This window comes from Furipterus horrens, unplaced genomic scaffold (assembly GCF_987537825.1).
Source record: "Furipterus horrens unplaced genomic scaffold, mFurHor1.1.pri manual_scaffold_3, whole genome shotgun sequence".
Classification (NCBI taxonomy): Eukaryota; Metazoa; Chordata; class Mammalia; order Chiroptera; family Furipteridae; genus Furipterus; species Furipterus horrens.
In genome coordinates this window covers 6995001-7051643 of record NW_028327173.1, presented here as the reverse complement: position 1 = coordinate 7051643, position 56643 = coordinate 6995001, and the positions used below count along the sequence as shown (strand labels likewise).

General features: G+C 54.0%; 2 protein-coding genes across 2 annotated transcripts; one reads left to right on the top strand and one right to left on the bottom strand.

Moving 5' to 3' along the window:
• Positions 1-2371: 2371 nt before the first annotated feature.
• On the bottom strand, positions 2372-27623 carry PLOD1 (procollagen-lysine,2-oxoglutarate 5-dioxygenase 1). The gene is made up of 19 exons (XM_090268611.1): positions 27443-27623; positions 22102-22193; positions 21049-21182; positions 20446-20609; positions 18249-18361; positions 16616-16679; positions 15171-15268; positions 14327-14428; positions 13648-13779; positions 11561-11682; positions 10411-10515; positions 9903-10028; positions 9515-9656; positions 8338-8451; positions 7666-7731; positions 6955-7059; positions 5687-5833; positions 4496-4621; positions 2372-3187 (listed from the first exon to the last, which is right to left on the bottom strand). Exons 1-19 carry the CDS (start codon positions 27516-27518, stop codon positions 3032-3034), a joined length of 2184 nt encoding a protein of 727 aa, XP_090124737.1. The 5' UTR covers positions 27519-27623; the 3' UTR covers positions 2372-3031.
• Positions 27624-32805: 5182 nt separating this feature from the next.
• Positions 32806-38903, top strand: KIAA2013 (KIAA2013 ortholog). The gene is made up of 3 exons (XM_090268610.1): positions 32806-34041; positions 36029-36882; positions 38201-38903. The coding sequence occupies exons 1-3, from the start codon at positions 33009-33011 to the stop codon at positions 38216-38218; spliced, it is 1905 nt and encodes a 634-aa protein (XP_090124736.1). The 5' UTR covers positions 32806-33008; the 3' UTR covers positions 38219-38903.
• The last annotated feature ends 17740 nt before the right edge of the window (positions 38904-56643 follow it).

Here is a 56643-nt window from a genome sequence, read left to right as displayed (position 1 = left end):
AGGTGGAGGCTTGGAGGTCCTCCTTCCTAGACATTTGTCCTGTCCATTCTCTCCTGCAAGTTCTGACCTAGGCCCTTGTCACCTGCCTGGATGGTGACAGGAGCCTGAGTTCGCTCCTAGCCTTCCAGGCTGGCCCTCCACCCTGCACTCTGGGTCTTCTCTCTGAGACAGCTTCAAGCTGCAAGGCCCTCCATGATAAGACTGTCCCAGTTCCGCTGACAGTGTTACTGGGGTGGGGGGCAGGGCAGGGGGTAGTGTGCATCTGCAGACTCTTCTCTTCCACGTTACCTATTTCTATTCTGATAGACTTTTTCATGGACTGGAGTTGCATTTGTAATTTGAAAAATATAACAGTTAGAAACACCCCCCACGTACACACACACATACTGGTTAAAAACACCCCTCACACACACACACACACAGTTAAAAATACCCCTAACACACACACAAAAAAAAACGGTTAAAAACACCCCTAACACACACACCCACTCACACACACCCTTCTTATATGTTGGATTCGCCAAAAAGTTCATTTAGTTTTTTGCATACAATGGCTCTAGACGGCTCTAGGAGTGCTTAGTTGTCTTTTAACTTCATTTGAAACAATTTTGTTAGATTGTAATGTGACAGCTGTCATCTCAGCATGCATTTAAAAAAATACTTATCAAAACTGGTGAATTTTTGTGCAGCCATTTTAATATTGAAGATGAAAGAAAATACACATTTTCGGTGTATTGTGCTGTATTATTTCAAGAAAGGTAGAAACAACTGAAACGCAAAAGATTTGTGCAGTGTATGGAGAAGGTGCTGTGACTGATCAAATGTGTCAAAAGTGGCTTGTGAAGCATCTTGTACTATTGACATTTTAGCCTAATAATCCTTTGCTGCGGGGCTGTCTTAGGCACTGGAAGATGTTTAGCAGCAGCCCTGGCCTCTACCCACTGGAAGCCAGTAGTGGGAGAGAGCCGACATACTCAAAATATCCCAATCAATGAAGTTACGGGTGAAAATGAAAACTGTGTCTTATTCTACAGAGATGCTAAGTGGACTTTTTGGCCAATTATACAGATCAGCTCAGAAAGGACACCTAAGAAACAGATTAGGAATGGTTGCTTCTGGGGAGAACGGGGCAGTCTGGTGACAGATGAGAAAGGGATTAGGGCCGGTGCCCTTTGAGTTTACCATGGGCCAATTTAAAAAACATAAAACCTTACCCTGAGAAGGCATATGCAAACCCCCCCCAAATGACTCCAACTAGTCAAGTCCCCCTCCTCCTAGGTAAAGTCCACCTCTCCTCAGCCTGGGAAAACGGGCTTTGGGCTTCGGTAATCTGACTCCTTCCACTCACCCACACCAGCCAGCCTGCGTCCTCCAGCCCAGCCTGTCTGTGCGCCTGATCTGAGAGTCTCTGTCCGCCTAATGGAAACCTCCCCCCCATCCACGGCCTGCTTAAATAGCACCTGCTCTCAGGCTTCTGTCTCGGCACTAGTCCGATTTGGGCCTGAATCACTGGCAGGAGGAGCTGTTCTGTGCACGGTAGGATATTTAGACGCATCCCTGGCCTCCCCTCCCTAGTGCCCGGTTGTGACCACCAAAACTGCCTTCAGACATTGCCAGATGTCCCTTGGAGAGGCAAACTCACCCTTAGTGGAGAAGCATTATGTTAACAGAAGCCACTAGTGCGTCCTGTTCCCCACAGCAGTTTTGACACTCCTGTGGCATTTACCTCACTGGTCCACAGTGACTGCATTTGGTTCTTTTGGCCACTGCTAACTACAGGGTGCCCGGGGACAGGGACCAGAATGCTGCTGAAATTATGTTCAAATCCCTGTCCCTACCACTTACCTGTGTGACCTTAGGCCAATTACTTGGCCTCTCTGGGCCTCCACTTCCTCATCTATGAAAAGGAAATCTCTATCCCAGAGCGCTGGGTGCTCAGTGCCAGGAAGACACAATGCCCCGCCCACAGCAAGGGATGGAGCGACGCTAGATTTTGTTGCTAATAAATGCCCTGAGTCGTTAGAACAAGAAGAGTCTGTCCAGGCTACGGCAGGGGCCACCAGCAGTCTGGAAGTTCTCTGTTGTCCAGTGTTCGTGTGTACAGGAAGAGTAGTCAGCGAAAGCTTCAGAGGGGAGGGGACACCTGATGCAGAGGTTGGCAGATGAAGAAGCGCACCCCAGGCAGTCGGTGCCTGGCTCACACGTCAGGGTTTGTGGAACATACAAATGACAGAGAGGTGACATGCCTTGTTTGTGCACCACAGACCAAGTCCCTAACAGCCCTTCTCGCCAGTTGTGGGCTCTGAAGACCTCCCTGCAGACACTCGCCCTGACACACACCCACGCACCCACACAAGCATCCCCCACTCAGTGGTTTGAATGGCTTTTAATAGAAACTCTCCTGTTTCTGACCTCTCCAGAGATCCGGGACAGGGTGACGCAGTGCAGTGTGTGGACATATCACCCCGTTCCCCCCAGAAAGGATCAAGTAGGGGATGGAGCTGGGACCTCCATGCCTCTCCTGTCTTCCAGGAGGCTTACTGAGTCACTGTCTCCAGAGGACAACGTTTTGCTCCCAGGACAGGAGCCGTCCCAGGGTGAGGGTGGGGACTGAGTCTGATCCAGGCCTCTGTATCCTGAAGCCTGGGAGAAGCTCTGGGGTGTGGCTCTGCGCCCCTAGAGTCTCTCTGGGGAGCTGGGTAAGCCCGTTCTGCTCAAGTGTCACGGATGGAAGAATCGGAGGCCGGGGGACTGAGTTCTTCAGGAAGACAAGTGGAAAAGAACGCGCTGGCACAACGCAGTGGAAGTGAACCTCTCCCAGGGCTGGGTCCAGAGCACCAGGAAAAGCCCCAGCCAAGGGGTCCTCGCCTCTGGCCTGCAGCGCAATCTCTCCAATGACGGCTCCCAGAGCAGCAGGAGGTCAAGAACCCAGAGGCTGGACTGGGTTCCCCGGAACCTCAAGGTCCCAGAGGCTGCTGGGCAGTGGTTGTCAGCAGAGAGGAAAAGGTCCGAGGTGGCTGGGCGTGGCCGGTTAGGGGTCGATGAAGGACACGGAGATGTAGCGGGTACCGTTGGTGGTGGGGAGCCCCTCGTGGTAGTGCGTGAGTCTCCCGGGGTGCATGAGGGCCCAGCCCTTCCGTGGGGCTCGGACGGAGCAGTTGTAGCGCAGGAACCGACAGCCCCCGCCCTGGGAGACAGGAAACGTCAGCTCCCCAATAGGAAGCTAGGCCCTGCCCCCCAACCCCCTATGCTGCCATCTGAGCCCCCACAGCCAAGGAGCCCTCAGCCCCGCCTGCCTGGGACGCCTTGTGGAGTGACAGCCCAGGCTGCCTGAGGAAGTCACTCACTCAGCGTGATCAAGAGCCAGGCAGCCCTTGGCCAATGGCGGCCACACCCACTACTCACGGGTGTCCAACCTGAGCCTCAGTTTCCACCTCTGGAAAACGGGCATTAAGTTGCACGGAGTTTGTGAGAATTTAATGTAAGAGCGCAGGGCCAGGTTTCTCAGCCTCCGTACTGTGGACGTTTTGAACCAGATAATTCTTTTTTTTTAATTGTGGTAAAATACACATAACATAAACTATACTACTGTAACTATTTCTAGTGTAAGTTCAGTGGTATTAAGTACATTCATACCATTATACAGGGTCACCACTATGGGCCAGACAATTCTTTCTCACGGGGGCTGTCTGGGCATCCCGGCCTCTACCCACTAGGTGCCAGTAGCACCCCCATAGTTGTGACAACTGAAAATGTCTTCAGATGTTGATGGTGTCCCCTGATATATCGTCAACTCCCAAAAAACACAGGGGTTTTAATGGGAACCCTTCAAGGTGCCTACCCTGGGACTAAGTCCCCCAAAAACTCCTTTAAAATAGTAGCTTAGGAAGTGAATGAATGGATGGTTCCAAAGCTGATCACGCCCAGAGGCCCCCCCCCCTGGGGTCCCAAGGCCCCCAGAACTGCTCCCACCTCACGCTCATGTCTTCCTGGTTTCCCCAGATCTCCCGCCAGCCACATGCCTGCGCCCCACGCCCAGACGAGTCTGGGTTTCGTCGTGCCCAAAGCAGTCCTCTTCCAGGAACGATGCGGACCCTAAACTCCCCGTTGCTAACAGCTATCACCCCCTGAGCACTTCCTGTGGGACCTCGTAGGTACATAATTACCTGGATGAGCTCATTTCCGTCTCACAGCCCTGTGGAGGGCACTCTTAGTCTTAGGTCTTCCCATCTAAGACGTGAGGACGCTGAGAGGCTGAGAGGGGGGCTGGCAGGCCCAGGCCTCCCGGCTGCTCCCTCTGCTGTCTGCAGCCCTCTCCCTCCTGCTGATCTGTGCTCTGAGCCCACGCCCCCAGGAAGCCTTCCCAGTCTCTCTGCTTCTCCAGTTCTCTGGTGCTGGCGCATCCCGTGCCTCAGAGTCAACCACCCTGCAAGCTGCTCACCAGCCAGCCCTCCCTCCTGCCTGATCCCTGGGCCATGGGGGCCCCCCCGCTCACCTCGTAATCCACCCCGACCCTGTTCAGGGCAATGTTGATGGTGAAGGTGGAGGCGTCGTGGTGCGGCATCAGCGAGGGCTGCTCATCGGGCTTGTAGCGGACAACAAAGGCCAGGTCGAACTGCGCCTGCACCAGGGAGGTGACACAGGGACCCGGCTTTAGGGGCGGCGGAGGCCAGGAAAGGCAGTGGGGTGGGGGCAGCGGTGCAGAAGGGCCCCTCCTCCAGTCTGCGGGAAGATGAGCTCCCTGAGGGCAGGTCTGTTAAATGCTGGGCTCTCCAGCGCCTGGCACAGAAAAGGCTCTCGGTAAAAACGTGGGGAGGAAGGGATGGACCCGCAGAGCACTATGCTCAGTGAAATAAACCAGGCAGAGAAAGACAGGCGTCACAGGGTCTCACTCATACGTGGAATCTAATGGACAAACTGATCTAACAAGCAAAATACAGACAGACTCGTAGACAGAGAGCAGGCTGGCAGCTCTGGGGGCGGCGGGGGTTGAAGGGTGGAGGGACCGAGCGAAAAGGAAAAAGGACTCACGGACGTGGGACAACAGTGTGGTGCTAGTGAGGGTGGGGGCGGAGGTCAAAGGGAGTGTAAGGGGGATAAATGGTAACGGAAAAAATATAATAAAAAATGGGGGGAGGAAAGGAAGGACAGAAGGGAGAGAAGGGAGGGGAAGGAGGCAGAGGAAGGGAAAGGAAGAGAGAGGGAAAGGAAGGAGGGAGGGAAGAGAAGCGGAGGGTGGAGTGAATGGATCTCAGCTGGCGGGCCCTTCAGGGCAGGGCCCAGGCACACCCAGAGCAGGTATTAGGAGGAAACCACCTGGAGGAGGCCCCCGAGGGAGGGAGGTACAAGAGCCAAAGTGCGCAGGAGGGAGTGGGCTAAAGGCCAACAGGGGCGCTGGCTGGCTGGCTGGCTAAGGGCTTGTCACATGAGCTGGCACAGGAGTCACTGAGGCAGGGGTTAAGGACTCTAGGCAAGGACTCCAAGCGTCACTGGTCACGTGATGTCAGAGGCTAGAGGCAGAGCGGCCCCACCTCCCCTGGTCCCAACACCTGATGGGAGAAGACTTCACTCCCGCCTGGAGACCAGACAGGGAGGCCTCCGCCCAGGCTGGGAATAAACACCTCTCTCCCCTGACTCCCACGCCACCCACTGTCCTGGTCATGGCGGCCCCCTCAAGCCTGCCCACCCTGGTGTAGTAGCCGGGGTAGAGCTTCTCCGTCAGGGGGGCGATGTATTCCACCAGGAACTTGTGCCACTCCCGCTCAAAGTTGATCTGGTTCATGTGGATGTCGATGGTCGGCACATTTTCGTAGCCACCCTGGATGCGGTTGTCCTGGAAGGGACCCAGAGAGGGCAGTAAGCAGAAGTCTATGATGGCCCCCAGATTCCCAAAGCCTGTCTAAACCCCTCCCCTTGACCTTGAACCTGATGGGATAACGGGCAAAAGCGAAAAGGCTTTGCAGGTGTGATTAAGGTAACTGGTAAGTTGACTTGGGTTTAATCCAAAGGGAGACTATCGTGGGTGAGCCCTTTAAAGAAGGATCTTGAAGAGAGAGAAGCTCCTGCTGGCCCGGAGCTGTCACCAAGAGTTCTACCACTGCAAGGAACGAATTCTGCCACGTGAGCTTGGACCAGGACCCAGAGTGACAGATGAGTGCCAGCCGCAGCCAACACTCGGGCTGCGGCCCTGAGACCCTGAGCAGAGGACCCAGCCAAACCACACCCAGACTCCCGCCCGCAGGAACCCGGACATAATAAATGGGTGTTGGTTTAAGCTGCTAAACTTGGTGGCGATTTGTTACACAGCATGGGAAACCAATGCAGAGGGCCACAGATCCCAGGGCCCGCTGGTCACTGCAGTGCAGGGATGAAGCAGACCCTAGAACGTATGGGCTATGCCATTACTGGGTTCTGGAGATGAGCTCAGCCTCCAGCGCACGTGCATCACGCAGATAACCAGAACCACGGATCAGTCAGCTGCCAGGTCCAAGTTAGCCAGTCTCTGAGACGCACGGGCCCAGGGTTGCTGAACTTTCCGAGGGGAGTGCAGGCGTGGGGTCCCTCCTTCAGCAGAATGCCACTGGCTTCTCCTGTCTGGTGATGTTGCTTCCTAGTTCCCCCTCGTCCATGCTTGCTCAGTCCCGCCCCGTTCCATACGCCCAGTCTGAGGAGGAGGCTCCCTCGCTCCCATAACAAACCAGGAACTGGAGACCCAGCACCTCTTTAAGATTAAGGCAACTCAAAGTCACCCAGAGTCCCTGGGAGCTTGGGGACCAGCACGCCATCCCATTTCTTAATCTCTCTACGGCTAAGTGCCTGCAGGCACCCCTGCCAGGCCCCCATCTAAAGAGTCCCAGAGAGGTTGGCTAGCTTGCCAGGAGAAGAGCCCAGAGGGCAGGCACAGGTGGACGGGTGGCCTCCCCCACCCCCAGTCCTGGCGCCTGGGAGCCCCACCTTGTTATCTCCCAGAGACCACTGGCCATAATGCTCCATCTCTTCCACCAGCTCGTCACAGGCCGTGTCCGTGAAGATGGGGAACCAGTAGACGTCCGGGCAAGGCTGGGGAGGGCAGGGACTCACTCAGTCACAGGGGTCCAGAGTGGCACCACCTTATCCTCCCCCGATCCGTGGTCCTCTGCAGAACCCACCGCAGGCAAGACCTCTTCTATAGTCCATGCCCTCTCCCACCCCAGTCTGAAAGCCCTTGGAGAGTCCCCATGAGAGTCCCACGAGAGGAGGGGCTCAGTGAGATGCTGAAGGAAGAGGGGAGTGCAGCTCAGAGCTGGCCAAGGTCACAGAGCGGCCAGGGCCAGAGCTACCCGTGCGTGGGTACTGCAGGAGCAGAAGCCTGCCAGGGAAGCAGAGGAGCACCTGCTTCTCACTGCTGGCCCACGGGCCATGGTCCACAGCTGAGACCACATTTGGGGATGTTGTTCTTCTTTCTCCTGCCTGGCCCCCAGGCCCCTGCAGACTCAAGCCCGCAAGTGCCCGCAGGGGGACGGCGCCACCCGCTGCCCATTCCCCCGCCAGAGCACCGCCAGAGCACTGAAAGGTGCCTCCCCTCGTCCCCCAGCTCAGCTAGGTTTGTTCCCCCATCCTCTGGGCCCCCAGCAGGTGTTGGGTATAAATCCAGTAGCTTTGTTCCTGGGGGGGCCCAGTCCTCACCGTCTCCACCAGCTTCCCTGCCAGCGCCTTGGTGTAGTTCTCGTGGATGTACTTCTCCTTCCAGTCCTGGGGGCGGGGGAGGCATGCTGGGGTCCTGGGGCCTGGCCTGGGCCAGCCGGGACTCACTCCGTGCTCAACCCCATGGGCTGCTCCAAGAGGGGGTTCCTCCCCCCGGGCCACACACAATGGAAGTGAATATGTGTGTGCCTGAGGGAGCCATCTCGAGCCCGTGTCTGCTGGGTGCATGTGTGTTCGTTTGGGTGCAAAGGTGTTTGCATGTGTATACGGGGCTACATGACCACACCAGCCATAAGCTCCCAACGTCCAGGGACACCGTCACAACTTTCTGCTCTTCTGAGTGTCACAGCACTCTCAGGGGCAGGTCAGGCAGGGACAGTCAGCCCATTTTAGAGCTCAGAAAACTGAGGACCCAAAGGCTGAGAGGCTCAACTAAGTCACAGCTGATGGGCCTCTGACTCCTAGTCCCTCGTCCACTAGATGGCGCTGCTTCTCAAACTGACCTTCTCTCCCCAAATCTAACGGACAGACTCCCCTGGGGTGGAAGTAGGCAGGTAGCCCACAGGGTCCAGGGTCATCAGGCTCTGAGAGGGAGGCAACTCAGGCTACAGGATCACTGGGGTCCCTTCTGCTCCCACCCACCCAGGGTCTCACCTCGGGGTTGTTGAACACCTCCCAGAGGTCATTGTTGAGGTGGGTGGTCTGGTAGTTGTCCAAGGACAGCAGGTGGCCAAAGGAGTGCTGGTTGGTCAGGAACATGAACACATCCTGGGGAGAGGAGGCTGGGATGAAAGAGACCCTCCCGCCTCCTCGCACTCCCCAGGGGGCGGGGGGAGGACAGCAGCTTCCTCCGCCCACCAGCTTCGAGTGCATAAGATCTGGGAACCGAGTACGGGTCACCCCATGTCCCCAGCGCCTGGCCTAGACCTGACACATGGGACGTGATCAGGGAAGGCTTCCTGGAGGAGTGAAAGGAGATGAAAGAATGAACATGCACAAGGAAAGGCTGGAGTTCTGATTCCTGAAGTTTGGGGCACAGGGGAAAACATCAGCATGCTGTCACACTTAAAAAGTAGCCACAGCCCTAGCCGGGTGACTCAGTTGGTCAGAGCATGATCCCGCTACAAGGTTGCGGGTTCAATCCCTGGTCAGGACACATACAAAAATCAACCAATGAATGGATCGATAAGTGGAACAAAAAATCAATGTCTTTCTCTCTCTCGTCTTTCCTCTCTCTTTTTCTAAAATTAATTTAAAAAAATTTTTTTTAAAGATTATTATTTATTTTTAGAGGAGGGGAAGGGAGGGAGAAAGAGAAGGAGAGAAACATCAATGTGTGAGCAATGCATCGATGGGTTGCTTCTCACTCACGCCCCCAACTGGGGACCTGGCCTGCAACCCAGGCATGTGCCCTGACTGGGAATCAAACCAGAGACCTCTTGGTTCGCAGGTGCCCAGCACTCAGTCCACTGAGCCGTACCAGTCAAGGCTAAAAAAAAAAAAATTTCTCACAGCCATAAAAGTTTATTGGGTGAGGCACAGGGACAGGGTAAGGGTATCTCTTGAGCACATTACTTGGCATACGTTTAGGAGGAAAGTTTATTTTCCTTAGGCGCTGTCGAAAACGTAAATAAAGTAGATGGTGTGAAAACTGGATCTGCTAAAGTGATCCCCACTGACCCCGAGGACGAGCCTGCATGCCAGTGTCCCGCGTGCCCCCGCCAGGCCCTGGCAGCCTTTGAGCAGCCCTGTGGGACCCCCGCAGTTCCAGGGCCTATGGTGACACCTTCCTGCCAACAGGGCTTCCTCCGACTGCCCACCCGAGGCTGACCTGCTGCCGGATGTTGGCGCAGAAGGACATGTCGGGGTCCAGCTTGCTGTGGTGGAACAGGTCTGCCTGTTGCAGCTCACCCCGCAGGGCACTGCCCTTGATCAGGTAGATGTTCGAGATGTAGGGCACATTCCAGATGCCACTGAGGGAGAGACAGAAAGATGGAAGGGGCCGCAAGCTGGTGGTGAGGGTCGCAGTAAGGGTCAGTGACCAAGGGAAGGGCCCAGGATAATTGTTGGGAAGTCCTTCTGTGTGTCTGACTGCAGTCTTCCTTGCTTCAGGTTCAGCGAGAATCTGAGAGCAACAAGGACAGGAATACCAGGGAAGGCAGGGCTGCAAGGCCAGGAGGAAAACAGATGAGGTTGCCCCCCACCCTGCAGGTACTCACACACGCCGCCCCTGCACGATGTCCACATAGTCCTCAGAGCGAGCGTAGTAACCATCTGCACTCAGTGCCCCCCAGAAGTTTGACCACAGCCTCCCATTGCGGGTCATCAATGGGGCGATGACGTTCCTAAGAAAGGGAGCATCTCAGAGGGGTATCTCCGCCCACTGGGAATTTGGGACAGATCTAACTAGGTGTAGGGAAGGGTGGGGAGAGCATTTCAACCAGCAAGCACCTCCCTGGGGCAGAGCGTGGAGTGGGGTTTGGAACAGAGGGTGGGAGTGGGGTGGCTTAGGGCTTATGACAGGGAGGGGGAACGTCCTGGCCAAGACAAGGTAGCCAGGCTGGAGCAAGCCCAGGGCAGTAGGTGAGGCCAGGGCAGGGGAGGAGGAGAAAGGCAGGGGAGGGCTCCCAGCCTGGGCCAGGCCTATGACGAGCAGTGCGGGGCCAGGATTCCTGCCCTGAGGGCCCACCTGCCCGCCTGCTGCAGCCCACCCACCCACAGCCTCACTTGTTCTGCTCAATCAGCAGTCGCAGGACTTTGGGCTCGGTCAAGGCCACATCGGCATCCACGCTGAAGTAGTAGGTGCAGCCACGGTCCTGCCGGCACAAGTCCCTACAGGCAGGTGGGTGCAGGGTCAGCGGGGTTGGGGCTCCAGTGCCAGCCTCCCACCCGGGATCGTGGAGCTACCCTGCAATGGCGCTCTCCATCCCGGCCCCCACGTGGTCCCCGGGTGTGGGTCAGGGGCCTTTAGAGAGGTCGGGCCAGCCCTGGTGCAGGTTGGGACCAGCAGCCTTGAAGGTCCCTCCCGATTCCAAGACCCAAACCCTGATGCAGACCCCAAACTCTGAAGATGAAGGCCCAGAGCTTGGCAATTGGTATCACATGCCCTGAAGGCCCTGGTGCTGGGAACAGCATGGTCCACTGACAGGTCTCTACACTGGCTCTGCTGGCCTGGAGGCCGGGTTGGTAACTTGTACCAAAGCCTTCAGACTTTCCATTCTTTTTGTTCCTCTAGTCCAGGGCTCAGGAATCTATGGTCCATGGTCCAAATCCAGCCCCACTGCCTGGTTTCATGTCGCTCAGGAGCTAAGAATGTTTTTTTCACATTTTTAACAGGTTGGGGAAAAGAACCAAAATAAGTTGCATGAAAGCTGTATGAAATTCAAACTTCCGTGTCCATAAATAAAATGTTGCTGGAGCCCAGCCACGCTCACTGATGCTACGCCAGCAGGGCTGAGTGGCTGCGGCGGGGCCCACGGAGCCAGTTCGCGTGGACTTCCTACCTAGTCCTCCACAGGAAGTCTGCCAGCCATGGAGCCGGACGGCCTCTCTTCTACAGTCAACACAAATTACCCGTGTGTTGGTTTTAATGACACAGGGGAAAAATCAGAGATTGTTTCGCTAGCTGTCAGCATTTCTCGGCTTCTGGCCCTCAGTCCTTCCTCTTTCTTTGGTTCGCTTCCTAAACTCTAAGGGCCCTGCTCAGCCCCAGCCAGTGGCAGGACAGAGAATGTGTCCCCATCTGACAGATGGAAACACTGAGGTCCAGAGAGGGGCAGGAACTTGCTGGAGACCACACAGTCTTCTGAACGCCTGTTTCCCAGTCTTGGGGTCCTGACGCCATCCATGGCCCCTCTGCCCGGGGCCCCCAACTCACGCGCCCATGTTCCTGGCATCAGCATTCGCCACCCGCGCCTCGGAGCCCACCAGCTTCACAGACTGGTACTCGCTGCCATGCTCTGCCAGGAACTTCTCCACCTGAGCCTTGTGGCGTTGTTCCTGGGGAGGGGGATGAGATTGAGGACACAGGTCCCACCCCGTGACCACAGCACCTTCTACTGCTGCAGGCTGGTCCGCTTCATTCCTGGCACATCCTGGCCACCTGCGTCCCTAAACTCCACACCTCTGCCCATGCCAGACCTTCTGCCTGGAGAGCCCTTCCCTGGCCATCCTTCGTCCATCCTCCCCTAACCAGGCCAGGCCCACAGTCCTCGTAAGAGCCTTTGTCACCAGGACGGCACCCGCAACCCACAGGACCCACAGCCAGAGGCACTGATTCTGCTGGTCTGGGGTGGGGACCAAGGATCTGCTTTGTTACAAAGAACTCCAGGGGATGCCCGGGGCCCCTTGCTTGGGGAAGAGGAGAGAGCAAGAGCTTTAGAACCAAACCCAGGATTTTTCTTTTCCCCCTAAAGATTTTATTTATTTATTTTTAGAGAGTGGAAGGGAGGGAGGAGACAGAGAGGGAGAGAAACACCAATGTGTGAGCAATACATCTATCATTTGTCTCTTGCACACCCCCACCTGGGGGCCTGGCCCACAACCCAGGCCTGTGCCCCGACTGGGAATCAAACTGGCGACCTTTCGGTTAGCAGGCCGGCGCTCAATCCACTGAGCTACGCCAGCCAGGGCCCAAACCCAGAGTTTAGACCGGCCCTTCTATAATTAGCTGCATGGACTTGAACAAGTCACTTGACTGGTCTCAGCTTAAGTTTCATCTGTTATAAAAAGGGAGGGCGAGCCCTGACTAGTGTGGCTCAGTTGGTTGGACATCGTCCCTTAAAGCAAAACATCACTGGTTTGATTTCCGGTCAGGGCACATGCAGCTCTGGTCCCCAGTGGGGTACATATGACAACAATCAATGTTTTTCTCTCTCTCTCTTTCTCCCTCCCTTGCCCTCTCTCTAAAAATAAATAATTTTTTTATTTTAAAACAAGGAAGGGTGATCATGCCTCCCTCACAGGGTCACTGTATGGAGTCAACAAGTCAGACAGAGCACACAGTAGGTCCTCAAATACTGCCTGTGACACTTCTCTTTCTCTACACAAAGTCACAGGTCATGGGTATGCTGCTTGACGTCCCCAGGGAAGCTGGGAGCCTCCCAAGGGCAGTGCCTACACCGTTCCCCCAGCTGCATGTGGCCCAGCTTCATCAGTGCCTGAGACACAGGCTGAGGGCTGAGCCGGGTGTAGGGCCCCCGGTTCCTGGGGTTGGAGCGCAGGCCATCAGGGCTGAGAGGTCTCAGAAAGGGGTGACCCTCAATGGGGCAGCTGAGAAGACTTTAAAAAAGACAAGGAGCCTTGAGAGCAGGTAGGATCTGAAGAGTGTATCAGGGCTCCCAGTTAGGGACACTGGGAAAGAGGAAGGCTGAGAGGTGGGACTTTATCCTGCAAGGAAGGAGAGGCAGGAAAGAAGGGGAACCAGGAACGCTGACTCGAAGCCTGCTCCCCACAATACCGCCAGCCCCTGGGCCCTCCCGATTCCCCAGAAGATATTCAGGGAATGAAAACCAACTTGACTGTCATCGGATCAAATTAGGAAGGACTGACTGGGGCTGGGAGGGAAACAGGGCTAATGACCACAGCTACGAGCACCTACTACATGCTGCCTATGTGCCAGGCACTCTTCTGTGTGCTTCACGTGTCAACTCGGTTAACCCTTGCAGCAATTCTATATGGTTGCCATGGGTATTATCCCTATCTAATAGATGATAAAACTAAAGCACAGAGAGGTTGAATAACATGCCCAAGGTCACACAGCCTCTATAAGCAGTGGTCCTGGGATTCAAGCCTAGCATTCTGACTCCAAAGTCAATCCAGTAAGTTGGGATACAGCCCATTGCCCACTTCCATTTGGCCCAGATAAGCCTGATCAGTCAGTTCCTCAGAGGTCTCAGGCCACTTTGGGAGGCTGGGCCTTTGACCCAAGCCACAGAGCAACCCCACCAAGAGCCTGCTACTCACGTGGTTATGAATGAAAAGCCGCATCCGCTTCCGGGAGTAGTGGAGGCGCAGGAGGCGCTGGAAGAAGAGAGACAGGAACGGCGTGGGCTGTTCGATGAACACACCGACCAGGACTACGGGCAGAGCTTCATCCTGCATGAGAAGGTGGCAGCAGAGTCCAGCAATGTCCACCCACTTGCCGCCACTGAGCCCCGAGGGTGGCCTGCAGGATCCAGGGCCAGAGGCGTGTGGACCCAGCAGAAAAGGCGCCTGGGCCAGGCAGCTCTGAGCAGGATGTGCAGGTGGGCAGAGGCAGGGACCGGCAAGGAGGCAGGAGTATGCCCCTGCTGGGGACCGGGAGCAGTGTGAGCCCTGACTTGGAGCTAAGACCAGTTGATGTCAACCTGTTGGGAGAGCTTGGTTGGCGTGGGGTTTGAAGCGGGCCAGAAATGAGAGGTAAGTTTGTGGGAGGGGGAGGGGGTTGCAGGAGACCCTGAACAACCAGGCAGAAAAAAACTAGTATTTAGACATCTAGGGATGAGCTGGATCCATGTGTAGCCTGAGAAGGCTTCCAGGAGGAGGTGTCTGGGTGAGGCAGAGGATGGAACCCCAACAGGGAGGTAATCGCTTTACCTTCCAAAGACAATAGTCTCTTCCAGAATCACCCACCCTCCCCCACAGCAGCTTCTGACAGCCTTACCGCAATGCCCTTGAGGCTCCGCAGACCCTCGTCACACACAACGCAGCCCGTTTCAAAGGTCCAGAAGCGCGGGATGTAGTTGCCCAGGTAGTTCAGCTGCAGCTGTGGGGAAAAGGGGTCTGAGAGGAGCCAGGCCAGTCCTGCCCACTCACAACCACTGAGGCACACTCGCTGAGCCCCCAGTGGGCCTGCACCCCAGGCATCTGCCACCCTCAAGGCAGCAGGACCGTGACTTTATTTTGGGCGGGCCTTGGAGAGCATGTTCATCCCTCCTCCCTCGCCCCGCCCTCAGAGGTCACCACAGTTGAGGAAGGACAGAGAAAGCACTTGATGCTCTGGTGCCTTTTCAAAATGCAGATTCCCAGGCCCCACTCTGAGATTCCCATTGAGCAGCTTTTGGGTGGGGTCAGGAAATCTGCATTTTTAACACTTCCCTCCCTCTCCCTTCCATGTGATTGTGATTCATGGTTGAGAACCTCACTCAGAGAAACATGTCATGAAGCAGGGGCCAATTCCCAGGGGCCGGTCTGTGAGGACTCGTCTGTCCTGTTCATGACTGACTAGCCTCATGCCTTGGTGCAAACATTCAATAAATGACAGAGTGTGGATGACTTGGGGTGGCCAAGCCTAGGCCTGGATGGGGACAGTGGCCTCCTTTGTGTCCTGTGGTCCAGCAGGATGGACAGAGAGCATCACCGACCACCACAGTAGGAAAGAAAGCTCTAGGCTGCGCTCAGATTTGAGGTCAGCACCAACAAGCGCTCAGGGCCTAGGTGGGTGGCTCTGGCGCCAAGGAGAAGCTGACCCGCTCCCACTCTCCCCAGGGGCTGGGGCCCCTCCCTACCTTGGTAGGCCCATTGCCGTGAATCAGGACCGGGAGGGTGTCGTAGACCAGGTTCCGAGCGCGAACGTGGCCCATTTCAAACTTGAGCACGACCTCATCTGGGGGTGAAAAATCACAGTGCCGTGCAGTGTCAGGCCCAGGAGCCAAGCTCAAGGACTCACAGGCTGGGCCTGAACCCCAGCTCTCCCCCAGTGAGCAGAGTGCACCCTGGGGCCAGTCACTTTACCTCTCCAAACCTCAGTTTCCTCATCTGTAAAATGGGGATAACAGTGGGAGGGATCCATGTCCGGCAACCACTTAGCACCACCCCTGGCCCAGGGAGAGTGCAGAATCCACAGCAACCTGTATCCCAGCTCCAGGCACAGCTGGGAGAAGCCCCGCAGACAGGGCCTGGGAGGCGCCCACTCTGACAGGCATGCAGAATAGCATGAGTACATGCCAACCACACAGGAAGGCCTGGGAGGGACAGGGGACAGATCCCGTCCTGGTGGAGAGAGCCCCTATAGCCCGGTCCTCCTAATCCCACGCTGGGACCCTGTGAGTCTGCACACTAGGACAGGAAGGCTGGCTTGTTCGACAAATACAAAATGCAAAGTGGCCTTTTCCAAGGCCTGAGAAGATGCTGGGGAGGGAGGGCTTTGTGGTGGGTGACGACGGAGGGGAGCCCCTCCGTGCAAGCTCCTGGCCCACCCAGTGGGTGATTTGGATCCAGCTTCTTAACCTAGGTTCAGGAGCTCCCAGAAACCACAGCAAAAGGGTGTGACGTCCCCGCGCCTTCCTGGGAGAGGAGCCATAGCTCTCCTTAGGTTTTTAAAGGGACCCATGTATATCACAAAATCACCAATCAGTGATCTGGTCCAACTTCTCTTTTCTAAAGATGAAGACACTGAGGCCTGAGGTGTGTGTGCCTCTGTCTTGCTTGAAGTCACCGGGCAAGCTAGTGGCAAAGCAATGTCACCACCAGATGCAGACTTAGGGGCAGCCCGAGGACATCTGTGGGTTTCAAGGACCAACTAGCCTCTGCTTTCCAACTTCCTGCCCCCAGCCCAGGAAGCCTTCAGCTGGGAGGAGGAAAGGCAGGGGAAGGAGAAGCAGGCTCACCTGTAAGGACCAGAGATCTGGGGCGGGGGGCGGCACCCGCTGTGCGCTTTGCCCAGCTCTTACCAGGCGGAGGGGCCACCTCCCTGCCTTGGTGTTGGGAGGGTTCTGTAAACTGATCTCATGACTCTGCTTTCTCCACCCGCAGGCAGAGACAAACAGCTCTGCCCCAGGACACCTACGTGGTCTCTGGGGCCCTGGGGATAGATGGGGTGGGCAGCAGGCACCCTCCCATCAAAACAGAGAGGAAGCAATGCCTTCCCCACCCTTGGGCTCAGGCCCTGTCTAGAAGCTGCATCTCCTCCTCACCAGCCCTCCCGCCATCCCCTCCTGTGGGGGCTGCTCACCCAAGGCTCCATCCAGGTTCTGGAAGATGCGGCAGCGGTGGTCCAGGGTGATATTGATCCGCTCCTGCAGGAAAGATGGCACCAGGCTGCAGCAGGGACAGGCCATTGTGAGCAGCCTGCTCTCCCACCTCTGCCCCTTCCGGTCCCCACATCTGCTGTGCCTGGTCACATCAGGCCAGCTGGGAGCCCTGGGAAGGCCAGCCAGTGGCCAAGCCCCTGGGATCTAGTGGCCTAGTGACTCCATTTACACAGAGCCAGGGGCTCTCAGAATTAGAAGGAACATAAGGGAGCAGCAGGCTCCACTGCAGCCACCACCACACTGATAACAAACACTTGGTTAGCACCTCACTGTGTGCCAATCACCAATCTAGGCATCACACGCATGTTCATTTAATCTGCGTAACATCCCAATGAGAAAATGTACACTGGGTGCCAATCACCGTGCTAAATACTCCCTATACATTAATTAATTTTTAAAAATTTTAAAGATTTTACTTATTTTTAGAGAGAGGGGAAGGGAGGGAGAGAGGGAGAGAAATATCAATGTGTGGTTGCCTCTTGCGTGTCCCCAACTGGGGACCTGGCCTGCAACCCAGGCACGTGCCCTGACTGGGAATTGAACCCGTAACCCTTTGGTTTGCAGGCCAGTACTCAATCCACTGAGCCACACCAGCCAGGGTTACATTAATTAATTTAATCCACACAACCTCCCTATGAGAAAATTTCACTGTCATTGCATTTTACAGATTTCTAAAACAAGGCACAGAGAGGTGGGGTAATTTGGCCAAGATCATACAGCTAGGAAGTAGCTGAGCTGGCACGTGAACCCAGGTTGCCTGCCCCTGAAGTCCTTGTTCACGGGCACAGTGCTGCCTGCCCCATTCAACCAGGTAGAGCAAGGGCAAGGGGCACACTCTGCCCTCATCCCCTGCAGAGCGGCTCCATCTGTACCATTTAGTCCCTGGGCTTCTGCAGTGATGTCACCAGAGGCAAAGGAGGAGGAGGAAGGACTGAGTTAACAAAAAGATCAAATTCATAGTTTCCACTGCACAGGCCCAACTGCTTCATTTCATAATTTTGTGGATGATAAAAACTGAGGCCCAGAGAGGGGAAGTGACTTGCCCTAGGTCACACAGCAAAGCACGGATGGGGGTTTGGGAGGGTAAGCAAGGCAGAATCCAGGAATCCTGACCCTGAAGAGCTCCCTGAGTTTCCTGTCTACCCAGAGGATACTGGCTGGGTCTGGGGCTGCAATGGCCTGGTTCTGCTACCTCCACTCCCCGCAACGAACCCTGCCTCCAGACAGGCTCAGTGGCCTGTTGCGCTCTCAGCAGTACCCCCAGGGGTCCCACCGGCACAGTGGGGGAGGGGTGGGCTCAGCCTCTCATTCCTTTCAATACCATCACCCCCACCCAATATGAGGTTGTAAATTCCCATCTCCCTATTGAAGGGTCCATGAGGGCAGAAACCCCAAGTCTCTTGTTCAGTGCCATATCCCTTCCCTGCACCTGTCGGTGTCTCTGCTGAATCAATGAATGGGGAACTGAGGGTGTCAAGGCCTCAGGGGTTCAGGCCCTGGTGCAGGCTGGCCCACTGGATGCAGGGTTCCCCAGCCCCACCCACTGACTCTTACCCTCTTCTCCGGGTCCAAGAAGATCTTGGTGTAAAAGAGCTGGTCGCTGTCACAGTCCTGGCCCTCCCACTCGGCTACCAGTTTGCTGAGGTTGGGGGCATAACCGATGAAGCCTGGGGGTTGCATGGGGACACACAGAGACAGACACTTAGCTTCCCGCCTCTAAGCGAGGGGTCTCTTCCCAGCCTCCCCTGTCCTCCATCTACTCCTTTACCCACAAACCCCACCTCCTCTCAGAAGTCCTCCTACACGGAGGAGGGGGTAATGCCTGCCAGCTAGTGTCATTTGGTGAAAAGTTCCCACTGAGCCCAGAGAGAAAGAAAGACCAATGGTGCCCACTCAACTGCACCAGGTGGTGAATGAATGGACTAGACCAGGAGTTCCTAGAGAGTAGAGCTGGTGGGCACAGGCTGGAGCCTTTTTTCTACAGTTATCTGGAAAACTTGATCCAGAGAAGGGCAGAGGCTGGGCCAAGGTCACACAGCACATGGGGGCTTAGAGGGAAAAACACACCCAGGTCCCTGGCTATGGGGCAGACAGGTGAGAGAAGGGAAATAGGAGAAGGGGGGCAGCCAGGGAGGGCCCCGCCCCAGGGGACACCTGTTCCCCAGGAAGCAGGGTCAGGCCATTTAGACAGTACGGACTTTCTCAGCCAGTGGGAAAAAGTGTCTTCCAGGGGTGGATCCCCCTTCCGTGGCTGGACAGAGAAATCCAGAATAAAATACACTATTCCCTCACTTATCGCGGGTATTACATTCTAGACCCCCCATGATAGGTGAAAATCCACGAAGTAGGAACCTTACATTTATTTTAGTGTTTATATATATTTTAAGGCTTTATAAACCCTTCCCACACACTTATAAACCGTTCCTAGTCCCTTATTAACCTTTCCCACTCCCTTATTAACCTTTTCCACACTTTTATAAACACTACTTATGTTCTTAAACATATTCTACGCTCCTAAACCTACGTAACTTTAACAACATACGTATACAATACCGCAGAATCCCACAATATAGTGAAAAATCTGTGATAAATAATTAAATATAATATTTTTAAAAATCCTGCTGAAGGGGCACCATGTAGGGGCACCAAATATTCCCTGTAAAAAGTTTCAGAGGTCTGCTAAATATGTAAATATGTAGAGGCTTAAGATGTTCTTTGTAAGAAGTAGCAAAGGCCTGCTAGAAAGAATAAAAAAAAGAATGTTACAGCCACTCAGTGATTTACAAGTTAAAGACCCCAGCTTAGCCCCTAATCTCCTTTCATTTGCTTGTAACTTGTCTATAACTCTTGTAAAGTTATGTCTTACAAAGTCTCTAGCCTTTTTGCAAAATTAATTGGTTTACAAAGAATTCGACCTAACTAAGAGGCTGTAGCTGCAAGCTAAAGATAACCTTAGCCTTGCGAATTTCTGTTCCTATTACTGCCAAGATATTCCTGCAGTCCTGCCCAACCCCCTCTTCCTAAGGCTGTTTCCCACCAAAGAAGAAACAAAGGAACATCATCAGTATATAAACGCAGTTTTTAGACCCCTTTGGACATCGGAGCCTGTTAGAGACCAGTTCAGCGTCTGCCCAACTGGCCGACAATTATTAAAAATCCTTTGCTTACTTTATACACTGCTTCAGAGTGTTCAATCTCGCCTATGTAGCCGTAACACTGCAATACAGTGAGGCCGTGATAAGTGAATTGCGATATAGAATGGGACTCCTGTATAGATTTGATTTTCTGTGCAGTGGGAAGCCATTGAGTGATGAGTGTGAATTTGCCTCTGGACTGGAAGGGGGAAAGGGTGGAGGCTGGCAGAGCAGTTTGGAGACTGCTATACAGATGGCCAGGAGCCCAGCAAGGCAGTGGCAGGGGCGTGGATCTCAGAGGGCAGATTCGGGAGATCTGAGGTGGGAGTGGTGGGACCCCTGAAGGACTGAGGTGGGGGTGGGCAGGGGAGGAAGTGGGGTGACTCCCAGGCTTCGCCTTGTGCAGACGGGTGGTTGTCGATGAGATAAGGAAGACAGCAGTGGGAGGGGGCAAGCTTAAAATTTTGTTACAGAATCAGGCCTTCTACTCAGGCCATGCTGTGTTTGGGACCTGAGCGACGTCCCCATCCCCATGGACATCAAGCCAGCGAGGAGCCTCACGAAGGCAGCGGGTAGAGCCCTCCAGAGCCCGCCCAGCCCCGCCACTCGTTCCTCACCTCCAGAGCCCAGGAACCTCTTGCCGTCGGACACCAGCGGGTACTTGGCCTCCAGCCTGCGGTCCGGGAAGATGAGCTCCTGGGCCGAGAAGACCACCTGGCTCCTGGCCTGCCGGAACTTCTTCAGGAGCTCCCGGGGCCCCGAGGCAAACAGCACGTCGTAGCTGCAGCCAGAGCCAGAAGACGAGCAGAGGGGAGCGGGGCTGTGCTGAGGGCCAGGGGACCTGGATGGAGGCTTCTGCAATCCCCCTCCTCCTCCCACAGTCTAGGAAATGAACCTGCTCTGCTGTCCTTGGCCCTGCCTGCCATGTTTCCAGCCTCACCCAGGGCAGCAGGATGGTCCCCATAACACACGCACCTTCTCACACACTCAGAGCATGGCTCGTCATACGTGGGCACGTCCCCCACCCACCTTTTCACCAAGAGTGGGAATGGGGTACACCAGAGGGTCTTTCCTGGGATGCACCAACCCCCCCTAAAACTGTAGGCAACCTTAGCTAGAGTGATCCCCCCTCATCCTAGATGTCCTGGGAAGACCTCAATTTAAAATACTCTTCTCTCTCTCTGCTGAAGGGCCCACCTTGGAAGCCCCCGGCCACTGACCTGTCTGTGAAGAGAATGACCAGGTCCTCCTTGTCCGCATGCTTCTCCAGAGCTTTCTTCAGCAGCCGAACCTTCAGCCCCCCACCGGCTGAGGTCTCCTTTGCTCCATCCCAGTCTTCCCCCAGGCCCAGTGACTGCAGAGAAAGGCCCCTTAAAGGTGGTCATGTGACCCTGCCTGGCCAATCAGAGTGTCCCCTCCCTCCCCTCCCCCATAACCATGGTTTAGCATGTGACCCAAGCGGAGCCTATCAGAGCCTTCCCTGGGACTACTGTTCTGTTAAAATTAAGGAAAGGCTGTCTTCTTTGGTCAGGTGGAGAAGCTAGGGAAAGTGAGTGTGTGGCTGGTAGTCACCCGGCCACCATGTAGAGGAAGTGTGTCTGCAAATGAAAATAAACAGGGCCTGGAGAGGAAAAGACAAAGGCTTTACCATGCTTGAGCCCCTGGATCCAGCTATGCCTGAAGCAATCCCCTGCTTCCGGTCTCACTCATGTGAGCTAACACACTTTCTAGCTTAATGTCGCTGGATCACAAGTTGTGTAGGCAGTGACATGGTCTGTCTTGTCCATCATTCTTGGTGCCCGACACAAGGAGGCACTCAGCACACACACTGCTAAATGGGCTCAGCACCACGGGCCACACACAGAGGACACAAACCCATGACACCAACAGACTGGGCATTAGCCTGTTTCTTCAGAGTAGTGTTTATACAGGTAAGGTCTCCAGACTGTGGCCATCCCCCGATCCCCTGGGGGCACTTGTAGAAATGCCGGTGCCCCCTAAGCTAGCCACACCCCCCAGGTGAGCCTAGGCGCGCTAACAGTGCGCACCACTGCATACCTCTTCAGTGTCACCTCCCCGCCACTCCATCTCCAGTCCCTCCTGGACTTGGCTTATGTTCTTCCCCCTCTTGCTTTTCCTAACTCATCTCCATCTTGCAGGCTTCCAGAAGCTTCCCCTGTGGCCCCAAGTCAGTTGGGGAAGGGTGGACACCCAGCCCCTGGACTCTCCCTCCATCCCTCAGGTGTCTCTGCCCCATCTGGGGAGCCCCTTACCTGGATCTTGTAGTTGAAGAACTGGGCTGACCGCTTGAAGCGTCGGAACCCCTCGGTCTCCTTCGTGGCCACCGTGAGGACTAAAAGGTTGTCTAGGGACAGAGAAGAGCATGGTGAATGGGAGTGGAAGGGGAAGACAGGCGAAAGGCAGGAGCAGGTCACTGTGCTCGAGAAATCCCACAGACAGTCTCTCCATGTCCGTTACAGACAAGACCCCAAGGTCCAGGCAGGAAGGGACGTGGCTAAGATCACTCAGTTGGTTAGTGACAGAGCTGGGACGTCACCTCGGTGTCCCGATTCTCCTTCAGGGCTCCATTCACCTGGGAACTACCCAGTGTGACAGGAAGCATCTAAAGCAGAGGCATCCCCATCTTGCATTGTGAGACTGGGTCTCTCTAGCTTTGGGGGGCTCTAGGCCAGGCACAGGGCCAGAGGGAAGGATTCACTCTGAATGCTGAATGCCAGGAGAACCTCTCTGGTCCACGTGGGAGGTCAGCCCAGAGACAGCCACCACTATCCACAGCTGCACGCAGGGCAGACATTGCTAATCAATCCCAGTACTTTCTTGCTGAGCCTCACTCATCCTTGGATTCTCCCAACACCATGAGAACCAATGAGAAATGGGCCCAGCGTGGAAACTGACTTGAACTCCTGAACGTGGCCCAGAGCAGCTGTATTACCTTTTTAACAAGGGACCTCTCCCGGGCTTCGTAGTGCAGTTTCACCACTACAAAGGAACTTACGGGAAACAACTCCCCAGAAAGCATTTCTGGGGCCCCTGGGGAAGCCCTTCCCAGACCACACATTGAGGTTGCATTCTCTGAGTAGTAAAGGCTCTGGAGCTGGCCTGCCTGGTCAGAACCCTAGCTCTGCTCCTTACCAGCTGTGTGACCTTGGGCAAACCCCTGACCTTTCTAGCTTCAGTTTCCCCCTGGTAAAATAGGGATAATAACAGTAGCTACTTGCTAGGGCTGCTGGACTAATTCCATGAGATCAGGCCTGTAAAGTCCTTGTTGGGATGCTGGCACATGTTAAGAGCTATTACTGGTGCTGATTAATGAGAAGCAAATGCCTCGTTCTGGCATTTAAGGTCCCTGCCGATCAGCCCGATGATGTACTCATTCCCTCCACCCAGTGGGCCCTCCTCCAGCCAGGAGTCCCACCTTGCTGAGCTCCTCCCTCCTGCCAGGGCTCCCTCTGTTTTCCCCTTCTCTAACCTTCCCCCAGGTCCCAGAAACAGTGACAGTGATACCTCTTCCCTGACACCACCTCTATGAAGCCTTCTCAGGTTTTTCCTGACCTCTCTCCTGCCCTCAGAGGCAAGACCCCACTTTGCAACGCTCATCATTATTCCACTGGGTGAGCCTTATTTCCCCAGGGTCCAGGACTTAACACTTTTCCGGGTGAACAGAGCCACCAAGTGGTGTGGCCAGGACAGCAAAGGCAGGTTAAGCACCCAACTCCCACCCTGGGAAGTAAGGAGGAGCCTGGGCTGAAAGAACAAAGGGGTGCAGCCTGGCAAAGCTGGCAGACGAGAAGGATAGGCTGCTGGCCTCAGAGCAGGAGGCTGGTGCCAAAGGACCCAGCAGGGATTGGCAGGAATCCGCTGGGCTGGCGGTGGGCCCAAGGACCTGGGGCAGAAGGGGTGGATTCACTAGGCAGGTGTGGGGAGGGGAGGCTTCACCACCTGACCCTGGGGTCCAGGAAGGGGGCTGCTTCTTGCCCTTGGGGAAGGGCTCCCCATAACTCCTGCCAAGATTGTTACGTACCCCCTGTCCCCACCCAGGTGGCAAGAGCCGGAGCTGCCAGCTCTGAGGCCCTCTTGTCTAAGGCCCTCTTGTTGTTCACAGGGGCTACTGGGGACAGGAAAAGTGTCACATTTCATGGATGGAAAAAGCCAATGTGTGCGTCTGTGTGAGGTTCTGGATCCTCCATTAGATCAGGGGCTCTCCTGAGGTCAGGCAGGGCGGGAGGGAAGGGGGGATGGGGCGGTGTGTCTTCAGGTTCTTTCAAGTTCCTGCTTCCAGAGAACAGTAACAATGATGGCTAGCCTTTACGGAATACCTTCTGCTCTCCGGACTCTGTTCTGAGCACTTTACACACACGAGCCCTACCCCCACCTTTACAGTTAGGAGCCCAGAGGGAAAGCAGGTGGGCGGGGCCCCGGTGCTCAGAAACCCAACGCTCCACAGAGACAGGCTCTGGGCTGCCCACAGCTCTGACCCAGCCTGCAGAGAACTGAAAAAGACCTCACCACGTGATGGGAGCTGGGCCAGGGCCCGCAGGAGGCCTGACCCCAAGGGCTGTTGGCCCTCCTGACCTACTGCCCAAAGTCCAGCCGGATGAATGACCCAGCATCCAGGGTCAGCAGAGATAAGCAAGACAGCAGAGCGGAGTAGCAAACATCGCTGGGTGAATAACAGCCTCTGCAGGATGAGAGTAATAGCAACGATAACGTACCTTCCTCCAGAGACTCCTACGAGGCTTAAGGGAGCGAATGTCCATAAAGCACTCAGCACAGCACCTGGCCATGGGGCGCTATGCATTCTTGTCATAGGGAAGCCCCCCTAAGAGAGGGAGCTGTGTGAGGCCAGGTACTGCCCTGGGGGTCAGGGGTGGAGCAGAGGCTGAGCCAGGGGGTTGGGGGGTGCAGACACCTCCCTGGGATCCTAAGAGAAGGCTGAGAACTCAAGCTGGGTTCACTGTGCTCCGGCTGATGTCCCCTCTTGTCCCAAACAGTGCCAGCCCAGGCAAGTGCCTGGATGGTAGGTGTGTGGCCTTGGCTCTCAAGACACTGTCCTGACACACCCAGTCTGCTCTCTGGGGAGGTGGGAACGAATGAAGCTCCTCCCCAGCCTCCAGGCTCACCTCAGCCTCCATAGGAAGCCATAAACGGGTCAGGCAGAACGGAGGCAAGGGGCCAACCTTGTCTCTCTGGGTTTAGCAGCCTCAGGTCTCGCCCCTTGAGACTCACCCATGTCCAGCTGGGCCTGCCTGAGTCCAGGGGCAGTCCTGTCCCCTGCAGGGTAACAGCATGACCCAAGCCCAGCTGACATCCCTGGAGCCTTGGATCTCAGCAGCTCCAGGCTCCAGTGGGTTCTTCCCTGTCCATGCCAAGGCCTGCAGGGAAAGGCGTGAGCCCCGGGAGAGAGCTAGGAGCCTCTGCAAAAGGGAGAGAGGGCCACGGGGTGTCTGGACTCTCCCTGCCCCTTAACTCTACTTTGTTGAAGGCCTTTTTCTGTCCTCCACATTGGTCTTGGGATTCCCCTGGAACAGGGTAGTGTCTCCTCCCTCAGGCACAGGGCTCTCTGGGAACAAAGGATTGTGTCTCCTGCCATCACACTGGGCATCCACTGGGGTGAGGAGTTCTGTGCCCCCCCCTCATATTGGGAGCCCCCCTAAAAGTGAAAACTGTCCATCTTTCTCTCCATGTGCCAAACCACGTTCAGATGAGGGATGCACAAGAGTATCTCCAACCCTGACAGTCTACAGCCAATCAATCCCCTGCCCCACCTCAGGCCTTGCTGTGCCCCAGAAGGACACACAGTGCTGTCCCTGTGCCTGCCCCAGTGGAACAGTCCTCAGCAGCTGCCCCATCCCAGCCACCCGGTGCTGGACTGGGTGTCCCAGCCCAGCCACAGTAGGGAGACGCTGGCGTCTCTGGGGGCTGCTGGGGTGCCCCTCCCTGACACAAGGCAGTGGGCAGCTTGGACAACGCCTGCAGGAAAAACTGCCATCCCACTCTGGCCTCACAGCCAGCAGGCTGAGGGGCTCACCTCAGCTGGGACCGAGGGAGCTGGGCAGGCTCCTCCAGGCAGTGTCTCCAGGCAACAGCCCCTCCACCACCCAGAGGAAGGGTCCATAGGAATGATTAGGGGAACTGAGTTCCCCTTAGTGACTTTACTTTCAACCAGCTGTGGCAACCTGAGACCAGGTGTTTAAGCTTTCAGAGTCCCAGTCTTCCCCACGTGCAAAATGGGGCTAATGGTTCCTTATGAAAAGGGTCTGAATGGGCAGAATAGAAGGACATGCACCTGAGGGTTGCCATCAAGCACAGGGCCTCAGCGTGAGAGCAGCCTGACATTAGCCCCGCGCCTAGGGACCCACTGTCTCTTCTTTATCAGTGAAGGCTTAAGACCTACGAGGTGCTTTACCTGGACTATCTCAGCGACACCCTGAATCCTGCACACTCTGTGAGGGCTGCTGCCTTGTCTCTACTTTGCCCCTCCTATCGCCTGCTGGAGGGTCAGGGCAGCGGAAGCCTTGTCACTGATCTGGTCCCTCCGTAATTCACCTCTCTGGGCTTTGTTGTGGGGGACTGGAGTTTCTCTCACGGGACAGTACAGGGGTGGAGGGAGTTCACATAAACAGCAGAGGAACTCCCAGCAGAGGCCCAGGGAAAATGAAGGCTATTAAAGGGTTCCTGGCTCCCAGCCAGTGAGTGGGCCCAGGCCACAGGCCCTTTGCACACACCACCAGCCCAGTTCTGTGCTCAGCACCTCCCTCTCTGGATTTAAAAAAAATATTTTATTTATTTTTCAGAGAGGAGAGAAGGGAGGGAGAGAAACATCAACGCGTGAGAGAAGCACCGGCCGGTTGCCTCTTGCACGCCCCCAACTGGCAGCCCAGGCATGTGCCCTGATGGGCATCCAACCCCTGACCTTTTGCTTCACAGGCCGGTGCTCAACCCACTGAGCCACAGCAGCCAGGGCTCTCACTGTATTTTTCGACCTCTCTTACTGCTCTGCTGAGACACTCCAGGAAAGTTGGCAGCTCTGGGCCAGAACACGCCTTTATGGGCAAAGAGCTCTGCAATGGGAACCACTCCTTCCACACACACCCCAACACCCCAACAATACCCCACACCCCCACCCCACCTGGTGGCCTCTCATCCCCATGATCTCTTGGCTGGAGGTGGTTCCAAGGCCCACAAGCTGTGTGAACATGGGCAAGTGAATCAACTGTGGAGCCTCAGTTTGCCCATCTGAAAAATGGGCAGAATAGAAGGACATGCACCTGAGGGTTGCCATCAAACTTAACTAATGCCTGGTCCATAACCGCTCCACAAAGAGTAGCCAGTGTCATTATTATGGGTGATATCATTTGTCCCTCTGGGTGCTGAACAGGATTTCAGCTGTCCCTTCCTTTCTAGATGTGGGAACCACAACCCCTAGAAGGGAAGTGATTTGTCCGAGTCATCAGCAAATCAGTGGACAAGTAGCCGGAACCAGACACCCCCGCAAGCCCAGGCCTCCCGTAGAGACCGGTCCTTACTTAGCCAGCCTCTAGATCAGCCCTCCCGCCCCGGATACTCCCGCCCGCCCCCGGCCCGCGCTCTCACCCTCGGGCTTGGAGTCGCCCTTCACCTCGGCCAGAAGCAGCAAGCCCAGCTGGGCCAGGAGCAGCAGCGGCCGCATAGCCAGGGTCTGGGGACGTCCGTCCGACCCCGCGGTGCTAGCAGGCTGGAAACTTCGCGACGAGGCCGGCGGTCCCGCTGCCACGCACTGGACCCGCCCCAGGGGCGGTGTCGCACCGCCCCTCACCCCTCCCAGCCGCCCTTCCCGTGGGGAAGGGTTTTCCTGCAGACTTGCCAGGACAGAGGCCTCTTAGTTGGAGCACTTCCCTCTGCCCTGTCCCTGCGGCTCCCGGGTCCTTCCGCCGGCCTGACCTCCTCGCTCCCTTCTCGAGGGAGCTTCACGACGACGGGGAAGAGGAAGAGAGAGCGGGGCGAGGCAACGATTTCTATACCCCAGATCCCGCGGCAAGGCTTGATGGTATCAATAACCGGGAGCCCCAGTTTCGTCGCCTAAAGAGATTGCAGTAGCAGCTGTTCCTTAGGTCTTGCACGGGTTAATGACTTTGTTACCTGTAGCGCATTTAGAACAGCCCGGTGATAAACCCTCAGTAAGGCTCAGCTCTTAGGATTTCATTAGTCTTTCCGGGCGTGAAGGTCTCTGCCCAGAAAAGGGGCGGGGGGGGGGCATGTGTTCTGACGCATCCACACCCCTGCTGAGGCTCTGCTGGCTGCTGGAACTGTGAAGAAAGCTTATCATCACCACCACCACCACCACCACCCCCTAAAAAGGAAATCACTCAATTTGCCATTTTGTCCCAGGGAGGCAGCTCTGAGCCAAGAAGGTTCAGCTCCTGAGGTCTCCTTGATGAATTAATGGATGGATGGAACGGAGGGAGGGAGAAAGAAATTGTTCATATGCCCCCTTCACAGACCGAGCTTCCAACTGTTGGAAGAGACTCTCAGATAGAAAGGTCCAGGGGTCTTTTTACAGCAGATTAACCCTCAGGGGTTTGTGTGACAGGTGCAATCGTGGTGGGCAAGGAACCCCACCTTCCCGGCATGGGGTCAAAATGGAGAGAACAGAAAGTCATGGTTGCCAATAACAACGTAAACCAAGCCAATGGGTGTTAACTGCGAGTGATCCACCTGCAGGTTTTCACAGCCCAAGTTTGGGATGAGATTAAGAAATAAAAAAAAAAAAAAAGTAAAGCCACACAATATCTTAAGACCCGCGGCAACTCGCATGTGGTCTTTCGCAAGTGCCAGCTTCACAACTTTCTGAAAACACATTACGGTTAGGGTGAGTTCACCCATCAACGCATCCGATAGCCCATCCATATCTCCCCACTTTCCCCAGTCAATACATCATGCTAGGTCCAACAGAATTTCTTCTGGGAATGAGCAAAGTCCAATTTCTAATGGAAGAAGCTGGGACCTAGGTTGATTTGCATACAGTCATTTGCATATGTAAAAAGTCCAGGCAGGCCGTCCAGCCTTGCCATGTTTTGACAATGAAAGAACAAAGTGTAGGTCACACAGATGCCCCGAAGGAACTGGGCTGGAGGGAGGAGCCTTTGGGACCAGGCACGCCATGGTTCGCGGAGCTTGCTCAGCCCCAGAAGCTTCGGTAGAAGCCACACTCCTTCCTGGCTGTCTCGCTAACCAGACCGCCATGTCCTGACAATGGGTAGGTGCTGGGAACAGAAAAGTCAATAGTACCTAAGGCTGCCCTGGCAAGGAAGGCACACTCCAGACGTGATGTAGTGGAAGAAGCCGTGTACACATTCGGTAAGAATATAGTTTTACAGATACACTCATAGAGACAATGCTAAAATGACAGCCAAATGTTTACAGTGATTATACATTATAGGTTTCGGCAGCCGTCCGTCTGGAGAGACGGTGGTGTAGCTTCTTAAGAGTCTATCTGCACCGCCGAGAATGGCTGTGCAGTCCGACTCGGGAGTGACACGGTATCTGTCTCCTCCCGTGTTGAATCGACATCTTGCGATGACGCTGGAGTGTCCTCTCCAGTGAAGCTGAAGCTACAGAGCCTGGGCAGGGTGATATGGAGGGTCTGCTGTTGCCCATGCAGCAGACCCCCCCTCTCTTCGCAGCTGAAGGGTCCAAGGGAAAGACGGAGTCAATACAGCTTGGCTTCAGGTGCGCCGCAGGAGTTGCCGGTGTTGACTACAGCGTCGAACCGCCTTAGGGACTCCGGCTCCGGATTTTCTGTCGGGGTTTACTCCCTTAGCCTTTCCCCTGAAGAGGTTTGCCGCAAGGCAGCGGAGGTTTTTTGGAGTCAGAGTTTTCCTTCTCTGATGTGCCCTGACTGGAGGATCGAACCAGCGACACTTAGCTCGCAGGCCGACGCTCAATCCAGGTAGGGTTTTTTTCATTGTTTTTAGGATTTTTTTTTCACAATAAATATATATTATTTGCCCAAACCAAACACCACCAACACATGTTATTTTTAGAAGATGAGTACAGTCCCTGGGAACCAGAGGTCATCTCACCACACAGATTTACTCACTGTACAGCTGGTGGAAGCGAGGCCCACAGGGGCCCAGCAACAAGCCCAAGGTACAAGGCAAGTAAAGGGAAGAGGCTTGAGTGCAATCCAGGGCTCCTAACACCCCACTGGGGCCCAGGGTGGGGAGTTTCTGCAGCTGGGGGACAAGACTCGGTGCCAGAATTCACCGGATGTTTTTGAACTCAGAGGATGCCTGCTAAAATTCCAGACCCTTCCCAGAGGAAATGAAGGGATGAGCCGAGAATGAGCATGTATCAGCTGGCTCAGTTTCCGAAGCTCCACTTTCTTCCTCGGCAGTATTGCCCCCATCTGTGAAATGAGGAAACCGCGGCTCAGAGGAGTGAGTGGAACTACCTGCTCCAAGTCACACAGCTCACTCGGCTCTAACATCTCGTTTTCTGGGGCCCAAGGAGAACCTCAGTGGTGGTATTCTGTGGACAGAAAAAAAAAAATCCTTGGGCAGTGGGGTTCCCATGACCCAAGTCCCCGGAGTGGTTGCAAATCAGGAGGGGGAGCTCATGTTGAAGGCTGCTGGCCTCCTCTGGAGAGAGGATTCACCCTGGGACAGTCTGCCCTCTGAGCCTTGGGTGTCTGTTTCTTGCTCCCTTAATCAAATTGCTAGAATTTGAACCCAGTCCAAGCATCATCCAAAAAGACAGGCTGTCTCTTTAACCCAGTGTGGCTGCCGCCCAGATGTTACTCCTGGTACGTGCAGCACGTGTTGTGTACAGTTAAAGGTGCAGGACCCTGCCTTCCTGGGAAGGCTCAGAAAGGACAGCTGGCCTGGAGGGCAGTTGTCCGGTGCCACGGGATCTTCTCTCATGTTCCTTCTCTTCTTTCATCCACGTCCTTTCTTGGCCTAAGAAAGAGCTGTGCCTCAGTGGACAGGATGCCAAACAGGCTGTCAGTTGGCCCTCAGCCCCCTTCCCCTTCACACCCATCAACTAATCTCACTGGCACTAGCTCCTTTAATAATAATAATAGTAATAATATTAATAGAATTTCCAACCTGTTTCCCTAAGTGAAAAAAGTAAGATGCAAATATAAAGTATATGCTACAAGTTCTGTGAAAGAAAAAAAAAACATGCTATATGTCTATATGTGTAAGCGAACAGAATATCTGGACAGGTATCCAAGGAACTGGTGGCAGAGGTTGCACCTGGGGAGAGGAAAAGATAGGCTGGGGTCCCAGGAGGGACGAAGACAATTGTCACTCTTCACCATTTTGCACATGTTGAATTTTGTATCATGTATCCTGTTTCCTAGTAAGAATAAATTAAATAATGAATAGTTATTTGGAGCCAGGCACTATGCTAAATGTTTCACACATTTGTCCAGTTTAAGCCTCAGAGCAATCCTACTCTGTCGCATGACCCCCACTTTACAGATGGAGTAATTGAGGCCCAGGGAAGTTAGTTGACTTGCTAGCAAGGGCTAAGGTCAAGATTCAAACCCCAGGCAGCCTGATGCCAAGGTCCTTACTCCTGACCCCCTGGCTTTGTTGCAGCTATGTTGCTGACCCTTGGCTGTGGGTCCCCTCTCCCTGGGGTGTTTGAGAGTGGCAAGGGAGTTCCCTTAAGATGAGCCTTCCCTTTACTGCAAATCTGTTTCCAGAAATTGCTCCCCCCAAAAGATGCACACTAGTGGGCTAAGATGTATGCCTATTACGTGGATGTTTGTAACAGTAAAAATGAGTCAGATTTACAATGAAAAATTGCTTAGTGTGTGTCATGCTTGCTTTATCTGTATTAACTTATTTATTCCTCAGAAACAGGAGGGGCAGGGTGTCTGGTCATCCTCATTTCACAGGTGGGATCGCGGGGTCCAGTTTACTTGCACCTCACTGTCCCCAAGTAAATACTTCTGCCTCCTTCGGGAGGAGGTTGGGTGGATCCTGTCTCTCTTAACTGTAGAGCATGGATTCCTGCGCGGCCATAAACATATTCTGTGGGTTTTGTGAACTCCCCAGTGGTGACAAATAATTCTGTGTTTGTGTTTTGATAATAACCTTGAGGGGGGGAAAAAGAAGGTACTGTAGGATCACTGGGACAGACACCCTTCCACGGGGTTCTGGCCCTCGAACTCAGCAAATGCATGTGTCTGCTCACAGCCCACAGGAAGCCACCTCAACTGACCGTTTAATTTTCAACAACAGGGAAGCACTGTCTGGCTTTGGAATGCCCTGAAAACAAAATAGAAACAATCCCCCCATTGTCCAACCCGGTGCTCATATTGAGTTTTTCCCCCAGGAACAAAGTAAAATGTCTCTCTTGCATGATGATTCACAATTTAAAGGCATTTTCAAAATATGAGACTTCCGTGTTGTATGTTATTTAATGAGTTAAAACTCAGAGCTGACATGAAAACGACTTGGTGTGGTAGAGACATGGACAGTCCTGGGCTGGATTTGAGTCCCATACGCCGCACACGCTGCCAGACAGGTCTGAAGAGTTGTCAACAAAATATTTCCTACGAAGTCTAGTTGAGAGTGGTTACTTCTTTTTTCTTTCTTTCTCTTTCTTTCTTTTCTGTTTTTCTTCGTTACTTTCCGTAGTTTTATTTGCAGTGAGGATCACTTTTACAGAAAAAAGTTTTATTCCTATAATTTTTAAATCTCGGGGCTGTTGAATCCATCAGTAGCAAGCGGGGACCAACACATGCTTAGTTTGGCTGACTCGGTGTTTCTTAAAAGCAGCTTGGATGCTTCCAGGGCTCCCCTTTTCCCGCCTCGCTCCTCCCTTGAACTTCACTCCGTAGGCTCTGGAAAGCGCGGTCCAGCCCCCGCGTCTCAAGTCCCTTTCCCACTGGGGCTCCGCCCACTCTCTCTGGCCCGCCCTCTCTCTCCCCCTCCTTTTCTATTCGTCGCAAAAGACTCGGCGGCGCTTGACGGCCGGCGTCCGACAGTCGGAGGCCACCGAGAAGAAGGAGGAAGAAACGCTGGAGGCCGCTGGGGCGGCTGCGACGCGGGCCGTGGTGGGTCCTGCGGTCCCGGCTGGAGAGTGAGGCGCGGGCGGCCGGGCCGGTACGCTGGGCGGCGGGCCCGGCGGCCGCCCCCGCGCCGCGGCCGCGCCTGGCGGCCCGATGTGGCTGCAGCAGCGGCTCAAGGGGCTGCCGGGACTGCTGTCGAGCAGCTGGGCCCGCCGCCTCCTCTGTCTGCTGGGTCTCCTGCTGCTGCTCCTGTGGTTCGGGGGCTCCGGGGCGCGGCGCGCGGCGGGCGGCCTGCGTCTGCTGCCCTGGGGCCGCGGCGAGCCGGGCGTCGCCGAGCCCTCCGCCTGCCTGGAGGCGGCCACCCGGGTCTGGCGCGGCCTGCGGGAGCGCGGCGAGGCCGTCCCGCTGGGGCCTGGGGTGCCGGCCTTGGTGGCCAACGGCTTCCTGGCCCTGGACGTGGCTGCCAACCGGCTGTGGGTGACCCCTGGGGAGAGGGAGCCCGCCGTGGCGCCGGACTTCGTGCCCTTCGTGCAGCTGCGCCCGCTGAATGTGCTCTCCGAGGCCGGCGAGTCGGTGCTCCTGCCGCGTGAAGGGCTGCTGCGCCGGGTGCGCTGCCTGCAGCTCGGGACCCCAGGGCCAGGCGCCGCTGTCGCCGCCCCCGGGCCCGCCTCGGGCTCCGGCCGTGTGGCGGGGTCCTGCCGCGACTGCGTCCTGCTGCAAGAGGACTTTCTGGCGCACCGGGGCCGACCCCACGTCTATCTGCAGCGCGTGCAGCTGAACAACCCCACGGAGCGCGTGGCCGCCCTGCAGACTGTGGGACCCACTGCTGGGCCGGTCCCCAGGACCTACACCAGTACCCTGGAGAAGGCCGGAGACCATCAATTCCTCCTCTACTCGGGCCTGACCTCGCCTCTGCCCACGGGGCTGGTGCACCTGGTGGTGGTGGCGGCCAAGAAACTGGTGAACCGGCTCCAAGTGGCTCCCAAAACGCAGCTGGATGAGACGGTGCTGTGGGTGGTGCATGTGTCGGGCCCCGTTAACCCCCAGGTGCTCAAAAGCAAAGCAGCCAAGGAGCTCAAGGTGCTCCAGGACCTGGCACGGAAGGAGATGCTGGAGCTCTTGGAGATGCCTGCGGCCGAGCTGCTTCAGGACCACCAGCGCCTCTGGGCTCAGCTCTTCAGCCCAGGTGAGGCCGGGCAAGTGCGAGGTTCGACGTCCACACCTTGTACCAGGGGGAACGTGGTCCACCCCGGAGAGTCCCTCCCAGTCTGCCGAGGCGACCCTGATAGGGAGCAGAGGGGTGGTTAAAACGTGGGCGTGGCGTTCGACCCGGAGCTGTCTCTGCTCCATCATTTAGTGTCCGCGTGACCTGGACCAGTTGCCTGATCTTTCTGGACTTGAGTTCAGTAATAACAGTAGCACCTACTTCAGGGGGCTTTTATGAGGTTCTAATGAAAGAGCGAGTGGAATGGGTAGGCCTTATTACTTGTTCTTGCAGGTGAGGCCTGATTTGAGCAGAGTGGTTTGGAGGGTCAGTTTGAAAAAGATAAACTAGCAGGCAGAGAGGCCTGGCCGATCTCCACATTCTTTTCTCAGCTCCCCATAGTCTGGCTGGTGACATCCCCTGAGGCGGAGATGTGCCCTCGCTGTTGTGGCTGCAGTTTTCCCACAGGGAGGTAGTGGCACATCGCGGCAGGTGGGATGCTCTGTCACATGGACACTTTCCCCCTGGACTGTTGAAGAAAAGAATGTCCTGTTCCAGATAAGAGAGCGATTTTGGTTTCCCGGGTCCTAGTTGTCTGAATCCTTGTATTGAGTTGCCCAAGGGGTCTTTAATTCATTCAGCAAGTATTTATTGAATGCTTCTTCCAGGGTCCGTTCTCGCATGGAGAAGAGGGAGTGGACGGAACAAAGTGTCCGTTCTCATGGTGCTTGCTTAAATTCTGGATGGGAGGAAGACAAATACCAGAAAAGGGAAAAATTCGAATAGAAAAGCAAGATGGCTTTCTAGAATAAAAAGTACTATGGAGAAAGTTCGTATGTGATCGAGGGTGACTGGAGTCAGGAGAGGAAAGAGCAGAAGTAGGGCTCTGTGTACCTCCCCTTGTCAGGGTTAAACGCGCAGCGGGCCGGAGCCCCTGAGGCAGGAGCAGGTCTGGTTGAGTGGCAGGTAGTGTGAGCAAGGGGAGGCTAGTGGGAGGTGAGGTCAGACACGGGAGTGATGGCCAGGTCCTAATGGGTCTTGTAGGCCTTGGTGAGGACGGCGGATTTTCTTGTAAGTGGGATGGAAAGTAGGGCAGAGATACCATCTGGTGCATGCTTCTAAAGGTCCCTGTGTCTGCTCTATGCAGGGTATAGACTATACGGGGGCGAAAGTGGAGCATGGAGACCAGATAAGAGGTTTCTTGCAAGAGCCCAGGTGAGAGAGGAGGGTGGCTGGGACCAGAGTTGGGACCGTGGAGACTGAAGTGGCTGGATTCTGATACCATTGGAGGTGGAGCTGCCAGGACTTTCCAAGGACTGGCTGTGGGGAGTGAGAACTTGAGGGTGACTCCTGAATTTGGGGGGAGGGCTTGAGCAGGTGTCTGGAGACAGCTTAGGGAAGGATAGGTTTGGAGCTGGAAGAATTCAACCATGTCAGGTTCAAAATGCCCGTCAGATGCCCCGGTGGAGACATGAAGCGGACGGTTGGCTGGTCGGGTCTAGAGGTCATACAGAGTTGGGAGACCCTGTGCTTGGATGTTAATTTAAAGCTGCAGGACTTGAGAGAGAGAGAGAGAGAGAGAGAGAGAGAGAGAGAGAGAGAGAATGATAGAGGGGAGGAGCCCAGGACTGGCCAGGGCCTTGGTGACAGTGTTCTGGAGGGGGACTTTCACTGGGCTGCATACGGTTGGCACCAGGTTCTGGATATGTTGGTGTCCTTTTGGGACCTGGCAGGAGGCGCCACTGCCTTTCAACAAGATTTTAGGTTTCAGGCCCACAGGGTTCCAGCTGGTCATGTGAGGAAGCCAGGCAGGATGACTTTCTCTCTTCTTCCAGGGAAACTGGAGCTGCCATTTTAATCCCTAGGGACAAAAACTTGGTGTCTCTGCCACTCTTGATCTCTATTTCATAACCTCAGCCTCCCGGTCATGCCCTTCCTCCTTAACGTGCAAACCTTTGTGGCGTTCCAGGTGTGGAGATGAAGAAGATCACGGATGCTCACACCCCGTCTGGCCTGACCGTGAACCTGACCCTGTACTACATGCTGTCCTGCTCGCCAGCCCCCCTGCTCAGCCCCAGCCTGAGCCACAGAGAGCGAGAGCAGATGGAGGCGATGCTCAGCTACGAAGACCACTGCTTCAGCGGCCACGCCACCATGCACGCCGAGAACCTCTGGCCAGGCCGGCTGTCCTCCGTCCAGCAGATCCTGCAGCTCTCCGACCTGTGGAGGCTGACCCTGCAGAAGCGCGGCTGCAAGGGGCTGGTGAAGGCGGGCGCGCCGGGCATCCTGCAGGGCATGGTGCTCAGCTTCGGCGGGCTGCAGTTCACCGAGAACCACCTGCAGTTCCAGGCCGACCCCGACGTGCTGCACAACAGCTACGCCCTGCACGGCATCCGCTACAAGAGCGACCACATCAACCTGGCCGTGCTCGCGGACGCCGAGGGCAAGCCCTACCTGCACGTGTCCGTGGGCTCCCGCGGCCAGCCCGTCAAGGTCTACGCGTGCGAGGCGGGCTGCCTGGACGAGCCCGTGGAGCTCACCTCCGCGCCGCAGGGCCACACCTTCTCGGTGATGGTGACGCAGCCCATCACGCCGCTGCTCTACATCTCCACCGACCTCACGCACCTGCAGGACCTGCGGCACACGCTGCACCTCAAGGCCATCCTGGCCCACGATGAGCACATGGCCCAGCAGGACCCCGGGCTGCCCTTCCTCTTCTGGTTCAGCGTGGCCTCCCTCATCACCCTCTTCCACCTCTTCCTCTTCAAGCTCATCTACAATGAGTACTGTGGGCCCGGGGCCAAGCCGCTCTTCAGGAGTAAGGTATAAGGCCCCTGCGTCTTCAGAGCCTGAGGCCCGGCCTCGTGTTCTGTCCTGGTCTAGGATGGGGTGAGACCTGGGCCGTCACAGGGTGTCCTTCTAAGCCAGTGCCCTCAGCCCTCAACACAGAGGTGCGAGTGTGTTTTGAAAGGACTTTTGAGAGGAGACCACAGGAAGGGACAGATGAGCCTGCTGGTCTCTCAGGGGTGTGGGCCGTTGCCTCCTTATCCCATCCCCAAATGAAGCTCAGCGTCTGTAAATGCAGCAAAGCCCTAGGTTAACCTGAAGCCTCCGTCTACACTGCTGGTGGACCCCCCCCCCCATCCTAACCCTTAAAGGCCTGTTCTCTGCGGTCCACAGGCCGGCCCCTCGCGGTGGGCCAGCCCGAGGGAATCGTCTCATCCACGCGGGTCAGAATCACTCCCCGCGTGGTTCCGCAGACATCTTTGCCCCCAGGAGCCGCGGTTTTGACCACAGTCGCTGTGGAGCTCACGTCAGGGGTGTATCTCAGGGCATCAGGACTGCCCGTCACCCAGTCAGTTGTCTGTGCTTTCTCACTGCCAGGGCTTCTGGGAGAAAGACCAGAAGGGGCCCATTGTTGGCAGTTGGGAGAAAGTGCTGGAGAGGAAGCTGAGCTTGTTTTCTTACTGTCGTGAGAATAGAGGTTCGTGAAACTCCAAGTCTGTGTTCCCAAGTAGTGAGCCAGCGGCCAGTGCAGGAGAAGTGCTCATCACCTTCCTGGAGGGCTTTGTGGCCGAGACTGGGAGAAGGAAGTAGCACTGGACCTGAAGGAGTGGGAGAAGGGTGGGAGGCAGGTCTGAGCTCCTCAGGCTTGAGGGACAAATTGAAAATCAGATCAAAAGGAAACATGCAGACGCTGTCCGGTTAGCCGTCGGGTGGCCGTCTGGGCCAGCTGTAATAGGTCAGCTGTGTGCTTTGCATTGCGTGGGCGGCGGCCGCCCCTGTTTGACCCGAGGCTGCTTTTCCCTGCTGGTGGGTGGGCTTCTCTGCTCTTAATGGGGCATATACCCATCCACCTTGTTCCGCACGTGACCAGGGACATGCCAAACTGCCTTCATGGGGTCCGGCCCATGTCCCTTACTTGTGCTGGGGCTGGCCACACCACCGCAGAGCCAGCGGCCGCTCTGCAGCAGCAGACCACGAAGTCCATGGTCGTGCTCGCCTGTCGCCGGGCCGGGAGCTGTCTGCCAGGGCAGCGCAGGGCCTGGGTGGGCGCCGCCCAGGCTGTCCGCTTAGTATTCCTGTAGCTGTCCACGGGGTTGGCGGCGAGCAGTAACAGCTTGTTTTGTTAATTGAACAGGAAGATCCCAGTGTCTGAGTGAACCAGCAGTCCTGCTTGCAGCCACCAGTCGCACAAGACACCCAGCACTGACAGTCCTGCTGCCACGAAAAGGGATCCTTTGGAAGCACCCACCCTTTTGTGCCTTGTCGGGGACACCGGTCATGCAGAAGCGTGTGTGGACATTCAGGAGTTTACATTGGGGAGCGGGAGGGGAGGGGCCAGTAGATTTTTGTAAGCTTTCGGCTCAATAAAATGAACCTATATGGAAAATACTTGAAATTGAACTCACTCCTTCCACTTTGCCCCTTTCCTCTGGCCCAGGAGCTAGACCTCTGGAAAAGACTCTTGTCTGGGAAAAATTGTGGGTTTTTTTTCCTAATTTAATGTGTTCCTTCTTAACTGAATTTTTAATTTATTGTTGAGATTTTGCTGGATGGCTTTCACATCCACTTTAGACAGCGAATCTTGGCGGTGATTACTGATCTCGCCGCCAGGGTGGCGTTTGGGGGCCCCGCTTGTGGCCTGTGTGGACAGCGTGGGTCTCGGGTCATCCTCAGGTTTGCACATTGTCTCTTTCTTATAAGCCCATGGAGATCTGTGATTTTGTACTTGTGGGCTTTAGGGGAAGTGTTTAACTTTCTAGTGATTGATGATTGTCGGGTTTTGAAATACCAAAGCTTTCTTTTGTTCTGTTTTTAAATAAATCTCTTTCAAACTTTCACGATTGGTTTGTGTGTGGTTGAAACCTTTGGGACATCCTGTCTCCCTCCGTCACCAGGCTTCTGGGTGGAGCCTGAAGCAGAGGGGCCAGCCACCTAGCACCGCTGTAGCAACAGGCATTCTCTCCGCCTGTCAGAGGAGTCCACGCAGATGTGGAGGCGGCTACTTTTCTGCTCCCCTGGGGGGGTTCAATGGGTAGCCCAGCCCAGTGGGCTGCTTGAGAAGTACCACCCTGGTCCTCCTGCTACCATGTCCTCCCCCCGCCTACCTGCCCCTAAATAGCCTAGGTTTGCCTGCCCTGAGTTTTGCTGGCCATAGGACCAGGCGGGGCAGTGGGCTTCTGCCCGTTGTTTCCCTAAAGCTAAGACCTGACCCCCACCTCTGCGGGGAGATGAATGGAGCTGTCCCCCGTCCCGCCCCGAGCTGGGTGTGACAGTCCACCTGGGGAGGCTGTTGTTCTCACTGTCGTTCCTTTAAGCAGCTTGACTCACTGGAAAGCCTGGTTTCTTTGCCAAGGAGCTGAATGTCTGGCCAGGAGAGAAAGTAAACAAGGGTCAGGCTTGAGTACCAGCTGTCCTGCTTTTCCAGTCACTTCAGTCCCACACACCTTCCACTCCTGCTCTGGATAGTGCGGGGCTCAGAAACCCTCCCCCCTCCATACTCCATCCCAGCCTGGGCCATTGGCTGCCTTGCCTATTTTGGGGAACAGAAACATCATGGGGTGCACTTGGGTGTGGCTGATGGTATGATACGCTCTCTAGTTGCATTCAACGGTAAGGTGTTTGACACAAGAGACACTTCATAGCCCCACTCCCTCTGTTTAACTTGGAACCCACGTGTTTTAGGATCCCAAACATGGAAGGATGAACCCACATACCTGGTGCCCAGGTGATACCTATTGAACAACCAAAATTTCAATAAACTAATATATGTGAAATTTAGCTCTCATTTAAGTGCTCACTGTACAAGGATGTATTTGGTATCTTACATGAACTTGGCCTTATGTGGGGAGGATGTTGTTGAGAGTTAAGATCCCAATTTGAGAGAAGAGGAAGTGACCTTGGACTGAATCCTTTGCCCAAGGTCAATCCTTTGCCCAGAGTGCCAGGCTGGGATGCAGCCTGGGGCTTGCTGAGGCCCTGCCTCTCTCTGAGCCCCGACACTCACTCCACTTCTCCCCGCACCGATCCTCTGCTGGATTCTGAAGAACAGACCAGGGGTAGGTAAGGCGTCTTTCCTTCCCCCCAGGATGGCAGCAGCAGCCTGCCGTAAAAGTGGCTCAGCTACTGCACTGGGCCCCACTTACAGAGAGCTGATGCTGGCAGGCCTCTGCTGGGAGCAGGCCAGGAGGTGGCCCTTTGTGGGTCCACCTCACAGTCCCCGCGGGCCGCACAAAGAGGCTTTATCAAGTTGCTTTTTCAGAGGTAGACGCCCGGTATGGAAGTTTTGGTTGCATACTACCCAGCCAGTGGACCAGTGCTCCACTCCACTGTCCCGGGGATGGACAGTTCTGAGACACATTCTGTACACAGCTCCTCAGACAGCCCTGGCAGGATCAGGCCCCCACTGCCCATACTGCGGAAGAATGCTATAAGCTACCCTCGACTTGGTTTTCCTCCATCTGTTTTTTTTGTTTGTTTTTATTGATATAACAGAGAGAGAAATATTGATTTGCTGTTCCACTTATTTATATATTCATTGGTTGATTCTTGTATGTGCCTTGACCAAGGATTGAACCTGCAACCCTGGTATATCAGGACAACACTCCAAACAACTGAGCTACCTGGCCAAGCTCCTCCCTCTGTTTACTCTCTCCCAGGCTCCCACTCCTGTTCCTGGGCATCTCTTCCCAAATAAACCTGCACACAAGCTCCTGCCTCAGACTAAGTCACTAACCATGGAGCCCGTGGCTCCTCTGGAGGGTTTTCCAAGAGGAAGTGGGATTCTCCTGTGGACATTATTATAGGCTCAGTATTTGTGTCCCGTCCCTTCCCAAATTCATATGCTGAAATCCCAACCCCCAGTGTGATGGTATTTGGAGGTGGGACCTCTGGGAGGTGCTTCAAGTCATGAGGGTGGGGCCCTCACATATAGGATCAGTGCCTCATGTATAGGATTGGTGGGGACCCAAGGAGAAGACTGCAGTCTGCAACCCAGAGGAGGTTCTTACCAGAACTAACTATGCCGGCCCCTGATCTCAGACTTCCAGCCTCGCAAACTGTAAGGGATATAGAAATTCACAGGACCTTCCCTGAAGAGGGAACTTTTCGAGAGTTCATAACCCAGCTTCAAGTGACCCATGAACCCCTGCAATTATAAAATGTATGTACATTTTGTTTTCAAGAGGAAAGGGTCTATAGCTTTCCCCAGATTCTCAAAAGGCTGCCTGACTTTAAAAACCTTGAAAACAAGATAAGCTGCACTTTGGGTCTTATTTTTACCACCACCCTACCCCCCACCCCCACCCCGGAAGAGCAGCGGCCTGCGCTTTTGAAGTCTGGTTAGGTGTATGGCAATTGGGCGCATAACCCCACTCTGTGGGACAGTTACCCTCCCTGCAGAAAGGAGGTTTGGGGAGGGTGGGGTCATCTCAGCACTTGGGTGCTTGCCCAGCAAACAGCCTCTCCCCTGAACAAACGACCTGCAGTCTGACACTCCTGGTTCCTGGGAACCGCTTCTCGGGACTTGGGCCAGGGGAAGCTTCAGATCATTATTTGCTTCAGTAAATGTTCACTGAAAATCCTCTAGCAGGCCATGCGTCTTGGCCTTTGGGTGACAAAGGAGGAAAAGGGACATTTAGTGAACATCTTACTGTGAGCTTCAGCTCTGTGAAGGCAGTGACAATACCCTGGAAGGGCAGAAACTAGCACAATGCCTGGCACAGGGCAGATGGTCAAAATATACTTGTTGACTTGCATTTGCACATATTATCTCACTGAGTCTTCGTGTGTCATTGGAGACTGGGGGGTGCAAGTGACAGAAAACATAATTATAACTGGCTTAAAAGAAAAAGTACTGGTTCACATAACAATATAGTCTAGTAGGAGCTTCAGGCACGGCTTGGTCCAGCCTCAGGTGACTTCAGTAGGATGCATCTCTTGTTTCTGGTAGATGGGCTTCCATCCTCAGACTGGCTACCTTTGTGGTAACAGAATGGCCAGGTTATCACAACACTGGTACCCTCCTACCAAGGCCAGGCGAGTCTGAGTCCAGCATTCCCACTCAAAGTGCTGACATTCACCTCTCACTGGACTGCCCATCCCTGACCCAGTCACTGTGGCCAGGGTGCAAGGGGTATGTAAATTAGATTAGGCCACTCAAGCCACCTCTGGGGAGCTGGGGATGGGGGCCAACCTCAAACCACTGAAAAAAGAATAGGAGAGGTGTGGTTCCCAGAGGAAATTAGGGGTACATTCTTATCTTCATCTTCCTGGTGGTCCAGTGATACCATCTTTGGCTCTTGGGAGCCTTCCCTGACTCACGCCTTGAATCAGCCACTTATCTAAGGAGCCAGCTTCTTTTGAACTGGCCAACATCATCTGGGGACTTGGAGTGCTCATTCCACTGAGTTGTGTTTTTGCCAAAGGTGAACAACAAACAAATCTAAAAATATTGCTTTAGCCCTGACTGGTATGGCTCAGTTGGTTGGGCATCATCCTGCAAAGTGAAAGGTTACCAGTTTGATTCCTGGTCAGGGCACAGGCCTGGGTTGGGGGTTCAGTCCCCCGTTGGGGCACGCACAAGTGGCAACTGATTGATGCTTTTCTCACACATTGATGGTTCCTCCCCTAAAGAGAAAGAGCTCCCTCCCTTCCTCTCTAAGAAATAAAATCTAAAAACATAATAATAATAATAAAATAAACCCCCCTGCTTTAGATACACACCCAGCCCTCCGAGCCCGAAGAAAGCAGTGAACACAGGCATTTAATTCTGCCTGACCAGAGCAGGTCATGCGAGAAGCAGCTTGCGGAGGATGAGGGTGTGTGTATAATACTGTCCTAGCATTTGAATAGCGTTTGGGAGACCAAGGGAGCAGGATGGACTGTGGGTAACTGCCTCACAAGAGCTGGCCACAGGAAGGAGCTTGGGAGGCTGAGAAATGGAGCCCAAGGAAGAAAGTTCGGGATGGAGTCCATCCCTTCTTTCCTGGGGCAGATAGGGCTAGTTTTCTTCGCTGGTATTTTCACAACAGTAGCAAGCCTCATGGCTGCCTAGAAGAAAGACTACACTTCCCAGCCTGCCTTGCAGCTAGGCGTGATCGGGAAACAGTTCTAAGCCAATGGGATTGGTTAAATATTTCACTTCCCGTTGAGGTTCATCAAGTCCATTATAACCATCATTAAATGTCTTTTTCATTCCTGGCTTTAACAAGTGATCCAGTTCTAGTTTTAAGGTTAAATTGCCTCATCAGAAAGGAGGGGGGAAAAAAGGCCAGAATAGTTAAAAAATGTTATAGAAAAACTTCAGATGTTTAAAAAGTTATTTTAAAAAGCAGTTAAAACTTACTGTAAGTGCAACAATTAAGAGCCAGAGTCATAAAGGTGCTGGGAACTTGCACGGCATTTACCTCCTTGAAAAATGTTGCAAGAATCATTTTCAAATAAAAACTTTTATCTAAGGTGTGCGTAAAGGGGTTCTGGAGCATGTTGGTGTGTTTGGTGATGTCCGCACGAACTTCTAGTTTCTTGCAGCAGTGTGGTCACCACACCACTGCCCCCACTGCCCCCCCTTCCCCCTCGCCCCCTCCCCCCTCCTCCCCCTTCCCCCTCGCCCCCTCCCCCCTCCTCCCCCTTCCCCCTTCCCCCTCTTCCCCCTTCCCCCTTCCCCCTTCCCCCTCTTCCCCCTTCCCCCTCTTCCCCCTTCCCCCTTCCCCCTCTTCCCCCTTCCCCCTTCCCCCTCTTCCCCCTTATACGGTCCCAGCCAGGTAGTACGCTATACACCCGCTCTCACATGGGAACAACTGGAGAGTGGATTCGTTAGTCGCGTTTTTTTTGTATGTAACTACCCGACTTACTATAATACTAACAGGAAAAAAAAAAAAACCCACACTCCTTAACACATTTAACTCCCTATAATTACTAAATAACTTCTAGTACTTATTGAAAACAAATAATGACCATTCTATCTTTGAACAAGACACATTGGCCTTGTAAATACAAGGCCTCAAAAAATTGGTTTTTAGACTCTTAAGAAGCTACGGACGGCTGCCGATGATGAAGTTCCTCTTCTCAAAATCAGAAGAGAAACCTGGGCAATACCTAACCTACGTAGCCCACAGTCCTAGGGTAACTGTTACCCCTAATTCTATAATGGTGATTACTTACCATAGAGCTCTAGTAACTTCTAAACTTCCTCAAGACAATTCTATGAGAGAATTATCATTTCTGGAGTGGAAAATAGTTCAAAGAATAAAAAAGGATCTAGTCAGTTATTAAAGCAGAAATTGTTTTCTGTGCAATGCATTGTGGGTATGCAAATGACTCTTAGCTACCAGGCGCTGGTTTCCGGAAATACCTTAAATAGCTCATTTGTTTTGGTGCTGGGACTGGGATTACCACGAGGGGGCAGAGCGGAAGCCAGAGTTAAGGAATACGAGTGAGTACCTATACGTAAACCTGAGCCTTTCTCCAACCAGGAAGTCTGACGCTTCTACGTTGGCACTCCAAGTAAAATTTCTTTTGGACTTAAATAAAATAATTAAAATTATAACATAAAATAAAACTTGAAAATAATTACCTTCAGAGTCGTCGTCGGCAGCCGTCCGTCTCGAGAGACGATGGTGTAGCTTCTTAAGAGTCTTATCTGCACCGCCGAGAATGGTTTCATCTTCAAGGAGCACGCTGTGGGATGGGGAGCGGAGTGTGTGCGGTCAGCACTGATCACAGGATGCTCGCTGACCACCTGGGCAGAGCATTAAACGGTCCGCAGTAGCAGGGTGGCGGGGGCATGCTGGCAGGGAGGCACAGTGCTGAAGGGGTGCCAAACTAACAGCTTGGATTCACGTAGAAGGAAATGGGGGCGCGTGGAAGAGTTTCAGAAGAGAGTAACATAATCAGATCGATGTTTTAATACGGTGGTCCCACCATATGTGGTCCCTGGACCAACGGATAAGCGTCATCTGGGTACCCCTTAGAGATGTGCATTCCTGGGTCCCCCCCACTCCAGACCTACTGAATCTGAAACTGGGAGGGGGAGTCCAGCTGCTGGGGTTGAACAGGCGCTTCAGGCGACTGCCACGCAGGCTAGGTTCAGAACCGCTGGTGACTACCTGTTTACTAAAGACCAAAGCAGGAGATCCTGATCCAGCCCTAGCAAGGAGCCTCAATTACCTAATCTTAGAACCCTAATTTGTATCAGGTAGGAAAAGAACTAAGCAATAAAGTGCAGTTTTTTGGTTAGGGTTTGTTTGTTTGTTTTGGGGGCTTGTTTTGGGTTTGGTTTGCTTTGGTTTTGGTTTTTGCTCCCTGAAGACACCGAAGAAACTCAGAAGGTGGACCCAGCTCCTCTAAAAGGGCATTTGAAAGTAAGCATAGCAGATCTAGCTGGCATATTCACGGGTAAGCTCCTGAACCAAGGCCAGACAATCCAATCTAACCCCTGAAGGCAAAGAGCACAGTGGGGGGCCAGGTGTAGGGGCATTTCATGTTCTTACACATTCCTGAGGCACTTCTCTCCAAGGCATCTTTGGTTTCCATCTTTCTCCCCACTTATTCCTACAGTTCTATAAATTCTTGATATTTTTCAAATAGTGACCCTCTGTGCTTAATTCAGCCAGAAACAATTCCTGTTGCTGGACTCCAAGAATGCTAACTAATAGAACATTAAAGTTGGACAACACACTTCTTCCTTCTAGAGAATCGATTCCTTCTCCTAAGCCATGGCACTACTGCCGCTCTCCTGCATTGAACAAGTGGTTGTATGTGCCCAGGCTCTTTCGTTGCACAAAGTAAAAACCAATCCAAACAAGAATAAGCATAAATACACAAATGGAGCATTTAATAAAGGATAGTGTTGTGTGTCATGAATGCCAATGAATGGCAAGTTTTTGAAAGCTGTTCAAATAAAAATAAAAATAAAAATAAAAATAAAAATAAAAGAGAACCGCTGGTGGACAACCCTTCTGCCGACTGCGGTGATTGCAGGAAGCAGGAAGTTTGGACAGGCGATTTAGGAAGCTGAGCATTTTAGTCATAGAGAAATAGGTGACGGTCTGGTTGGGGGTGTGGGAAAGAGTGGGAAGTGAGGAGAGAAAAAGCCTAGGCAGAGCCTTAGAGGGTGGTGGCGGAAACGGGGGTGAGATTCGCAAGGTGACCGGAGGCAGAGAAACGCCTGGAGTGTGTGGGCTGCGTGGCAGTTGTGTTAAATGTCCATGAGAGGTCAAGTCGGGGGGCCTGCGAAAGCCAGTGGGTGTCACAGCGGAAACGTGGGTGACCCTGGCCAGAGGTGTTTCCGGGGAGTGGGGGGGTTTGGAGCCCACCTTCCAGGAGTGGATGAGGGAGGGAGTCAGGGGGGAGAGAGTGGGCTCACGGGGTGGGAAGTTAAAGGAAGCCTCGTTCTTTCTTTGATGTCAGGAAAGTGACATTGGTGGGAGAGGGTGAAGGTCTAGGAGAGAGAAAATAAACAACAGTGGGGGTGGCGTGGGAAACGGGGAGGGGCTGCAGCTGACTTCGGCTTAGAGGAAGGACCCCAACTCCACAGCAGAACAAGGAGAGGAGGAAATAGTTCATACAATGTTGCGAATGCGTTTAACGCCACTGAATTGTATACTTAAAAATGTTCAAAGTGGCACATTTTATGTTATACATATTTTACCACAATGAAAAAACCCAGCTCTCCTGTAGCCACAAGAGAACAGTGGAACTATTCATTCTAAACAATCGTTTCCCACTGAGCTTCAGCGAAAGCAACACAAACTGTAAACAAGTGGGACTCCATCAAACTAAAAAACTTCTGCACAGCTAGAGAAACCATCATCAAAATTAAAAGGCAGCCTATGGAATGGGAGAATATATCTGTGAAGCATATATTTGATAAGGAGTTAATATCCAAAATACATAAAAAACTCACACAACTCAATATCAAAAAAACAAAAATTCCTATTTAAAAAAAATTAAAAATGGATAGAGGACCTGGATAGACATTTTTCCAAAAAGACATACAAATGTTTACCAGGTACATGAAAAGGTGCTCAACATCAGGGAAATGCAAATCAAAATGACAAGGAGATACCACCTTACACCCATCCATCCACCCATCCGTCCATCCATCCATCCTTGTGACCTCACATGCATGCATGCATCCATCCTTGTGAGGTCAGGCTCCTGATCTGAGCCTTCCAGCGGCAACTTTCTAAGGTTCTGGCAGGAGAGATACCCACACCTGTTTATAGGCTCAAGTATAGGAGCTAATCTTCTGAGAGGCAGCCTGCCCTTTGCCACGTCTCATCCCAGTCCCCCTAGTGGCCAGGGACCATAGAGATGCAGGGTTCCCTTGAGATGCTGTTACTAGATCCCCAGCAGGTGACGCTAAAGGCTCTCTCATCACCTGGGTGACATTGCGCGCCTTGTGTTTACTTTGAGAAGGAGCAGGCAGACCAGATCCAGCAGTGGCTCAGGCGGAGGCCAGCAGGCGAGGCAGGGGAACTCCCATAAGAGATCTTGGTCCTTCTGTGAGCATTCCCAGTCTGGGAAGGAGGGCCTGCCTCCTTTCTGTCTGGGATCAGCTGCGTAGTGGTCAGAGCTAACCTCCTCTGTCTCCCAGAGAGCTATTCCTGGGCATTGGAAAGGGCATAGTCCTTGCAGTTACCCAAACCTCAGTTCAAATCCCAGCTCTTCCTGTTGAGGGCTGTGTGACTGTAGGCAAGTTGCTTCATGTCTCTGAGCCTCGGTTTACTCACCAGTAAAATGGGGTAATGATGCCGAATGCTCAGGTCAGCGTTGGGGTGAAATGAGTCGTGATGCAAAAGCACGAAATCATAACAGGTGGTCTGTGAGTGTTGGTTCCCTCCCCACCCGCAGGCCTCATATTTGTGGCCCTGTCAGCAGTTTGAGCGCGGCAAGGGGCTGCGTTTCTTCCTCTCCGAGCAAGGTCAGAATTGGGCTCCTGGTAAGACAGAGAACTGAGGGTGGGGTGAGCAGAGTCCTGCCAACAGCAGCACTAGTATCTGCCCCCCATTTGGGCCACTTGGGCACATCACCCCGATTGCCCAATATTCCTTGCTTCTTTCACAACAGGGTTGGAGGAAAAATTCTACTTTCTTTTTTAAAAGTAATTGCTTTTCTAGAAAAAGCCTGGCCAGGCAAACACTATCATGCTTATATGTGATATTAAAACATAACACATAAAACAAGGCTGGGATGCTCAGTTGGTTAGAGCATCATCTCAATACCCCAAGGTTGCAGGTTCGATCTACGGTCAGGAAACACACAAGAACAAAGCAGCGAATGCATAACCAAGTGGAGCAACAAATTGATGTTGCGCTCTCTCTCTCTCTTCCTGTCTCTCTCTAAAATTATATATATATAATTTTATAAATTTATATATATATGTACATATACATGCATACATAAAAGATCAAGGATTTTAAAAAGCAGCAAAACCCAGTCCTAGAGGTGTGGGTTTTGATTTAGCTCCCGTGGAAAAGTTGGTCTGCCCCCAGTGGCAAACCCGTGGGTGCTTGGGGCATGTGTTTCTGAGCAGGGGGAATGTCAGGGGCTGGTTGGAGCCTCCAGCAGGGAGAGTCGGGGAGCGACAGGACCCCAGACAGGACCCACGCTCAGGAAGCAACAGTTAAGCGGAGGAAGGGGTGGGTGGCAGAGCCAGGGTCCCAGAGTCAGGGACGCTGCTAGACAGCTGTTTCCAAAGTATGTTTGTGTCCTGGGTGTTCAAAGGCTGAGCCCCACCCCACCCCCCGGTTGGTGGGTTGGGCTGGGGTGGGGGAGACTGTCTTTGGTCCCAAGTGGCTTCTCTTGGGTGTCCTTCCGGGCACTGTAATGCTGGCTGGTCTTTGCCAAAGGCAGGGTTCACAGCAAACCAGTTTGCCTCTGCCCTACGGATGGAGGAGTCCAGGGCGAGGCATCTGGGTGGCTCTCCCCACACTGGCCATCTCAGAACACAGGGTTGCGTGACCTCAAGAGGCAGGCCGCGTGTGAAGACCCTTCAGAGAGTGAGGACCCAGAGCAGGTGAGACAGGAAGAAGGCACGGATGGGGGGGTGGCCTCGGACGTGGCACAGGTCTCCGCCTGGAGCTCCTGGGACTGACAGTGGAATCTGTCCATCACCGACACCCTGGCCATCACCTGACCCTTCTTTCCTGCATTCCTCCTGGCCAGACCCCGGGGAGGGTGGGGCTGTCCTTCCTCAGAGCTGCACATGGCTCAGTGTCACAACGTCCCATCCGCACCTCAGCACCCTTACCTCCTCCTTTAGCTTTTCTCGGGGTGCTGAGGACAGGGAGCCGGGCGCTCAGGTAACACCATAGGGTGTCTCTCCTGGTGCAAAAGCGTGCAGTGGCTCCCCCTGCGGCAGGCAGCCCTCCCGCCCCTTGCCACACGGCCTTGACACAGCCAGGGGAAGAAATGCCCAGAAAGATCTTTTTTTTAAAAAAAAAGATTTTATTTATGTATTTTTAGAGAGAGGGGAAGAGAGAGAGAAAGATAGGGAGAGAAACATGAATATGTGGTTGCCTCTTGTGCGCCCCCAACTGGGGACCTGGCCCGCCACCCAGGCATGTGCCCGGACTGGGACTGGAGCCAGTGAACCTTTGGTTCACAGGCCAGTGCTCATTCCACTGAGCCACACCAGCCAGGATGCAGACACGTTTTGCTAGAAAATCAGCAGCAGAAAAGAAAAAAAAAATTAACTAATTTTTGGCCAAGATTTAAAAATCAGATTTCTATGGAAGATTCCTGAATTTACTTCTGCATCTGACAATACAAGCGTCAGACCATGGCAGTCCGGGCAGGACGGAGCGCGGCTTCTGCTGCGGCTTCTACCGCAGCAGCTGCGCAAGTTCCACGCGTGGCGGCTCCTCTGTCCTAAAGGCTCCTCCCTCCAGCCTGGTTCCTTTGGGGCATCTGTTCGGCCTGCCCTTTCTGTTCTTTCATTGTCAAAACATGGCAGCGGCTGGCGGGGACTTTGGACATATGCAAATAAACTGTATGCAAATCAACCTGGTCCCAGCTTCTCCCATAAGAAATAAAAATGGACTTTGCTAATTCCCAGAAGAAATGCTGACGGACCTGGCGGGATGTATTGACTGGGGAAAAGCAGGCAGATGTAAATAACCTGTTGAATGTGTTGATGGGTAAACTCACCCTAACCGAAATGTATGTCCAGAAAATTGTGGTTTCGGTGCCGGCAACAAAATAAGTAGGTGGTTTTTAGGATTTTGTTTGAGATTTTTATTTTTGTATTTTTATTCTTCTTTTTCTTTTTTTTTCTTCTCTGTTTACTATACTGGGTTGTCAAGTTGGTCTGGGAGTTTACCTCTATCTCCAATTTTTTTTTTTTTTCTTCTTTCCTTAAATAAACCTGCTATGAAATCTCAGGGTTTTCTTTGGGTGGTTTCTTGGAGCAAAAACAGCCTGAAAACAAGTATGTTCCACCCAAATAGCACTTATAGGTCCGCACACCGTGTACTGTCCTCAGCACTTAGGTCGAAGATCAGGTCCTATTTGTCACGTGGCTTGCTTTGCTTCTTACACTAGCAAGCAGGCCCCTCAAGATGTCTGAGTTTGTAACCCATGTCTTGCGTGCATGGGAAATGCAGTGTTGTTATTATCTCTCTAGTCAGTCTTGGCATGGGAAATGCAGTATTGTCATTGTTCCTCTAGTCATCTCAATGCTCGGTACCCCTTCTGGCAGCCCTCTCTTCTTCCCGCTGCTCCCTCCAGCCCTGTGTGTGCCTCCCTGCCTGGCACCAAGCATCAACTCTGGAGGCAGGCGACCTTTAAGAAAGCTGCTGGCTCTGGCTCCCTGCAGAAGAGAGGCTCCTTATCCATTCGGACGGGATGTTGCACTTCCCTGTCCTGACCGTCAAGGGCTGCTTGGACGAATCGGGACAGGTGGAGGGAGACCTTTGGGGGTTCCCGATATGTGCTACTCTGGCTGGGTGAGGTGGGGCTGTCCTGCCTGACTCAGTGCATGGACACCCTGCCCCACAGTGCCATCTCTGTCTCCCCCGACCCCACTTGGTCTCCGACAAGCCTGGTCCAATGATCAGACTCCCACCTTTCAGGGCAGGACCCCCTTCCCAGGAGCCTGGCCTCAGGCTGGGTCCCAGCAGGGAACATGCGCCTCTCATGTCCCTCCAGGAATGTGGGGTTTGGGCTCTGATCGCAGCAGGAGGAGGCCAGGAGGGCCCACTCTGACTTTTCTCCTCTGTGATGTGTCTACTCCCCGGCAGGACAGCGGGTCCTAATGCGCAGTGCCCCTGGGAGCCTGCTGAATCCTGATTCCCAGACACCAACGGCTCAGCCTGCTTCTGGCCCCTTTGAAAAGCATTCATGCGGCTGAGTACATGGGCCTGTTAGCGAAAGGGCTTCTGGCTGAGCCTTCCCAGGCCCAGGCGCACGTGCCTGGCTGTTTCCCAGGACCACCCTCTTTGTCTGGATGTGGACCCACACATGACTCCTTCAGATCCGGCACCTCAGGGAGCTGCAGCCTCCTCCAGGAGTGCCACCTGGATCTTACAACTTTGGAGCTGGGTGTTTTCACCCCCCACCCCACATGGCTCTGTGACCTCAGGCCCGCGGGCCCACACCTCTGGCCTGCTCACGTAGGAAGCCTAGAAGAATCTGAGTACAGGACTTTGGGGAAGGGACTGGGACAAAGGCCGTGGAGAGAGGGCTGTTCTGAGGATGGAGGTGTGATGACAGAGGCTGGGGGCCAGAGGTCCTGAGTTCAAATTCCGATTTTGCCCCTTGGTGGCTTCACCACCTTGGGGACCACAACAGAGGATTAAATGAAAGCATGCCCAGGAAGCAATTGGCAACATAGTAAATGCTCAGAATAGGCTTAGCAAATGCTATTATCGATACAAAAATGGCACGGAACCTGCAAAATGGAAAATAGAGGCTCCCTGGGCCGAGGAGTCAGCTGACCTATGATTCCTACAGGTAGAGACGTGATTTCCAGGAGGGTGGGGATGTGCCTTTGGGCCACATGAGCGCATGCCACCCCTGAGCACAGCAGACGGACAGGGAGGCGGCAGGAGGGAGCCCCGGCTAGCGCCGGTGCCGGGGGTACACCCTGGCACGGTGGGCGTTGTGGGCCGCCCTCTCCCGGGGCGAGTCTGGTCACACGGAACACACAGCAGGGACACGCGTCCCTCCACCCAAACCCATACAAGGCCTTGGGCCTGTGCTCACCAACTCAGATCACGGGGACGTAGGGGCTTCACCTTCTCCAAGGAGGGGCAGGGACGAGAGGGAAAACAGGGAGCTATTTCGAGAAGGTGTCGAAGGCCGGAACACTAAAATTAGCCCCTTGGTTCCTAAAAAGACTTTGGCGCCACCCAAGGCCTATGAGAGGGGCTCTTCAGCGCGGAATGTGACCCCAGGAAGGGCTCCCGCGAGCCTGGGCAGTGAGGTCAGCCTGCAGGTCCAATGGGACCGCCTGAGCGCCGGTGGTCATGGCACATCTCCCCCCGTCACCCCGCCTGCAGAATTCTGGAGTTGGTTCCAACCGCTTCCCGCCTGCGCCAAGCGGGCAGGGGGGGTGAGGGGCTGGTGACGTCCATTCCTGGCGCGGTCTGACCTTCCTGTCTGCTGCGTTTTTCCTTTTTTGACTGTCCCTATGCCTCCCATGCTTTCTGCTCTGCCCCGGACCTGCAGCCTGGGTCCTGGAGACGCTCGCAAACCAGAGTGGACAAGCAGGTGGGCTGGGACCAAGGCTCAGGGAATCTGCTGGGCGGTTGGAAGCCAAGGTAGGGGAAAGCCACAGGAAAATGATGCACATGTCTTCCCCAAAGCTTGGCACACACAGTCCGCTCTGAACCCCTCGACAGTCTCCCTGGGAGTCCTTCAGAGGTGAGGCCCGATGGCTCAGAGCCTGTGGGGGCTCAGAGGCTGGCCTGAGGGCCTCCCACCGGGGAGCCTGCTGTCACGTGCTTAGAAAACATGTGAAATGTTCAGAAAAGAGTGCAATTGCTGAGCTTTGTTCACTTTGGCTTACGCTGCATCTCTCAGAAGGGAGAGAGAAAAACATCATTATGAGAGAGAAACATCGATTGGTCTCCTCCCTTAGCACCCCGACTCCCCGGGGACTGAACCTGCAACCTAGGTATGACCTGGGATTGAACCTGCAACCTCCTGATGTACAGACGACGCTACAACAAACTGGGCTACCCAGCCAGGGCCCCACTGCCTGGTTTTTAACACCACTCATTTCATGCTCAAACCATCCCGGTTTGGACTTTATGTTACATGATTATGCTATTACGTCAATATTTCTTCGTATAGAATGATCGCTAAGATTATTTAGTAATTTTAGTAATTTAGTAATTGAATAGCAATTAAGTAAAAGAGTAAAACTTTACAAAATACTGGAAGCCGTGTGCAGTCAGGCAGACGTGTGTGCTGGGTGTGGGCGGGCTTTCCGTGGGGCACCTTGAGGACTGACCCAGGCCCCACTCAGAGGGGGGCGGACCCGAGGGGCAGTGCTCCCGATGGGTGCCCCCCAGTCAAAAGTTTGCCTTCCTTTTTGGAAAAAAAACAAAACAAAACATATTTTGCATATGAAAGTATTAAATACTAAAAGAAGGTATCTAATGATTAAATCTCCATTGTCTTCTTCCTTCCTATTCCCACCCTCTATCTTTAGGTAGAATATGATTTTTAATCTTTCAGGGTATGATTTATATTCATGAATACTATTGGATAAACAATATAATTAAACATTTATTTAAGGATAAAAAAAAAGTTTGTCTTCCTTTTTATGACTATGAACACGTGTTACTTTTTTGCAAACAATAAAATTAAAGAAAACCAAAGGCTGGTCGTCTCCCATCCGCCCTCCCCCTCACCTGCACTCCCGGGTTTTTGTTATAGGGCTCAGGGCTTCCTCCTTTGTTATTTTCTTGTTACATATGGCTGGTTTTGGTGGGAGGCTTTGTGAGATCAGGCCTTTGTAATTAATATCACGACAAAACAAAATATAGCAAAAAGTGTATCGGTCTTTCCCTCCTTCTGGACTACAAACTTCTCAAGGACAGGGATACTTCGGGGTCCCCTTTTTCCAACAGAGTGTCAGACATCTGCTGAGACCCTGGGAGGGGTGTGGAGGGGGCCAGCTTGCCCCTCAGAAGCAGGAGGCCTGCAGACTCACATGAGGCGCCTGCCCTTGGCTGGCCTGTCATCTTTTCTGGGTCTCCTACCAGGAGGGAGAGGTGGTTCATCTCGGAACGGATTCTGGTGGAATGGTGGCAACAGCTGCAGGCGGTGCCTGCCTGCCGGGGTGGGTACAGGTTCTCCTGCGCTGGGACAAAGATCCTGCCTGACGGCAGCCGAGACGCTCCTCATGTTCACACGGCTAGAGCATCCCTGGAATGTGGCGGGGCTGCTGGCAGCACTTCAGGCTCCAAGTGTGACCACCCATGTGACTTCCTCAGGGACCCGTGAAGGAGAGCGTGCGGGTGGGCCCCAGTTCCCTAGCCTGCAGCCCCACGGGCCCGAGCCCCAGCTCTGAGGAACAGGGCAGGGTGCTGAACAACGTCCAAGGGGACCCGGAGGTGAAATTCAACGGGACTTAAGATAAGAGTCATCGCAATGGTAACAGCCACAATAACAGCGAGTTTCGGAGGGGCTGCAATGTGCCAAGAGTTGTGCTGAGCAGTTTAGAGGCATCATCTCACTCAGCCGCCATGAGAGCCCCACGGGGCAGACGCCATCGCTGTACCCATTTTACAGACTGGGAAGCCTGAGGCCGGAGGACTCTGGGTGATTCTCTCATGTTCACACAGCTGGTGGGGGGCAGGAGTAGAGTCTGGTTCCGATTTCTGGAGTCCAGGTTCTGTTCCTAATAACTCATCTACCAGTTCCCACTAACCATGTGGCCCAGACTAATTATTCCCCAAGTAAAGAACATCCCACCGCACAGCCCGGGATGGTGCTTGCTGATCCTGATCCAGTGTGGTTTTTAGCGGCATTATTTCCGGTGTTATGAGCAACAACCAAATGACACTTCTGGAAGGTGAAGGATGCTTCTAGGGACCTGTTCACTGCAGGCTGGCTGCCCCAGAAGGAATAAGAGGAACGTGGTCAGAGGCTCTCTGGGGTTGGACAGGCCTGAGCCTCACCCAGAGCCCACCCCAAGCAGCAATGGGACTGTATTTGTCTTCGAGGGCTATTGTACAGAGGACTACAACTGGGCAGCTTCAACAACAGAAAATTTAAAAAATATTTTTAAAATTTATTTTTAGAGAGAGGGGAAGGGAGGGAGAAAGAGAGGGAGAGAAACATCGACGTGAGAGAGAAACGTCAGTTGGTTGCATCTCACATGCCCTGAACCAGGGACCGGGCCCACACCCCAGGCCTGTGCCCTGGCTGGGAATCAAACCGGCGACCTTTCGGTTCACAGGCCGGCATTCAATCCACTGGGCCAGACCAGCCAGAGTCAGAAATTTCTTGTCTCATAGTCCTGGGGGCTAGAATTCCAAGATCATGGCGTCGGCAAGGCTGGTTCCTTCAGACTGAGAGGGAGGCTCTCCCAGCTTCCGGGGGCTTGCTGGTCATCTTTAGAGTCCTTGGTTAGCAGAAGTGCCACCTTGATTTCTGCCTTCCTATTTGACTGTGTGCATGTCTCTGTGCCCAAATGCCTCTTTTTATAAGGACACCAGTCTTATTGGATTAGGACCCACCCCAATGGCCTCGCTTAAATCCGACGACCTCTATAAGGACCCTACCTTTCAATAAGCTGATTCTGAGGTCCTGCGGTTTGGGGCAGCTTCCACGTGACCCTAACAAGTGCCCTTGGGTAAGTCAGTTAATAGCGCTGGGTCTCAGTTTTATTGTCTGTAAAATGGGGTTGGCATGGATCCCTCCCTCCCAAGTTGCTGAATAGAAACACCGTCAGGAAGAAAACTGCTTGGCACAGTGCCCAGCTCATGACGTCAGTGCTCAGGAACTCAGCCGCTATTTCCTGTGACATTCCTAGGACGAGAGGCTGAGGGTCAGGAGGGACTTGCATTTGGTGTCTGTGGGCAGGGCAGGGTCAGAGCAGGGCCTGGCTGGGCTGTGGGGAGCCTGTGTGGGGAGACGTCAGGGAGTCTGGCCTTTCCCAACTGGTCGGTCCTGAGGATGCCTCTGGTCCAGGCCCCAGGCCAGTGCTTAGACCCGGCTTCCGCACCCCTGGGTGAGGCACAAGAGGCCCCATTTCCAGGCTTGCTTGCTGCTGCGCCCTCTGGCTGAGTTCCTTACCCTCGGCAACACTGACGCACTGGGCTGGAGAGTTCTGAGTTGTGGGGTGTCCTGGACACTGTCGGTTGTTTAACAGAACCCCTGGCCTCTACCCACCAGTCGCAGATAGCGCCCCTCCCTAGTTACGACAGCCAGCAATGCCTTGGATGTCGCCACATATGTTCCAGGGGTCAAGGTCATCCCCTTGGCAGTCCCACTGGCTGCCTTAGGAAGGGCTGGGATTCTGCAAGCCGCATGTAGGAGCAGAATCCCACTGGGAGGAATCTGGGCAGACGCTTTCCACCCTAGGGGCCCCCCTCTGCATCTCCACATCCTGAATGAACT

Bases quoted from the DNA above. Each gene is read 5' to 3' on its own strand.
- PLOD1 (XM_090268611.1), bottom strand. From the start codon at position 27,518: ATGCGGCCGCTGCTGCTCCTGGCCCAGCTGGGCTTGCTGCTTCTGGCC. The intron at 22,194-27,442 runs GTGAGAGCGCGG...CTCTGTCCCTAG, and splicing joins GGGCGACTCCAAGCCCGAGG to ACAACCTTTTAGTCCTCACG. The intron at 3,188-4,495 runs GTGAGCGGGGGG...CCTGTCTCCCAG, and splicing joins GGGTCGGGGTGGATTACGAG to GGCGGGGGCTGTCGGTTCCT.
- KIAA2013 (XM_090268610.1), top strand. From the start codon at position 33,009: ATGTGGCTGCAGCAGCGGCTCAAGGGGCTGCCGGGACTGCTGTCGAGC. The intron at 34,042-36,028 runs GTGAGGCCGGGC...GTGGCGTTCCAG, and splicing joins GGCTCAGCTCTTCAGCCCAG to GTGTGGAGATGAAGAAGATC.